The 62,740-nt window shown below is 30.0% G+C and overlaps 3 protein-coding genes and 1 long non-coding RNA gene across 8 annotated transcripts; 3 read left to right on the top strand and 1 right to left on the bottom strand.

Moving 5' to 3' along the window:
• The first annotated feature begins 5,205 nt into the window (after window positions 1–5,205).
• LOC130964566 (probable homogentisate phytyltransferase 1, chloroplastic) lies at window positions 5,206–24,892 on the top strand. Its single transcript, XM_057889890.1, has 10 exons — window positions 5,206–5,286; window positions 11,440–11,514; window positions 12,336–12,419; window positions 21,731–21,820; window positions 22,117–22,218; window positions 22,637–22,738; window positions 22,983–23,054; window positions 23,319–23,414; window positions 24,450–24,554; window positions 24,851–24,892. Exons 1-10 carry the CDS (start codon window positions 5,206–5,208, stop codon window positions 24,890–24,892), a joined length of 849 nt encoding a protein of 282 aa, XP_057745873.1.
• LOC130964582 (uncharacterized) lies at window positions 19,310–21,525 on the bottom strand. Of its 2 annotated transcripts, none has more exons than XR_009080674.1 (4): window positions 21,033–21,525; window positions 20,757–20,826; window positions 20,435–20,510; window positions 19,310–19,872 (listed from the first exon to the last, which is right to left on the bottom strand). It is a non-coding gene; the product is annotated as an uncharacterized LOC130964582 (long non-coding RNA). The 2 variants fall into 2 exon arrangements; XR_009080680.1 differs by having other exon boundaries at window positions 20,757–20,813; window positions 21,033–21,524.
• A 9,322-nt stretch (window positions 24,893–34,214) lies between the features above and the next one.
• Window positions 34,215–43,058, top strand: LOC130964504 (alpha-1,3-mannosyl-glycoprotein 2-beta-N-acetylglucosaminyltransferase). Of its 3 annotated transcripts, none has more exons than XM_057889885.1 (19): window positions 34,215–34,666; window positions 34,863–34,974; window positions 35,055–35,105; window positions 35,211–35,298; window positions 35,880–35,942; window positions 37,838–37,872; window positions 37,952–38,028; window positions 38,124–38,169; window positions 38,297–38,359; window positions 40,107–40,173; window positions 40,282–40,350; window positions 40,450–40,519; window positions 40,626–40,687; window positions 41,259–41,349; window positions 41,603–41,696; window positions 42,086–42,148; window positions 42,247–42,285; window positions 42,366–42,536; window positions 42,618–43,058. In XM_057889885.1, the coding sequence occupies exons 2-19, from the start codon at window positions 34,906–34,908 to the stop codon at window positions 42,738–42,740; spliced, it is 1,341 nt and encodes a 446-aa protein (XP_057745868.1). In that variant the 5' UTR covers window positions 34,215–34,666; window positions 34,863–34,905; the 3' UTR covers window positions 42,741–43,058. The 3 variants fall into 3 exon arrangements, with proteins under 3 accessions (XP_057745868.1, XP_057745867.1, XP_057745869.1); XM_057889884.1 differs by having other exon boundaries at window positions 34,787–34,974; XM_057889886.1 differs by lacking the exons at window positions 34,215–34,666; window positions 34,863–34,974 and adding an exon at window positions 35,628–35,764.
• Window positions 43,059–46,753: 3,695 nt separating this feature from the next.
• LOC130964540 (naringenin 8-dimethylallyltransferase 2, chloroplastic-like) lies at window positions 46,754–62,042 on the top strand. Of its 2 annotated transcripts, none has more exons than XM_057889889.1 (12): window positions 46,754–47,141; window positions 53,573–53,844; window positions 54,730–54,813; window positions 54,936–55,010; window positions 55,531–55,614; window positions 57,142–57,225; window positions 58,520–58,621; window positions 59,170–59,265; window positions 59,374–59,445; window positions 60,303–60,398; window positions 61,040–61,144; window positions 61,418–62,042. In XM_057889889.1, exons 1-12 carry the CDS (start codon window positions 47,066–47,068, stop codon window positions 61,457–61,459), a joined length of 1,188 nt encoding a protein of 395 aa, XP_057745872.1. In that variant the 5' UTR covers window positions 46,754–47,065; the 3' UTR covers window positions 61,460–62,042. The 2 variants fall into 2 exon arrangements, with proteins under 2 accessions (XP_057745872.1, XP_057745871.1); XM_057889888.1 differs by having other exon boundaries at window positions 46,755–47,141; window positions 57,142–57,231; window positions 61,418–62,038.
• Window positions 62,043–62,740: the final 698 nt, after the last annotated feature.

Genomic DNA, 62,740 nt, shown 5'->3' with positions numbered 1-62,740 from the left:
TCTGCCTCGCTTGGAATGGAGTGTCTGATGCGCACAATGATCATTGCATCCATTTCGTGTGTACCTGGGTTGAAATGGAGTGTAATTCTATTTCGTAGATGCTATTCTTAAAATGGCCATACACATTTTATGCAAATTTTTTATCTATGCACATTCTAAAAAATATATATTTTTTTATACATATTTAAATAAAAAGACCATTACGCGTGTGCAAACAATAATAATAATTTCGTTCAAGAAAACTTATTTGGTAGAATCATTATTAATTCGGTTGGTCAAAGTTCAATATATGTGTATGTTCACTAATGTTGTGATGTTTGACAAGAAAATAAATTATTAATTATATAATTTAAGTTTATTTCATGCTTTTCATTAAACAAAAATCTTCTACTTTTGCTCTCAACTATAGACTATTATATTGGATTAGATTGGTCCTTACTGAGATCAATGGATGAGAAAATATATTAGATTATTATCCTTTCCTCTTCTCTCATTTTTTCATGTTCTTCATAGTCATCTTTGCCTCAAATCATAAATGCAATAAAACTATATTCAATACATGGATGTGAATGCATAACTAACTTTGAAATTAACATTCATAAAATTAGGTGTTAAATTTTTTATACAAATAAAAATAAATTATTTTTATATTTATTATTTAAAAATAATATTTTTTATGTATATAAAAATATAATTAGATATTAGTATAAAAAATTATATTAATAATTATAAAATTAATTTAAAATTATTTTTTTAAATAATTAAATCCTAATTTTAACTTTTAATTATAACATTAATATTCTTTCTAAATTATATATAATAAATATTAAAAAAAATAAAAATATCAATTAAAAAGATAAATAGTAAAAATTTAAAACTAAATAAAAAACTAAAAAAATATATATAATAATAATAATATTTTTTATTTGAATTATATTATTTTGTTAATTTTAATTTTTTGTAGAACAAAAAGATAGAAAAAATAGAAAATGAGAGAAAAGATAAAGAAAGATAAAGATGAAGAATGAGAGTGACAGTTTGTTAATTTTGGAAAAAAATTATTTTAATTGTAATAAAAATATCAATTGACATATTTTGATTTGTCAAATTAGAAATATAAAATATAAATTATATATAGAATGAAAATGATAGAGAAAAATAGAAAAAATGGAGAGAGATAGATGAGAGATTTAGAAAGTGAGTTTATTAATTTTGGAAAAAAATATTTTTTTTAATTTTAATAAAAAAGTGTCATATGACACATTCGGTTATTAAATTAGATAGTAATATATAATACATAATACAGGCATATTTCAATTTCAATTTTAATTTTAATATTTTAATTTTAATTTTAATACAATTATATAAAGAATGTCATGTTGCACATTTTAATTGTCAAATTCGTAATTAGTTATTGATAATGATATATAAAAGAGATAAAGTAATTGAAAGAATGAGAAAGATAGAGAAAGGAAGAGAGAGGAAGGGAGAATCTTTTAATTTTGGAGAAAAAGATTTGATTTCAATTATAATGAGAGAATGACATGTGGTATATTTTGGTTGTAAAATTAGTGAGGAGGAGGGGAGAATTCTTTAATTTTAGAGGAAAAGATTTGATTTCAATTACAATCAAAAAGTGATATGTAGCATATTTTAGTTGTAAAATTAGTAATATATAATAAATTATATATTAGATTTTTTTTAGCTTTAATTTCTTACGATATTTCTTAATTTGGCAGACTAAAGATTAATTTTTTGTCAACTAAAATTTAATTTAAAAGTCTATCATTAATTAATAAGTTATTGCATAAAAAAAATTAATATCAATATTTATTTAAATAGACTAATAAACTAATCATTAAATCAACTAAAATTGGTTAGAAACTAATGTTAGATCTGAATTTAGAAAAAAACAACTTTTAAATTCCTATAAATAAAATAGATACCCGAGGCCTATTAAAACAAACATGAAACATTAGAAGAGATGAGAGAAGAGAATATACCTAACAATATATTGATTTGGCCAAAACTTAACAAAAATTGAGATTTTCACTATCACATAAATGATATAAGATAGTAGTATTTATATGGTTTATTTATTTTATGGTTTTTATAGTTTTATTAAATTTTTAATTAAATTTTTATATTTTTTTTTGGATCCGTATACCATATCACATTTTGTAATTAAGTCTCTATCGTGACAAAAATGTTAAAATTAATAAAATATTATATTAAATTAAACAAAATAAATATACCTAACACTTGACTGAATAATATGTATATTTTAACAGAATATTCCGTTAATTATAACATTTTTATTACGGTAAAAATTTAATATTACAAAATCTGATATAATATATAAATCCAACTAAAAAAACATATAAAAATCTAATAAAAAATTTATTAAAACTAAGAACCTATTTATATTAACCTTCTTAGTTATTACAACTAAAATTTAATGATCTAAGATTTTAAAATATTATAAAATTTAGATTAACCATCGACTCATATCACAAAAATCTAAGAATTTTAGATAAAGTAAGTCGTGATCACTATTGAATCGGGTTACAACTTTGAGTACAAAACATTTTTTTATAATATAAACAACAGAATTTATTGTATAAATTTCGAGATATTATCCAATGTGTAATAACTCAGTTTTGTTGTTAATTTAGAGTATAAAACGTAAGTCTTAGATTAGAAACAAATACTTTAAATCTTTTCTAAAGTAAGAAGAGTTTTTTTTGAGTTAGAGAAAGAACATTGTCCCAACTAGCAAAGAGTAGTTTAAATTAAATACTTTCTTTGTCCAAAATTGTGAACTTCTTCATAATTTTGTACTATCTACGTTGCATGTATCTATTTTCTACTTCCTTCTTTTATTTTTCTTGCTGATGTGTCTTTATACCACAAATTTGTCAATTTGCCAAATAGCATCAAAATTAACTTTATAATTTTTCAGAAATACGTGATGATTACTTTTAGTTTAAAATTTTTTTTATGTTTTAAACTTTACAATTTACACTTAAGTAATTAATTATAAGTCATAATAAAATTTTTAAATTAAATAAATCTCATTCACAATTTTGAAAGGCATTTGAATCTAATAATAAATAGACGAAGAAAAAAGTAATAAAGAATACTTTATAATATTGGATGAATATATATTTTTTATATGATAAAAAAACATAAAATTAACTATAGTATAATCTCAAAGCATCATATTCGATTCTTAAAAACATTGATTATTTATAAAAGACAATTCACATTAATGCTAGAAAATCAACATTATAGTATCAGTTAATTTTAACAAATAGTATTTTAGGTTGCTAACAAACTCAGCATGAAATCTATTAAAAAAGAAGTTTTTGTTGATTTTGAATTTTAATTTTTTTTTTAAGTTGAATCGTTAGATATTCATATATTTTGACTCAATATGTTTTAAATTATCTAACGATTTATAATACTATTTTTATATGAAATCATCTTCATGAAATTAAAGTAGCTATTTTTTTAATTAAATTTTAAATATTCTTATTTTTAATACTTTTAAGTTTGTTTTTGCATTAAATATTGGCTACTATAATATTAGTTCTATAATGTGGAGATATATATATATATATAGTTTAATTATTCTGTTAGTCACTATAATTTTATCAAATATACAATTAGATTTTTTATATTTTTTTTATTGAATCTCCACACTACTTTTAATTTTATAACTAAGTCCTTTTTATGTAAAAAAATGTTAAAATTAATGAAATAATATTTCTCTCAAAAATATATAGTCAAAGATTTATTTAAATTCTTAATTATAAATATCTTTAATTTATAAAAAAATATTCTATTAACTCTAAGATTTTTTATGGTATAAAAATTCAAATTAAAGAAAAAAACAGTAGTAATAGAAATCCAAATAAAAAAATATAAAAACTTAATTATAAATCTGGTAAAATTATAGAAACTAATAAAATAATATAGAGAGAGAGAGAGAATTCTGCCGAATCCGGTTATTATTATTTGTAATTGTAACTAAATGGTACTTTAATTTCATTGTTATGCTTTGCACATAATTGAAAAATTATATAAGTAGCTATATATATATATCCCCTTCTTAATAAACAGGACAAGTGAAAATCTTGTCAAGAACACACAGTTTTCATGTCTTAATTGATTGTGATCCAAAATTTGTTGATTCCGAATGGCTTCCACTTCCAAGCTTCTTCTTGGCTCATCATCATTTCCTCATCCTACTCCATCATCTCTTTCCATCACAACTGGTACCACTTTTTCTTCTCTAATCGTTATCAGCTATCAACTTTATATAAAAATAATTGCACTCGAGTTTTACTACATATATAATATAAAATTGGGCTGGTTGTTTAGGTTCAATTGCAACAAGAGGTTTATGGCACAAGAACCGAAAAGTCCAATCCTTGGAGCATAACTGGAACCATTCTTACAAATTCATTCATGGAGGATCCAAGACACCAAATTCTTTTGTAAAAGCAACTTCTGAACCGTCTCATACACAAACCATTTGGAAGTCTACCAAAGATATCATGCACACTCTCCAAAAGTTTAGTGGATCTTATTATTTAATTACTGTGGTTAGTTCACAATCAACCTTATATTAGTGGTTACTAGTTAGGTTGGAATCGTTGAAAAGGTTTTTTTTTAATCAATATATTTATTTAACAAAAATATTATTTTTACACCAAAATTAGTCAGTAAAATCAGTCACCAATGTATTTTTGTATAAATATATGTGTGATTTAATTTATTTTCAACGTGTATTTATATTTTAACATATATTTTATATTGATGACTGATTTTAATGACTAATTTTAGTGTATACATAATATAGTTCACAATTTAATTAGTGGGTTGAATGACTCATACACTCATGAGTCTAATAATCTTTTAAAAACAAACATATATATTTAAGGAAATTTTCTATCAAGTTTCATATAATTAAATAAATTTCATTATCTAATTAGTATGATAAAATAAATTACGGTAATTTTTTTATACATTTAAAAGTTTTCATAAATTGATGAACATATTTATAAATATAAAAAACATTAATAAATATAAATAAATTTTAACAACTTTCAAATAAATCTCTCTGAAAAAAGACAGAAACAAAAAATAATTTGATATCTTGTGGATGAAGCAACTTTAATTTGTTTATGTCGTCAGATAATGAGCATATCTTCGACATCGGTCCTTGCAGTGGAAAATTTATCAGATATATCTCCAAAATTTTTTATTGGCTTATTCAAGGTGAGCTTCATCTTTCTATATTTACAATTCTTTACAAATTAGATTTATATTTAGGATCTTGTGTACAATAGTCAGCAAAATCTCTTATCACTTCACCCTTCCTATAGCATAAATAATGTCATCCTGCATCCAGAAATAATTTATTGGCTTTTTTATTAATTCGCACTCTTTTGCAAACTTATTATCAAATTGTAATTTTTTCAAATTACTTTTTTATATGCCATTGTCGATTTTTTTCTCATATCATGACATTTCTTTTCATTCCCCGCAGGAGGTGCTATAGGAGAAAGTTTAGGGGCCAGTAATTTTTGTATTTTGTGGCTAGCACTTAATCATAAAAAAGAAAGTGAGTGATCTTCCATTTGGATGTAATCTCAAACCATAAAAAATACTATTGATAACCAATTAATGGTTACAAAACACAAAAGTTGCTGGCCCCTAACACTCCTCATAAAATAATAACGTTTTAAAAATCCAACCAATTGTTAAACTAATAGAATTTGAGATAAAAAAATTTAAAAATTCAACCGAAATTCAATTAAGATTGAGTCAGATATAAAAAAATTATATTTATTTATAAAATATATTTTTTAGAAAAAAATATTTTTGTGTTTTATTATTTTAAATCAATTAATTGTTAAAAAATTAGACCAATTTAAATAACAAACCAATTCTATACAAGGATGGCCTTGAACGGGTTGAAGGGAGGATCAGGGACCTGTCAACCTTGGTCACGACAAGATCAGACTTCTCGAGCAGTGAGAGATGGTACCTACAAAGAAATTCTGACGCTCAAATTAAAATGGATCTGAGAGGTATAGATAAGATTTTGGAATGCGTAACATACTTGAGGGAGCCCCTAGCTTACCTTATATAATTCGTCTTGTTATATTATCTTATCTTGTTAGTTAAGATAAGAGAAGTATTTAAATTTGAATAGTAGTTAGAGATATGCGATCTCTTAGCCGGCTTGGGCTGCAATTTAGGGTCTGGACCCAAAGATTCAGGTCGTGGCGAGGCCGTTTGGGGACCCGGAGGTCAGGTCTATAACATTTTCCCCCAAAGTAGAAGAGTATCTTTGCTTAGTCTCGTCATTGGGTGAGCTTATTTCTTCGCGGTATCGGGGGTCCGTGATCCTCATGTTGGCAGATGAGACGTTGATTCTTGTCTTCGTGTGGGGTCAGGGTTTCGTGATGTCTGGCATGCTTGGTCACATCGTCGTCCGTCCATTTCTTTTCTTGGTGATGGGACTTCAACCGTTGTGATTCCCAAGGTGTTATTATGCCGTTTAATGGGAGAGAGAGGTTTGGCGTTTTTCCTTTTTTGCCTTTCACTATTTGAAATGTTTGGGGTTTTGCTTTTCGTTTTTCTTTGTTTTTCCTACTGTAACCGCGCACTTCCCCTTCTCCCTTATTTCCTCTTCTCACACTATTTTCTCTCTCTTTTGTTGTTGTTGCTACCGTTTGGACTGTTTGTTTCTTCCTCGTTTCTTCGCTTCTGTTTTCCAGCACAGGGCAGTGTCTTTCTTCCTTTATGCATTTACTGTATCTTGGTGTCTCCTGTTTCTGTGTTTTTGCATGGTTCTGCATTTAATGGTAGGAAAAATGTTGATGAGGGATATCACGTTTAGTGTAGTTTTAAGTGTTTTAGTTGTGGCTTTGGTATAGGTAGGAATCTTTTGTAAGTTTGAATTTCTAGGTAGTGGACTGACAGTGAAAAATCCTATTTGGATATAGGTATGGTGCGACGGAGGAGTGTAACGACCCGATTTTCGGCAGGTCCGAATCATTGTCAGTAGTCAGGAGTTACTTCCCAGTAGCCCTATAATACTCTAGACTCGATAATACTTACTACATATGAGCCTTTCGTACTAACGAAATTGCGTATGTTAGCTTATTTTTATCATGTCTTTCTTAACAAACCTATTAGCAATTTTCCGAGATATACAATATAAAATAAACACCAAACTAACAGCAAAACTAAATTAGTAATGAGATTACAGAAAACTCTCATGCATGTATACATCTCAGGTTAGTTCATACAAACTTGACATACTTATGTGTGTGTGTGTGTGTGTGTATATATATATATATATAAAACTGACAACTTCCCAGATACCTGGTTCATATAGAAAATCCCTAAGTTGGTACCCGAACTAAAAGAAAAGACAATATCCAGTCCTATCCCTAAAAAATACTACAGAATTGAGGGAAAGCAAAATCTATGGAACAAATACCATCTATCGTACATTCTTTCTACCGTCGAGGCACAAGTCTGTAACCATAAGCTCAGGACTAGTTTCGAGCATCTCCTGTAGGGTCCGACAATACGTGCTCCTCTGGTACCTCTTTAAATATAACTCAAGTGGTGACAATCAAGTCTGGATCTTCCATCTATAGGGGAAAGGGAAAAGAAAGGGGTGAGAACCTATATGGTTCCCAGTAAGGTGACATCGTGAAAGCGCATCTCTCTCGTGAAACCTAGAGTTTTGACTCTATCGTAATAACTCGCTTACTAAATTTGTCAGATACTTCCATATCGTGGGCTCTGACATAATTCTTTCTTGGCATAACTCTTTTTTGCCTGAGCCTTAATTGCGTTTTTGGGCTCAAATTTGATCTCGTCTTGTGACAGCTCGACCGACCAAGCGAGTATTCATCCTGCCAAGTCTGTCTTCTGCAGTACTTGTCAGATAGCCTTGTCTACTCGAACTGCGATAGGGAGGCTCTGGAAGTACTGCCAAAGGCGTCGAGATGCTGTGAGTAACACGTAGGCGAGCTTTTCGAGTTTGGAGTAGCGCTTCTCTTTGTTTTGGAGAACCTTACTTATGAAGTACACTAGACTCTTTGTTTTTTGCTTGTCCTCCCGGATTAGCACCGCTGCTAGTGCTTATTTCGTGATGGATAAGTTGAGGTATAGTGTCTCTTCTGTTTTGGGTTTTGAGAGTATGGGAGTCTCTGCTAGCACTCGAGTTCCCATTTGAAGCTTATATTCTTTTTCATGAGTCTGAAGAAGGGGATAGTCTTTTAGGTCAGGCTCTGAGAAAACGTGAGAGGGCAGCAAGCGTCTAGTTAGCCTTTGGACATCTTTGAGGTTTGTGGGGCTACTCATCTCAAGGATGGTCTTACACTTTTTCGGGTTTGCCTCTACTCCTTGTTGTGTGATCATGAAACCCGAGAACTTCCCGGCCTCCATCCCGAAGGTGCACTTCGTCGAATTAAAGTGTATTCGGTGCTTCCTCAGAGTATCTAGTATGAGTTTTAGGTAATCAATGAGCTCCTCGCCTATTTGAGTCTTGGTTAGCATGTCGTCAATATATATCTCCAATTCGGTCCCTAAGAGGTCTTTGAAGATCTTTGTGATGAGTCTTTGGTAGGTAGCCTCGATATTTTTTAGCCTGAAGGGTATGACTATGTAGCAGTACGTGCCTTTCGGGATTACGAACGCGGTCTTTACCTCATCTGGTCGGTACATGGGTATCTGGTTGTACCCGGAATAGGCATCCGTGAAGTTGAGGTACTAGTGTCCCAAGACAGCGTCTACCAGTTCGTCGATGTTTGGTAAGGAAAAGGCATCCTTTGGACAGACTTTGTTCAAGTCTGTGTAATCCACAAGTTTTCCTTTTACGCTGAAGGGCAGATTTTTGTTGATGAATGTGAATTCATATTTGGTTTTCCTTATATGTAGCTTTTCCATGTCTCCTTATGATTTTGGTCTCAACTGGTCATGGTCGTGCGTCAAGGTCGGCTAAGAAGATTCCCGCCACATCCCATGATCACTTTCGGAGGGCTAGGCTGGTGTTGTCACATTCTACCGTGACTTCTTGGTCACCATGTATTGTTCCTATGATGTTGTTGTCAGCTTGCAAATTCATGATTAGGAACTTGGTGAAGATGACGGTGGATAGGTCGTTAATCTTCTTTTCAAGGATGATGTTTTAGGCCATGGAGTCCTTTAGGACCACGAACTCGAAGAGTACGATCTTCCTCTAGCCTCCGGCTTCAATGGTGACTGGCAGCACTATAGAGCCGTATGGTTTGAGGAAGTTATCTCTGAGTGTGGTTACTCCGTTGTGGTGACTTTGTAGATTCTTGTTTCGGAGTCCTAACTTGTCGAAGGCTCCTCCAAAAAAAATGTTGGAGTTGGCTCCGGTATCTACCAGTATTCATTTTACTAATTCGGTTTCGACCCTTGCCGAGATGACAAAGGGGGCATCTTCCCGCCGAAGTGCCGTTCTGGCAATCGTCGAGGGAGAACGTGATCACTGCCAGGAGGGAAGAAGTTTGTGTTTTGTCTTTCACAGCCAGCACCCGAAAATCTTTTTCAGAGCCGATTTGGATTTTTCTAACGCATATTTCCTTGTGATCACATTCACTATTATGGTGAGGTCGATTCTTGAACTTTCCTAGTGCGCATGTGTCACCATCCTGGGATTATGTCCTTCCCACTCTTGTGATCTTTCTCTTTCAGTTTTCCTGGATTCTCGGATAATTTTGGTGAACTCATGGAGTTTGCCATCTCGGATGGCTTGTTCGAGAGTGTCTTTTAGATCAAAGCAATCTTGAGTCTTGTTTTCGTATCCTCTGTGATAGTTGCAATACAAGTTTTTGTTACTGCCTGTCTGTTCCTTCAATTGTCGCGCCTTTGGGAGAATGCCTCGTTCAGCTATCTGGTGATAGATCTCCGTGATGGGGGCTGGTAGGGGTGTAGTTTGTGAACTTCCCCACTCTGGGTGGCCGGTTGGTAGCGGTGGATTTGTAGTGCTCCTTCGAAGTATCTCTGGACGGTAGGTTACTTTGAGGTGTCGTATTGCCGTGTTGCCGTTTATTGCCTGTCGCGGCTTGGCTGACCTCTTCGTCGTTTATTTATTCCTTAGCAAGGTTTTGGATTTCGTGCATAGTCCATAATGGTTTGGTGGTGAGGTATTTTCGGAAGTCTTTGTTCATGAGGCCATTGGTCAGGCCGAGGCTGGCCACGAAGTCTGTGAGCCCGTCGACTGTCAGGCTCCCGTCGTTGAACTTGTCGAGGTATTTTCTTGTGAGTTCGTCTTGCCTTTGTGTGATTCCAAGCAGACTGATCGGGTGCTTTGCTTTGGTGATTCTGGTAGTGAACTGCGCCATGAATTTTCTGGAGATGTCATCGAAACTGGCTATCGAGCCATTGGGGAGAGCGTTGAACCACTTAAATGCGGGACTAGCTACGGTTACTGGGAAGGTCCTACATTGAACCACATCGGATCTCTTTTTAAGTTCATCCTGGCTTCAAAAGCCATGAGATGTTCCTGTAGGTCCTTCGTCCCATCGTACTTTATGTCGGTTGGCTTGTCAAAGCCTTTCGGTAGCTTGGCCTTTATGATTCTCTCAATGAACGAGATGACTTTCATTATCACGTGCTCACTCCTTGTCCGTTTGGAGTCCCGTTGGTGCCTTCTGTCTTCGTTATCGCGTCGGCACTCCAGTTCCTGGGAAGCGGTACGATTCCGACACTTTTCGTGGCACCGGTCGAGTGATCTTTCGTTCCTGATTTTTTGCCATGATCGACTCTTGGAAATTGCTTGACTTGCGTGTTCCGGCTGGTATTGTTCTTTGGAAGCGACCAAATCCTCCAGGGTTTGCACACTTTGATAGAGATCTTGAATTATTTGGATTGCTTTCTCCCTTAGAACTCTAGAACGAAGAACAACTACTATTTTATCACTTAAAAATAATTCATTAAAATAATTAAAATGTTTCAGACTCAAATGCCAAATGGTGAGAAGGGTATTTTTAAAAAAAAAAATATTTATACTACTTATTGTATATATCTTTTTTGTATTTATTATTTTTATGGTATAAAAGCTTTTTTTTTCATTTCTTAACTATCACTTTTAATATTAAAAACAAACATAAACAAAACAGATATTGTCCTTAGAACTGTGTTCTTCCATTTTTAGTGGTCAAGAGATTACTTATACGATAAAAGTACCTTGATAGGATGATGAAAAAAAGCCCAAAATAATGGTATGTATGTATTACTTTGTAATATTTCCTAACTTTTTTTCTTTCTTTTCGATGATCCTAGAAGATGAAAGGTATGTTTTCTCTTAGAAGATATGATTATTAATTATAACTTTAGAAGTGTTTTATAAACCTTTTTTTTGTTTTGTTTTCTCAGTTTATCATTCCTATCATGTTCATGCATTGGTATACAGTTGGCATAAATCAACTAGTTGATATTGAAATAGACAAGGTATGAACTTCTTGGCATTGTGAAATTTTAGATTTTGTAATTTCACAAAGGTTGTTTTAACCGAAATCTTTTTTGGCAATAAGTTGGTAGATAATATATTGGTACCCTATATTTTTCTTTTATATATATATAATATGGTTAAAATTTTGTTAACTTTTCGAAATTCTATCTTTCTGATTTTTCCAAATTGAAAGATTTTCATTTTATTTTATTTTAATTAACATTTTTTACTTCTAATATATTATATATTGTAATACCATTTTTTGTGTGACTGTATTGTAATACCATTTATGTATTCATAGATAATTCTTTTAGTAAAAGAAAAATTAAAAGTTAATGATTAAATTAATTTATGAAAGATTAATTTCTTAAAAATTATCAATTAATTATATTTGTCTTTAATTTTTATCACTCTATCAACAATTTTCATTAACGATTAATAATTCGAAATGTTAACTAACAGCATACATATCGAAATGTCTAATTGAATACTGACTGAATATGTTTATAAAAATTTCTATCAATTTAGTTCCTTTTTTCGATTACTATATATAATATAATCCCAATATAACATAAAATCTAAATTGATGAATTTTCATAAATATATTTAGTCCGCATCTAATTAAATATATTAAGTGTCATGTTTATTGTAAATTAACATTTCACATTATTAATCATTAGGGAAACTTGTAAACACACATAAGTGAATATATATCTGTCTCACACTAATTTTACATACACATTTTAGTTTATTACTTTGTTTATGGTATATGTCTTACTTTTCTATACTAATGTTATTGTTTTATTATTATTATTTGTAGATTAACAAGCCATATCGTCCTTTGGTATCTGGAAAAATTTCTTACAAAACTGGAGTCATTATCACTATATCATGTTTATTTATGGTACGCTATAATTGATTTATTACTTTTACCCCAGCATATCAATGCCTCTCATGTCTTCTAAGTTAAATTTCAATTTCATTACCATGTGTTAATAACTTAATATAATTTCCGTTCCTTTTTTTAATTCCTTGACAAATTATTTGTTAGTTACAGCTCTATTAAAGTATTATTCACGCTCTTTCAAATTTATTTTATAAAAGCGTTCAACTTTATGTTATTTATTAACTCCTCAATTTTTTATTTTAATTACTAACTTGTACACTTCATAGCTAAATAAATTTAGGGTTTGATTAGGTAAACTTTTACGAAAAAATCTTTTTTTTAATTGATTTTTTAAAGGATTTTTTAGAAAAAAAATATTTGTATATTTAAATATTTTATGTACAAATATATTTTTATCGAATAATTATATTTGAGTACGATAATATAAAAATATTATTTATTTATTTATAATATTTATATTTATTTTTAGTAAAAAAAAGTAAATTGTAACTTTTTAAAAAGATATTTTTATTTATTTAATATTTTTATTTTTACTATTAAAATTATGCTAAACACATTAAAAATAAAAAAATTCTATCAACTTAATAACATTCAAACAAACTTTTAATCGTGTTCAATTCCTTTAAAGTGGGAATAAATGAAAATCAATCATATATCAACCTTTTTTTCAATTTATTACAAATCCTACCTTTTTAAATGATATGGCTTTTAGAAAATTTAAATGAGAAACTTTATTAATATTCATGCATTAAAATAATTTTTTTTAAACTAATTTTTGGAATGAATTAAATTCGTTCTTATGATTTTTCTAGATCTTGAGAAGGGGCCCTTTATGAATTTCAAATTATTATTTTATCTCATACCAAATTATACAAATCAAAGAAGAGAATAAAAATTAACACAGTCATGTATCTAAATTTAATTCTATGTGTAATAAAATTTACATCTAATTTTATCACAACGATAATAGAATTGAATTATAATCATTAACTGATGACAATCTTCAATTCAAAGACAAAACAAAGTTAAAGAAATAAAACTAGCTCTAATACTAAGATTAAACCCTAAACCAGAATTCTTTATGGAAAGACACAAAATACAAATGAAATTTACTTCATAACTTTTTTTCCTAGTCTTTTGCAGAGAGAAAAATTCACCTTTAAAGGCTTCATTTTCTTTCTTGTGTTGATTATATTTAAAAGGAAGCTTGCTAAAATTTTCATTCATCATCAATAATTTCATAGAGTTCATTAATGGTAAGAACAAAATTGTTTACCTCCTCAACAGGTTGTTTGTCATTTGCCATCAGACAAATTTATTTTTCCTCTTCATCTTTTTTAGATTTATTTTCTAAATCTTTTCATGATAGCATTAGTATTTTCTTCTTTTCTCTTGTTTTCTTGTACTTTTTCACAAGTGGATACTTTACTTTAAAGTGTTCTAGTTTTTTTTACAGTAATGACAGATTACTTGGTTCAATTATATTTTATCTTTTCTAAATTAACCAGATTTTTTGTCTTTATTTCATAAATATTCTCAATCTCTTTACAAAGAGTTGAATCTGATCATCTTCGAACATATTGTCTTCTATCTCTTCATCTTTAGTTTCAATTTTGGACTTAAGGTGTAACATTCTTAGTACTAGAATGTCACATTTTTGTCTGCGTCACTCTGATAACGAGGAGATTATGACGACTTCCATATATTTAATAATAAGATAGGAGCTTTAATTCGAAACCGTATCAAATTTTTCCTTAAAATTCAGAAATACTTTTTTATTTATATACACCTACATACAAATCAATCACGATACTTCACATGTACATATACAGATACAAAGATTCTTTATACAAATAGCTTACAAATATTACATACGTACATATCAATACAATCACAACTCCTATTCCTTTTATAAAAATATAAGTAATGACGAGAGAAAACAATAACTAAGATATTATAAATAGATACAGTACAACTAAAAATTCAACAAAATCTTTGTTGGCTTTCTCGTCTATTTCCTGAAAAGATACGTACAGTTGTAGGAGGTGAGAACCTAACTACACGATCTCACTAGAAGAGTTTAAGAATTGTTATAGAAAGATATATGTATATAATCAAAATTCTTTTACGAGCAGTAATCATTGCTAGTCTTATAAATTCTTTCTTTAATTCAATTTATTTAAATTCTTAATTCCATCCAATTTTTTACTCATTCATTCACCAAACCTCAATCTTTATTTTCAAGTCATGTGATTATCCATTCAAAACCAAAAATCATCAAATCACACCACCACAAGTCAAAATACATATCAATTTCACCAAACTTACCGAGATATATAATTTATTTAATCACGACCTTCGACCCCAACATATAATCAAATCATGACTTCCGACCCAATAAATAATCAATTCACTTACAAGCTACCACACTTCATCATAATTCAAACTAACGTCACAAACACAGGCAATCAAACAAACAATTAAACAATCACATATGCATATAGAAAACAGTTATAACAGATAGTACAATTAACAGTTAATAAAATATCAATTAGGTAAATTAAAATAATTATACACACCCAAACAATTATAAATAAATTCAATATGATGTATGTCTATTCTTTTAATGGACAAACTAAAGAAAGGAATAAAAATTTTCACAACCATATATCTTAGTTCAATATCTAAAAGTAATAAAACCTATCTTCAGTTTCCACTACAACAATATTAAAATTTGATTACAATCATTAACTCAAAAGCAAAACAAAAGAATCAAAATTAATTTCAACACCAAAACAAATAATGAAGCTTAAAACCAAGCTTCTAGAATGCCAAATTGACTTAAATCCTGAGTCACAAATGCCAGGGCAAAACTCAAACCTGAATTCTAATGTCAAGAATGAACTCTAAACCAATGCACTTTACATCAAGACACAAACATACAAATAAAATTTATTTTATGACTTTTCTTCTTAATCTCTTACTTTTTTTTTCTTATGACTTTTGTTGATTTCTCCCTTAATACTATGATTTTTTTCTTTATAAAAATAAGAAAAAAGAACACTGAATGATCCTAAGACTAGACACAATGATATTTCCAGAATTTCTAAAACTCTTAGAATGAAAATTTGGTCTGCAATATAAACTTGAATATGAAGAGAAATATTCTCTAGACTGTGTTTGTTTATAAGTATGGAATATTGAAGTAGGAATTAAGATACACAAAATTATATTTGGCAAATGAGACACAGACAAAGACATTATGTCTAGAGATACAAATTAGTGTATTTTGTGTTCTTCCTAATAAAAAGTACATAATGTCACTAACAAAAGACATAACTTATTCTACATTTTTTCTTTCATTGTTGTTATCAATCTTTTACAATTATATTTTTTATCATTATATTTTTCTTTCTAAATTTTTTGTATGAAAAAAATAAAAACAAATTGAACTTTCATAATTTATTCTAGTTTAGCATCAAACAAAATACAAAAACACTAATTTTTATGACTTATCCTTTGTGTTTTATTCCTAATGTCTTATCTTGTTATGTTCTTAGAATCAGACGCAGCCTAACTGATGGGGGTGGCAAAGCGGGTAGCCCGCCGTCTCCTCCCGCCACAAATAATGGGACGGGCTGACCTATCCCACTATATAAAGTGGGTTCAAAATGCTAGTTTACCCCCACTTTATGGCGGGTTGGCAAGTTAACTAGCTTAACTTTTTAAAAAAAAATAATTAATTAAAATTAATAAAAAATAATAATTTAAAAATTAAATATAAATAAAAAAATAGTCAAATTATAATATAAATTTTTTTATTATTTTTTTATTTTTAAATTCAATAGAATTGTTCAAAATAATATTAGTCAATAAAATTATCTTTATTTTAAAAATAAGTCACATAATCTGAGGATGTATATAACGTTCAAAATTCTAACAACCTGACCCTTTTTTGGTGGATTTGATAGATTGACTCGACAAAATCGACCCGTTTTACTATCCTTATTAATAGATGATATAACTTTTCTAGTTGTTTTTCCCTTTTTCTTCTTTATAATTCAAAGTCTTTTATTTTTGTCAGGTGTGCCGCTAGAATTTGCTCAATTTCCTTTCTCATAATTGATACCATGAATTTCTCCAAATCTTTTCTTTCCCTTCAGTCAAAATACAATCCGGATCACTCTAATATCACCTCCATTCATTGTGATCTCTTGGACATTCGCCTTGTGTGTGAGTTTGATACCTATCACTCTTAACATACATATTACTATATTAGACACAGAAAAAATATGTTAACTATATTCAAATAACCCAGTAATAACATAATTAATCTTAACTCAACACATTTAAATTTAAAGGTTTTTAATGACTTAAAAAAAAATTGAATTTAAACTTTTTTTTTTTAATTTTTAAACTTAGACATCAAAATAAATTTAAAAGTAAATTACAGTTAAGTCTGATTTAACAATTATGTAAAAGACAAAATAATATCTCATAACAAATGGAATAAAAAAAGTAGAGAAGAGAAGCTTGCACCACCAAATTTAATTACTTTGTACAATGTGACTTATATTCAATCTCAACCATAATTATAGTTGAATTTTTACTATTTTTTTTAAAGATTACAAACACCAATTTTCTACTATTCTTCCTAATCTTGTTAAGAAATTCACAAACTTCTAACCAGCCTTGTTTTACTTATGCTCTCTAATCTAGGTTCTTAATACTAAGTACTCATCTAATTTAGTAAAAAAAATCTCTCAAGATCATGAACAAAACAGAAAATATATTAAAAGAGATTGAGATATTTAATAGCTTTTCTTCCAAATTCTACTCTCTTTATCTTTTTTCGTATATGGCTTTTTTAAATGTCTCACCTAATCTCTTTTATCATGAGAAATCAAAGAAAGATAACAGATAAAAAAAAATATTTAATATAACATCATAAAGGAGGAGATAGAGATAATTTTAAAGCTATGAAAAATTCGGATTTTAATTCTCACTCATTAGTCTTCAATTTCTGGCGATTACACTCTTTTGTATAAGGATAATGCTTCCAAAAGTTAACAAAATTCTGCACCGTACCACAAGGACAAGTTCCTTCAAAATGAGAACGCAACAGCAGTGGTTTTGCACAAATAGCATCAGAGGCGTTTTGCAAGATGCAGAGATGGTGGATAAGCAAGTATGGCACGGACATAGGTGATAGTGACAGAGGATCATGGTTAGTTGTGCTCTGTGATATAGATGCAGCTAGGGTTCTTTGCCTTGTACTGCTACCATCAGCACCATTGATTCTTTAACTTTAGCTCTCAGATATATCTTTTTTTCTAACAAATTTAGGTTAGTCGAGTGGTCAACTCAGTTGTCTGTTTAAGGGGTTCGAATTGCGCCTTGTATATGTAATAACTCATTAGTCAGCAAACTCGTGGAAAACCAAAAAAATATGGAAAAGTATAGGGAGCCAATGGTTTAAGCGTACAATGAAAGTTTAGGAAGTATTAGAGATATGACCATTAGTGTTACATTGTCTTGTCAGGTTATGCTTTTAGGATGAGTGGGTTCATGATATGGTATTAGAGTTCTAGATTCGAAAGGTCAAGAGTTCGATCATTGGTGAATTCCAAAATTAACTTAAATTTTTAGGATGAGTGATTTTATGACATGAGATGTTTATTATCCCTAGTATTCGGATGGTTATTCTGGATAGTGTGGGTGATGTTCATTTTATTCATAGACCAAAGGTTTAGCCCATTATACACTTATGTCATTGGCTCCCTAGCACTACCCAAAAAATATATATCCTCTTTCCTTCATTTATTTGATGAAGAGAAACACATTTTTCTTCTTTACATTTTTTTCTACCCGAACTGGATTTTACCGCTGAGATTAGCCTTGTTGTGTGTCTTTGTTGGACAAAAACTCAAAAAGGCATCAACTCTCATCTTAATTCTTTGTCCACACAAGACCACCTGAAAATGCTTGGCCCCTTTTTGTCAACATCAGTACTACTATGGGCCTGTACCAATAAAATATTTATCAAACCAACTTTAGACTATTAGTCCAATTAAATATGTATATTTGTCATCACTAAAGATTAAAATTATTATTTACCAAAAAAAAAAGATTAAAATTATTGTTTCCAAACTCAACAAAATCTAATAAAATTTACAACCTTTTATATATTATTTAACTACACTTTTTAGCTTTTTAGTAAAATGCATTGTGTATTTCAGTTGTCAAGCTGCAACGGGTAGCATTCACTACGATAGTGTTGGATCAAAATTTCGTTTGTTTTAGTGATTTGGCAAAAATATTTGCACTCTAATTATAAGACATATAAAGCAACCAATTTGTAAGTGTAAAAAACTAACAATTTTGTTGATGAGAAATATTAGGACCAACTCTTTTAATCAAATTTTAGTTCATATTTTAGATTAATACCTTATTTTTATACTATTAGAATTTAAAATTTAATCTTTAGAGCTTAAAAGTTATGATTTAAAATTCAGTTTTTAATATTTTAAATTAACCAAATATTAATAAAAATAATAAATTTTATTGATGAGATAGCATATTTTTTAGCATGAGCACTACAAGAAACAAGGGGTTTGGCCACAGAAAAAACCGTGGCTAAACTCCAAAATAACTGTAGCAACCATATATTGACCACAAAAAAATATTCGTGGCTAATCAGGGGGTTGCATTGCCACAGTTTTTTGGCTTTTAGCCACAATTTTAAGAACCGTGGAGACCTTAACTTAGCCACAACATAACAAAAATTAGCCATGATTTTAACCGTGGCTAAATCCCAAAATAAAACAAAAAAAAATTATAGACCACAGCAAATTTGCCATGATTTTAATCGTGGCTAACTATGAAGATTCCAAAAAAAATTTATATTCTACATTTTATTGTATTTACATCAAATTTGACGATAAAAAGATATTTTCTTTTACATAATGAAATAAATTCAACATCCATACATATAGAATAAAGCAAAAGAATTCAACAACACAAAATAACAAAATATACAAAAGATAATATAAGTTCAAATACTTAGAATTAACACTTCATTGTGTGCTCGATCAAAGGATTGGCTACGCTGTTAGTAGCTTTCAACTTCCTATGCAACTTCACTAGCTAGAGCTAAACATTGTAAGTGAAGACTTTCAATGTCTCTTGGAAGGCTAGAATCATACACTAATGAATATGAGCTCAATCATTAAAGATCTGTGCACTGCCATGCAAACAAAAAAAAAGTATACAAAGACGGAAAAGAAATATAGTGAAACAAAGCAACAAGAAGAAATAAACTTTGAACTTTATATATGTAAGAAACTTGGAATAATTCAAAACAAAAAGTGAGACCTAACTTCAATGAATCAATAAATGTCATGACCTGTGTTATTTGTGCTTTCCTTTGATCTGCCTCTCCTCTACATATCTTCCATCATAATCCAAAATTCATCAAATATTAATTGTATTCATAATATATTAAGTAATTAAGCACGTGCACCAGCAATCTGCATACCAACTAGTCAAGAATTCTAAGAAATAATAACAGCTAAGACATTAAAGTACCTACTTAACAATTTGGTTTCAGCAGCTTTATAAAGAGAAGAGAATACAAAATATACTTCTTGTTCTAAATGAAAAAATGGTGCCATGTGCACATCTGATTCACTTTAACTAGTATCCTCTTATTTGTGTTGTTTTACTTGTTGCAAGTTCATTCTTTGCTCTGATTGTTTAATTTTTTCACCCTTATGTCTTTACACTATCATACTTCCAAATTGTCATACTAAATGGGTTTAATTAAATAACAAGAAGAAGAAATAAACTTTGAACTTTATATTACATAACAATAAGAAATTAAGAATATTCAAGCAATAAGATGACATTCAGGTATTATACATGAAAGATAGGTAGAATCACATAATACATTAAGTAATTAAGCACGGCAACAAAATCACATACAGGATAGGTGGAAATGTGGAATCATGTACCTATAGCAGAGATTCTTTCACATACAAGCAGCTCCTAAAGTTTTTCATAGCATAATATCACCATCACCATTTTTACCTACAAACAATTGTAGATAAAACAATCAGCTACCTTCTTAATTAAAATATGATAAAAACTTTTCTCCACACTGGATCCAAAATTGCTAAGGTGTATATATATTAGTAGACAAAATAAACTAGGGGCACATAATTGGAAGGGAAAAATTATAAAAGATATAACAGAAAGGCCTACACTAAAATATCTTCAACTTGTAAAAGATAAACTTGCTTCAAGTAACATGTGAGAGATTAAAAATCAACTTACCTTGCCAGTATTAGATAAGAACTCATGAACATCATTCTTTGTTGCCCTTAAAGGCATCTGAAATTATAAGCTGATAATCATCAAGAAAAAAATACTGTGATACATAAGGTCTTATAATGGTCAGATGGACACTTAGAACACTGCAAAGAATATGACATATAACATTGCAAAGTAATGATGCAATCACAATTCAGATTCTCCAATTGATAAAATAATCACAACACAATACATATACAAAAAAAAACTGAAAATAAAAGAGGAAAAGAAATAACTCACCCGAAGCGATTGAACTAGCACCTGGTAGTGGTGACTCAGGCATCGGCAATCCAACCCTACCTGTTGCCGTCATGCTCAAACTGATCTATGAGCGACGACAACAAGAGGAAGAATAGGCAGATCTAGGATGCAGGGGAGCTTTCCTGAATTTGGCGTAGACGAGCTCCAACACAATGATAAACCCCATGATTTCCTATGCAAGGTGAGGATTTGACCTACTAATTCAACAAGAGAGAAGCTCGGAGGAAAGAAAAGGGCTGAGATGATGCAAGGAAGGGAAGATATAACAAGAGGGGCAAATTGGGTGGTTTAAGATAAATTGGGGCAGAGGAGAGGGCAATACCAAGGTGGACAAAAGATTGAGATGGTGAGAAACGGTTTTGTGTGATTATTGAAGGTGAGAAACGGTTTTGTGAAAGACATGGTTAAAAATTACGAAAGTGCTCCGATTTAGGGACCACCAAGAATGTTCGTGGAAAATTACCAAAATTTAGCCACACTGAGAGTTTTCGTGACAAATATGAGATATTCTCATTTATATTTGCTACATATTAGTGTTCGTAACTAAATTTTTGTGGCTAATGCCCGTTTATGTGGTAGTGGAGAAACAAGAGATATTTAAAGATAATTATAGTTAACAAATAGAAAATGTAGCTTATCCTTTATACATGTTTTTCGCCTTTTTTTTTTTTCTACAGAGTTTTGGACTGGGGTGGATAACAAAATCAAAGCCATTGATTTGGTGTCTCGTTATGTATTTTGTGGCAATGACAGGTTATTCAATTAATGTAAGTTCATTATATTGATCGAAATAAAAATTATGTTAGGAGGATTCAAAGGTATCGCCTCACATACACTACTTTTTAATGTTCTCATATATGTAATATTTATTTTACAGTGAAAATTCAGGTGCAATCAACTTCACATGAAGTTGATAGTTAAGAATCGTAAAATAATTTGATTGATTTGACTAAATTTTTATCTAATAGTTCTCAACTATCAACTTTATGTAAAGTTGACTGCACCTGAATTTTCACCTAATTTTATGGTGAATACATTATTATTGATATAACTATGTTTTCAGTTGCCACTTTTAAGATGGAAGAAATTTACAATTCCTACACTATTGTCAACTGTACCACCTATGCTAATAGCAAATAACATTGCACCTTTTCTTCATATGAAGGTATTACTTTACATAATTATGCTCTTTAGAGGCATATAACTAGTGATAAGGGTGTATCCATTAGTTTTTGCATGTGCATTGTAAAAAAAAAATCACATTTTTTCTTTGTGCTAGTCAAATTACTAATAAACTATTTGCAACTAGCATTTTAGAGAGATTTTTAATTAAGCGAACAATCTTGAAAACTTAGGTGCAGTTGACTTCATGTGAAGTTGATAGTTGAGAGTCATTAGATAAAAACTTAGTCAAATTAGTCAAATTATCTAACGACTCTCAGTTATCAACTTCACGTAAAGTCGACTGCATCTGAGTTTCCACTGTGAACAATAGTATAATCAATTTTCAATATAGCAAATTGGAGTTCAAAGAAGTCTAATATTTTTTTTTTTTTTGGTTCAAATGTAATGCTTGATTCTAGACCTATGTTCTCGAGAAGACAACTATGTTTCCAAGACCAAGATCAATAGTCTTTACCATTGTGGTCATGAGCTTTTACTATTTAGTCATCATGTTGTTTAAGGTAAGAAACTTATATATAAACGGAAAAATTTTAAGTGCACTAAACAGCACCGATGTTTCAGTTGTTTTAACCGTTGATTTTAATTAATATATATTATATATATTTTTTATAATTCAGATCAACGGTTAAAATAATTAGAATATTAATATTTTCGATACACTTAAAACTCTTCCTATATAAACATTAATAGGTATTTTGCTTTAATTTCCTGTCCTAATAAATAATAATTTGTGGGATAAAATAGGACATACCTGACATTGAAGGAGACACAGCTGCAGGTTTACAAAATTTGTCCATACGCTTAGGTCCAAAGCGGGTATTTCTAATCTCTTGGAATATCTCATGATTAAGTTATACGAATTTAATTTTAATGTAATCTCAACATAAAAGTAGTTCTATATGTATATTTAGTCACGTAATATGACATCAACAAAATAACTATTTTTTATATTGATCACGTAAATAGTTATCTAATAAACGAATATAATTAAATGATTATAAAATATTTTATATTATTAGAGTATTAAAATTAAACTCTATATCATACTATCATATTTCTAAATTATTAATCTTGTTTTAGGTATTCTGGTTATGTGTTTTACTTCTTGAAGTGGGTTATGGAATTGCCATTATCATGGGAGCAACATCTTCCTTCTTATGGAGTAAAATTTTTACGGTAATGTTTTATTCATCACTTCCTTAACTTATTTCGGGTACTACGTATTACGTAATCAGGTTGCGCATTTTATGCGATTCTATCCTATATATCTGAAATATGACACCGTGTCTATTTTCATAATAACTGCAGCATTTAGAATTATAGATTGAAAGATAGTATCAAAATATTGATTTGAAATAATTTAGACCACCTTATAATTTTTCATCAATTTATTTAAGAGCAATGTTAGAGTCAACAATTTTTGTGATTGTTAGCCATCAATTAGCCATCAATGATGATTTGATAGTGTGAGATTGGTGTGATATTTCATCCAATGACTCACATTTTTCTGCTAGTTACATGCTGGCCAAAATTCAATAAAACTGCTGGTCTCCTAGACTTTTCCTTTATTTAAGGGTTAAGTACGATTTTAGTCTCTAAGTATAGGTCGAAAATTGTTTTCGTTCCCACACTTTTTTTTGTATACAAAATGGTCCCTAAAATTTAACTTGGTTTTAAAATCGTCCTTAAAGTTTAATTTGGATTTAAAATTTTGACAGTAAAAGTGGAGACAGAAATTGATTGTGGATAACTTCTTCTTCTTCTTTCCTTCTCTTTTCTTCTTTTTCCCTTTTCTCTTCGCAGGAGCAAAAACACTCTTCTTCTCTTATTTTCTTCTTTTTTATTTTATTTTATAATTTTTTGTTATGAGTAATTTGGTCCAAAATTTTAAAATTTAAATAAAAAAGACGATTTTAAAACTTAATTTTAAATTTTATAGACAATTTTATATAAAAAAATTAAAAACAAAAAAAAATTTAATCTATATTTTAAAAACTAAAATACTAAAATAGTACTTAACCTCTTATTTAACATGAAATAAGGAGTCTAAGACACTAATTTAGTAACCAGTTTTTTTTTTTTCTCCCATGTAGACGTATGTACTTTTATATGTACCTCCGTATAATCAAGTTTACTAATATGAAGTGAAAGTAGGATTATTTCATTATTATAACAAAGTTTTGATTGTATTGTATCATTCAATTTTGTTAGGTGATAGCACATGGCATCATGGCTTTGATTTTTTGGTACCGTGCTAATTCTGTAGACTTAAAGAGCAAAGATGCTTCCCAATCCTTTTATATGTTTATCTTTAAGGTATGCAATTACTACTTTACACTATAAAGTAATATGAGAAATTAGTTTTCTAGGTGAATCCAAAATATTTCATGATGGAATTTATGATAAGTTCACCCTGTATTTTTAATACATTAATATTTTACAAGATAATAAGATCCTTTTATGTAACTACTCAATCAATATGATGCTATCCAAAAGAGAACTATGATGCCTTTGAAAAGTCAATGTTGACCAAAGTTATGAATGCTTGTGAATATATATAAGTTACGTTATTGCTAATAATTCACATATTTCATTTTATTTTATTTGTTCAGCTTCTATGTGTGGAGAACATCCTTGTACATCTCGTGAGATGAAGATGCAGATGAATTATTCATATAATAAATAGTGCAACCTTTTCTGCTACATATCTTGGTTCAATAAATAATTTTGTAGATATATAGTTATTCAGATTGATTATGTATTTTTTTATATATAAACTTATTAGTAATTATTGTTTTTCGTCCATAACTTTGCTTTAATATCAAATGGAAAATATTTGGATGTATGTCTAACAATTTTGGATAGGAAAACTTCCATCACACATGTGCATAAATGGAAAAACATATAAAGACAAAATTCCACAAATTCATTACATGAAACTAGCTTTTCAATCAAGAACAAGTACATTTATAATGTGAACTTGAAAAATACTATATAATCATACGGAGTCATGAAGTATTAAGAGAGGCACAATTACTAACATATTAAGTAGAAAATAATTGTAAGGACAGAAATCTTTAATATCAATAGAGATACAACGGAAATTAAAAGTTTCATCCAAAAATATTAATTAGGGTTAACTACGATTTTGATTTTTAAGATAGGAACTAAAAAATTTTTTGGTCTCCCACAGTTTTTTGTTTATAGAATTATCCATAATTTTAAAATCGTCTTTCGGACTAAAATATTCTTTCACCTTCTTCCCTAAAATCAAGTAGAAACAGAATCAGAACCAGAAGCAACAACAATAAAACAATATAATAAACATTAAAAAAATAGATAATGAATCAACAAATTTGTATAATGAAACAATAAAATAATAAAACAATGTAATCAAGAAGAAGAAGAAGAAGAAGAAGAAGAAGAAGAACAACAACAACAACTATGAAACAATGTAATAAATCAGAAACAGAAACAACCATAAACAACAATATAAAAGAATCATAATAAAAAATAAAAAATATAATAGAAGTAGAAGAAAATGAAATTAGAATCAACAACATAATAGAAGCAGAAGCGCTTTTCTCTACCCTCTTTACCGCCAACCACCCTCACCCACCGAAGCGTTTTCCCCTGTCCGAACCCTAGTTTCGCCAACCAGTCTCGGTCACCACCTCTGTCCACACCGCCAGCAAGCCACCCGAACCACCCTCCTTTCTCTTTTCTTCTTCCTCTCCTCTTTTCTCTTCTCCTCTGCTCACTGTCTCCTGGCTGATTCGCCATCACAGTGCCGCCACCCTTTTCTTCTTCTATTTTCGCGCTATCTTATCGCCACCGTCACAGCGCGAAGCCCTCTTCTCCTTCCTTGGCTCACCTCCAGTTCACGCCATCTTCTTTAATCTCCACCATCACTGTCGGCCTCTCCTCCACCCACCATCATAAAACCACCGAAGCCTTCTCGTGTTCTTGCCTCGAACCAGAACTCACCGTGATCGAGCACCTCTACTGAGCCCAGAGGAGCAGCGACGAGATCCAACGACCGAACGACGACGAGCAGTGGCGGTGACAAGGAGCAACGGTGATGGATTCCCTTTCCCTTCTCTTTTCCACATTTCCTTTCCCCTCTTCTTTCCTAAAAAGTGAAAACCCCCAACGTGATTTTCTTTCCCTTTTCCCTAGTCCTTTAGCCCCTTTTATATATATATATATATATATATATATATATTTTAATTAGAGATAATTTGGTAATAAAAATTAAAATTTTGGTAAAAAGAATGATTTTAAAACTAAGTTAAACTTTAGGGACGATTTTGTAAGCAAAGAAAGATTGGGGACGAAAAAAATTTTTAACCCCTACCTTAAGGACTGGACCAAAATCGTACTTAACCCTATTAACTATGTACTCAAGTGTGTAGCTCAAATTTTTTTTTTTGTTATGGTGTAATTAGTAAGTTTGTGCACTATCTATTCTTTAAAGAAGAATTTTGTGAATTTGAGCTTTATTTATGGATTTATGCAACATCTGAGTTTTCAATAGGGGTGGCAATGGGTAGGGTAGGGTAGGATTTGGATCCAACCCTAACCCTATCTGCGGGTTGAAATTTTTATATAAACTCAACCCTACTCTATTCGCGGGTTGAAAATATTCCAACCCTAACCATACTCGTTCTTGACCCGCGGATTCCCGATCCAACCCGCGAGTTACAAAAAATATACAACACTATTATATAACTTGATGATAATTTAAAATAGAACTGATTTTTATGTAAAAAAAAAATTAAATTATCAATTAATGATTTTTTTTAAGTGGCTAAGGATCTTTTGCATTTAGTGAGAGGTCTTTGATTCAACATCCACTTAAAACATATCTTTATATAAGTATATAATATAAGCATATATAGAGTGCGAGTTGGTCGGGTAGAGTTAAAGCTCAACTCGCACGCTATCCAACCTGCACGAAAATGCTACCCGCATTTTACCCTATTCGTCGTAAATTGGATTGGCAACTCTATCCAAACGGGTGGAATCGAATTAAGTACCCGCAAATAGAATACATATTACCATCCCTATTTTCAATGGCTTAATTCCTTGATCAATTTATAGCAGTAACGGAAAATACTACATATCAAATTATAAATCTAGACAGAACTAAAATAGTTCAAAAATTTATGAGAGAGAGGGTTAAATCGCGTTTTTGAATATTTTTTTTAAAATAAAAATAAATCTAAAAAAAGTTTATCAAGACGTTGGCTTACGAGCAACAGAAATAATATGTTAGAGTTGAATTTAGAAAAACTTTAAGTTCTTTTGTAGATAAAATAGATATCGGAGGCCTATTAAAATAAATATAAAATTTCGTTCTAAAGTAAATTAAAAGAAAGAGTTAAAAGAAGATACATAATACCGTATATTGGCTTGGTTAAGGTATGCTTACATTCAATTTCTAACAAGTATTTGAGAATTTCATTATATTAATCAAATGATATAATATAGACTTTATATTCTTAGAAGGGAAGCTGAATCCTTTTATAAATGCCTATTTTGCCAGTCGGAGGATATAGACTTAGGTTGTCTTGGAGATGTGTCGCTGCTTTTCCTAAATGATGAAACTTGTTGTAGCCTCACAGCGCCAATTATTCTGGAAGAAGTTAAGTCGGCTGTTTTTAGTATGCATTCTTTTAAGGCGTCGGGTCCTGATGGGTTCCAGGCTTTCTTCTTTAAAGAATACTGGAAGATTGTTGGTTTTGATGTTTGGACTTTGGTTTGTCATGCGTTCTCGGGTTTGGATATGGATCCAAGGATGATGGAAACTCTTGTGGTTCTTATTCCGAAGGTAGAAAACCCAATTTTCACGAAGGATTTTCAACCTATTAGTCTTTGTAATGTGGTTTACAAAGTTATAACGAAGGTCCTGGTTAATAGACTTCGTCCCCATCTCAAAGAGATTGTTGGGCCCCTTCAAGGAGGGTTTATCCCGAGGAGAGGAACTCCAGACAACATCATTGTAGCACAAGAGGTTCTCCATTTCATGAAGAAGACAAAGTCAAAGAAAGACACCCTGGCCTTTAAGATTGATATGGAGAAAGCGTACGATAGAGTGGATTAGAAATTTCTGAAACAAACCCTTGTGAGTTTTGGCTTTTCTCCTCCGACAGTCAATCTAATTATGCGTTGTGTCACTGTTTCCTCCCTGTCTATCCTCTGGAATGGGGATAGATTAAATAGCTTCACTCCGAGCAGGGGTCATAGGAAAGAAGATCCTATATCACCGTATCTGTTTGTGTTGTGTATGGAGAGATTGTATTGTTCTATTAATCAGCAAGTTGATAGTGGCTTGTGGAAGCCAGTTGCAGTTTCTAGAGGGGGTCCAAGAATTTCTCATTTGATGTTTGCCAATGATTTGTTTCTTTTCTGTAAAGCCAAAAAACAGCAAATTCAAACTGTAATGGTAGCTTTGGAAAGTTTCTGCAGAGCCTCTGGAATAAAGGTTAATATGGAGAAATCTAAAGCGCTATGTTCCAGGAATGTTTCAGCGACAAGAAAAGAGATTTTCACCGGAGTACTGTCCTCCATCAGATTTGTCCAGAACTTGGGCAAGTATTTAGAGGTGAACCTTAATCACTCTCGAGTGACACACGTAACTTTCAACGATGTTCTGGACAAGATTCGGGGAAGACTAGCCAGCTAGAAAGGGAGATTACTTAATAAGGCGTGCAGACTCTGTTTGCTCAACTTGGTAGTGACTGTGATTCCTACTTACCGCATGCAGGTATCTCTCTTCTCTAAAGGGGTAACTAATAAGATAGAATCCATGATGCAAAACTTTCTATGGAAGGGTCAAGTTGATGGTAGAGGCCTAAATCTAGTTAACTAGAAAGTGTTAGTCACCCCTAAGAAGTTTGGAGGTCTGAGAATTAGAGATCCTTTTTGTGCTAATATTGCTCTTTTTGAAAAGATAGTTTGGCAACTTTTTCACCATCCTGACAAGCTATGGGTTCAACTGTTGACGGAGAAATACCATTCTTCTAAGGATGATTGTTTCAGTCGGTCTCGAGGAAGCGGATCTTATATTTGGAAGAGTATATATCAAGTTTAGGATATCCTGAAGGAAGGTTTTATTTGGTGCGTTGGGAATTTGGAACAGAACTTTTGGTTTTCTAAATGGAGAAGAGAGGGGCGACTATGTCAGGAAATGGATTATGTTCACATTTCTGATTCGGATCTCAGGATCTTGGATCTTTGGTCATCTGGACAGTGGAACCTTGAGAATATCTACTCTCCTCTGCATCAGTCTCTGTAGAGCAACATTAACTCTTACAACCCGGATGTTCAAGCTGGTTCAGAGATCGGTTGGTGTTGGACTGGTGCGTCTTCAAAGGTTTATGATGCTCGTAGTGGTTATTTATGGATCAGTAAGAAGATGTTTGGTTGAGAGGATAGGGGTAATTGGCTTTGACTTTGGCGTCAACATGTTCTAGAAAAGCACAAATTTTTGGCTTGGCTATGTCTTCGGGAGGCTCTTCCTACTGCTGCATTTCGTTTTAGGAGGGGCATTTCGCACATGGATAGCTGTCCACGATGTTTCTCAAGTCAAGAATCGGTTTTACATTGTATTCGGAATTGTCCAAAAGCCCAACTAATTAGGCAAGCTTTAGGGATCTCCGATCAACCAGTGGATTTGATGAGTTGGTTCTTACATAATAGCAAACAATGTCCCTTTAGATTCTTTTCTGATCTCTGGTGGATTTGGCGTTCGAGGAATAACGAGATCTTTCATCCCCACGAGCATTGGACCACAGACAAGGTGATTGGTATGCCTTTGTCCTTAGAAAAAAGCTCCAAAATATTTTTGAGTTGCAATGACTGTCTATCCTCTCCACATTAGTGGCTCTTGGATTCCTCCCTCAGTGGGTACCTTTAAGATTAATTGTGATGCTAGCTATCCAGGCAATGGTGCTCGAGTTGGTTTTGCTTGTGTTAGCAGAGATTGAAAGGGAAGGTCGCAACGAGACTGTTTGTGAATAATTGAGAGTCGTAGCATTTTGCAAGGAGAGTTGTTTGCTGTTTGGAGAGGCTTTCTTTTAGCATGGGACTCGGAACAAAGAGACATTATATGTGAGACAGACTGTGCGGAGGCTTTTACTATTGTCAATAATTTACAGGATTGCTCTGGGTTTATTGATCCTTTGGTATTCAAAATCTGAGATATCATGTCCTGGAAATGGCGCGCTGATCTCCGATTGATCTTGAGAGATGCAAATGCAGTAGCAGACATCATGACAAAGACTGCAATGAGGATCCTTTTTCCCCAAGTGGAACTTCTGTTGCCTTAAAACAAGTTTGAGAGCAGTATTCACGGGATTGCCTTTCTTAAACAGTTTCTTGTTTATTTTTTCTTTCTTAGTTATTGTTTATTTTCTTTTAAATCACAAAAAAAATAATATAACATAGTATTTATACTAACTTTCTCAAGTTATTACAACTCAAAATCAATAATATGAGACATTTAGATATTATTTTTTAAAATTTTTTCAGATTAACCAATAATACATATCACAAAAATTTAAAAATTTTAGATATTATTTTATCATGTTTTTTCAGATTATGTAGTGATCACGATTAGATTGACTTACAACTTTAAGTATAAAGTTTTTTGTGATAATATCATAGAATTTATTATATAAATCAAGTTACAACATTGAGTACAAAATAAACTTTCTAATACTTTTTTTTTTAGGATTTTTCTGGTAACATTCATCTGATTTGATTTTTTAAGTCAAAATGCATCAACTTCAACCGTCAAGTTTCTTTGGTTCTTATCAACATAAGCAATTCAACGTGAAGATTCTAAATTTATGGAGGTGCTATTAAAGAACTTGTTGAATCAGTTTATGTCATCTTATAATGTGTTACGGATTGCCCTAGGCTCAATCTGCCTACTCGCCGGGTCGGAGCGCTATCTCCGGCCCAGACCTAAACCAATAATAAAGGAATCCTACGGGTCGATCTTCGGGTACCCGACCCGGGCAGCATATGGCCACGCTTTTTGTGCAAACCAAACCACCTAGCTGAAACGGTCGGGTCAGAGTCATTGGGACCGGACCCGAATCCCCGACCCGACGGTTAGGACCGCCAACGCTTCTCCACGTGAGTGGGAGCAGTACAAAGCATCCTGGACAGTGGGCCAGGTCACCTTTAGGCCCACCCAGCATGGTATATAAGGAGAGAGGTCAACACTCCCCCAAGGTATACATCATTTTACCTAATTTGGCTACCAACACGTACAGATACTGACTTGCTCGTCGGAGTGTCCTTGCAGGTGCCCCCCCCGCTCCGCACGCTCCCTCTGACGTCATCGACACCCGAACCGTCGCTCCACGTCACTCCAAGGTCTCACCCGTTCCCCCCGTGTCTAAGCACTCGACCTCTCCAGGAATCGAAGTCCCTAGGTAACGAACATTGGCACTGTCTGTGGGGACCCTGTAGACATGGAGCGACCCCCCACGTCGGAGGAGCTTCGCGAAGGTGGCGGGGCCCGCTTGAGCCGGGCAAGCTCGACGGCCCGCATCGCCGAACGCCCCCGCTCCTCCGTGCAGCGAAGGTGTGGACAGTGAGAGAGTGGTGGTGGTGGGGATTTGACAAGTGAAGAGGAAAAGTGAAACTATTACCATAAAAAAGAAAGATAATAGATAATAAAGAAGGAGAGAATGAGAAGAGGAAGATAAGGTTAAAGAGGAGGGGAGCTGGGGAGGGCCACCGCACCCCGAACTGAGGCGGCGGCAGCAGCCCTCAGGGAGACTTCATGCTTTCCTTCCCAGGAAAGAAAGAGAGTAGGGTTATGCTCCGTTTTTGTTTCATTCATTAAGATTCTGGATGTTCTTTTTATAACACTTTTGGATGTTCATTTTATCATAGTATCGAATGTTCTTTTTATAATAGTTTCGGCTGTTCATTAAGGCCATTTTTAAAATGGACTACGATATACATGTTGTGATGCCACTGACAAAGGAAACACTATGATATCTCCAAAATTTTTTTAAATATTACAGATTTGATGTTTCTTTTCGTCCAAAAAGAATATGAACGAGAAAAAAAAAACTAACCACATTGAGAATAATATGTGTTGCACCTTAAAAAGTATTATATGCAAATAAAAAAATAAAAAAATGAAAGAACCACATGTATATGTGGTACAAAAATAAACTAAGAATTTTTAAAAGAATTGAATAAAAACATGAATCTATCAAGTTGCTGTGATTTGTTTACTCCACAAGTTACACTAGAAGATTGTGTAATCAAAATATTTTGTAGATTATTGTTTTCTTCCATATCAACTGCCTCGTTTAAAAAATAAATTCATGTTATAAAGAATATTAAAAAGAGTATCGAAAAGTATATATACAAAAGAACATCCAAAAATCTAATACTTAAGAAACATCCAAAATATCACGAAAAAAACTTTAATCTAAAGAAATATGCGAAACTTAATAAAAAAAACATCCAAAAACATAAAAAGAGTTCCAAACGTAATAAAAGAACATTCAAAACCTAACTAACAAAAATTATTCAAAATTATTTTAAAAATATCCAAAACCTCGCAAACAGAAACATCCAAAATGATTGAAGAAGGAACATACGAAACATAACAAAAGAAAACATCCAAATCCAAATAAAATAAACATCCAAAATATAAAAAAACCCACTTTAAAATAATTGTAAAATACATCATAAACCTTTTGAGGAGGAAGAAGATTAACAATCTCAAAATTCTCTTCAAGAGAAGGATAATTCACAGACACGAAAATATCTAGAAAAAAAAAATCATAAAAGCACAACCAAAACATTGAAAAAGAAACTTCAAACATGACGTAAAAAAAATATCCAAAATCTAACGATCAATAAACATTCAAATTCATACTAAAACATCTAGTATATACAAAAAGAAACATCCAAAATACTTGCTAAATAAACATAGAAAAACTAAAAAAAATATCTAAGCCAAATCGAAATGTGAACCATTAGATAAGATAAAAAAAATTAAAACATTGAAAAAAACATCCAAAAAAGAATAAAAAAATTTAAAATCAACTAATTAATAAAACATCCAAAATATACTAAAAACAACCACTATATAGCAAAAAAAAAAAAAAATCCAAAATGCCTACTATATAAACATAGGAAACCTCATTAACAAACCATACAAAACCAAATAAATGAGAAAAAAAAATAAAGACAACAATAACCAAAACGTTAAAAAAGAACATCCAAACTTGACCTAAAAAAAATATTCCTAATCTAACAACTAATAAATATCCAAATTTAAAGTAAAAATATACATTATACAATAGAAAGAAACATCTAACATACGTGCAAAATAAACACATAAAATTTAAAAAAAAATCACAACTAAAAAAAAGACACATTCAAAATCTAACAACCAATAACTAATTCAAATTCATATTAAAACATCCAAACTATAAAAAAAATCCAACATACTTGCTGCATAAACATACAAAATCTGAAAAAAAAAAATCCAAACTCAAACAATACAAACATTTAAACCAACACAAAAAAATCATCCAAAATTTTAAATATATGTGCATTTAATTATACAATACTACATAACTAAAATAATTATTTTTTATATTAGTTGTATAAATAATTATTTAAAAAAATAAATATAATTGAATAATTATATAAAATATTTTACACTACATTAAAATTAATGTGTACAAAATTATATTAATTTTTCAATTTTAATAAATACAACCTAAATTTTAAAAAATTTCCTTCTTAAATATTTCAAAACATTTTTAACTTTTAAAAGTTACAAACAGCACATTATCATTTTTATTTCATAAACATAAAACAAAATGATTGTGATTTTTCTTTAAAAATAAAAAAAAATTATTGTAATTTTGAAAAACCCATAAATAACTCTTTGAAAAACTTTGCTAAACCAAAACTTATTACATTTCTGCCAATGTCGCTCTCTCGATCTCTGTCTTCCAAAGATAGGCTGAGTTCCGTCGCCAACAAAAGTCACACTTTCACTCCGATATTCAGCCGCAGTAGCTAATACAAAACGTCTCTCTCTCTCTCTCTCTCTCTCTCACACACACACACACAGAAAGCAAAAAGATCTCTCAGAGGGAGACGGTACCTTACAGCTGCAACAATTGTAGTAGTCACCGTTGCCCTCGCTGGCGGCGTCGCGGAGTTCGTGACGGATCCACGAACGGCAGTGAAGCCGTTAATCGCGACTGCACGGGAACGAAGAAGACGAATCGCGACGGAAAGGAGACGGCTTCACTTGGCTCTGGTAGCTTCAAGATCGTTCGGACGGCGGTTTCTCTCTGCCTTACTCTCTCTTCCTCTCTCCAATTCGCCGGCGTCAATCCCCTTTCGTCGGAACCAAACGGAACAAGGTTTCTCCCTGTATTTTAAAATTTTTGTTTCCTTTAGAAATATTCGTATTATATTAAATAAAAAAAAACTGTTATTTATATTTTCCTGGATGTTGACAATTGAGCTTGAGTTGACTCTAGGATTGACCGTAGTTGATGAGACTGTGTACGAGAAGTTGCCTTTGTGATTAATCTCAGAAGAATGCTTATGCTGTAGCCTCATCTGGTGTGCGATAATTCCAAATTTCGGGTGAAAGCAGATGGCGAAAAATTTCTGCGATTCTCGGATCCTTCTCTTGGTTGCAGCTGGTGTTTTCATCTACATTCAGGTTTTTCCTCTTCCTCTCTAACCCTAACTAAACCTGTGTGTTTCCCATGGCAATGTAACATGTAGTTTCCATTTGTTCAGATGAGGCTTTTTGCAACACAATCAGAATACGCTGATCGCCTTGCCGCCGCTGTAATTGCACTCCGCTACCATATTTCATGTTAACCTATGTTTTGTACAGTATCCTAATTAGTATTTGGTGGATCATTGACATCAGTGTTTGTCCTTGTTGCATAGATTGAAGCTGAAAACACTTGTACGAGTCAAATGCGATCACTGATAGACCAGATTAGCTTGCAACAAGGACGAATTGTGGCCCTAGAAGGTTCCATATACTTTTATACATGTGATAAAGTAGTAATCTTGGAGTATATTTTCTTAAGGTTATCTGCTGTTGCATAAATATGTTAGCCACATTCAGTGTTCACCTCTATTAACGAGGTTAAGTATTTAAAGAGGTGTATTAAAATTTCTCAATCTAACTGAAGAAAATGTTAATAGACACAAGTCACAACCACATGCCTCTAGCCATAGTCAATATCTGAACTTAAATGATTGGGATCTTAAAATTCATATGCAATCAACTTAGAACAACCAGTGTTTCTTGTTCTCTGAATTAGAGAACCAATTGTGATTACATAGTTTCCTTTTCAGTTTTCATCAAAGGAAACGGCCAAATAACTTCCTAATGCAGTTGTCACAAGGGTTTTACAAGATTTGTCAAATATCAATCATACTAATATTGAAATGGAACAAATAGTATCACATTTGAAATATAAAATTATATAGAGGTGAGCTTATGCTCATTAACAGTTGCTTTTATTATTTATTTAGTCATAATGTGCACATAACATATATTTATTTATTTATTGTCATGTTCCGTTTTTTGTTCTTGGGTTTTTCCAGAAGAGAGGAATCGCCGAGATCAAGAATGTGGACAGATGAAGTCTCTTGTTCAAGATCTTGAAAGTATGTTATGATAAATAATAAGTTCCTCCCCTCTCCTCTGGCTTCTTAATTTCATTTTCGGTTCAAAATTTAGTCATTAGCATAGTGCCATTGTTGGTTTAACAAGTATAGAGTATTTTGGTCCCATTTTCTTTGCATATGTTATGAGATGATGGTTATTTACAAGAAGGCAAGTCTTTTCCCCCTTTCTTTCTACTCACATAGAATGTGGCCTTTATAAAGGAACATAAATGTTATTATGGAAGCCAAGTGAATTAAAAATTCTGAAGTAGTACTCACTATTCTCAGTGCTACCCTCTTGTTTTGAAGGCAAAATTTTTCAATGTTTTTTGGTAGATTGGAGAAAAATAAAATTTCAGCAATCAAACTTTCCTGAACATTTGATTTTATTCTCAAATTATGTGTGGGGATGTGGACAGTAGGACCAGTAGTTTTCTTTTTGGGCACATTGGGGAGGAAAAAGGCCCTGAGAATCAGCAACTATTCGGGGAAAAATGTGAGTAGTTAACAAACCAATGACAGGATACTATAGGTAATACCAACTAGCTGGATAAGACTTAATTGTTGATGTTGTACACATTCACCATAGGTTAGATGTCTACACACTAGTTCATTTTGCTTTACTCCTACAATTTAAAGAGTTTGTAACTTGAACCTGAACTTCATGTTTTGTTTCCACCCCACCACACAATTTCTATCTTTTAGTTATTGCCTTGCAAGGAGTTTTTGATCTTTTTCTACAAAAGATGCTTTCCAAACGGTGACAGAGTCTTCTCATTAAATTCTTGGGATGTGTCCCATCTCCCATCTGATGATTATTTCACCACATTATAAAAGACTTATCAGTGAACCAGCTTGCTAGCAAGTGTAATATCAAAACCTGTAAAAGCTTCATCTACTAGTTCAGATTACACACTCCATTGTTCAAGTTTTCTTGCACCCGTCTTGAGTCCTAGTGAAAGTGACAATGATCAAGGATATCAGTTAGGGCTTTCCTTTCCTTGTTTCTCAAAAGAAGATAAATATACTTTGAAATCTCCCATAACATAACAAGCCATGGTTCTTGTGGATGATCAGCTATTGTACATAATTTCTTCCAAAGCTTATCTCTACTTGCCATTTTGGGAATGTGTTGATGAAGTGACAAGAAGAATCATCTCACTCCTAGGACTTTAGCATGGATAAAACAACAATGGATTTTGAGAATATTTTATTTGAAGGGCCTATGTCCCAAAGCACTAAGAAACCGCACTCGCACAACTACCATGAAAACGCCAATTATTTTACAAAAATGCATTATTTTTTGTTTCATTAGGAGCCACAATGCCAAGCCGTTGTTGCTAATCAGGTCACATAACAGGAAAAGGCTAGGTTCTTGCCTTCCTACAATTCAATGAAAAAGAGTTCATAAATTAGGTGCAAGGAGTCAATTACTGCTTATCAGTTGGACTTTAGAACCAAGTCAGCCTCAATAGCAGTTTCACCACAAACCATAGCTACCTGAACATCATTTGCATTTTTTGTGGTATGCTTGCCATCGTGAAGGGACATCAATTAATTATCCCATTGCCCTCCCACTGGAAATTTCCCTCTGTTGCCATTCACCACTCCACCAAAGTTGATAGGTGTCAAGCTCATGTGAACTTACAATTGTGTAATTGATAACATCATGTTGAATTTTTTAATTTAAGCAATATTATGGATAGGGAACATAAAATTCTTTGTTACACAATGTGCATTCCACGTTATTTGTAGGTGAATAAATATAAAGTGTAAATGCAAACATATCCAGCGGTTCCATGTTGAAAGTGTTATGACTTGTGAATATTTCAGTGAAGATTTTTTTGTTCTGTGGCATATCTTGGAATTTAACTTTCTGTAAATATAAATTCCAGGAAAAGATGTGCAGAGGCTGATCAACAAAGTTCAGGTTGAGTGCAAGTGTCTGCTTGAGTTTTCTATCTCATTTTATTGAGTTTATTGTGTGATCTTCTTTCTGATTTGTTTAGGTTCCAGTGGCAGCTGTTGTGATCATGGCATGTAATCGCGCTGATTACCTAGAGAGGACTATCAATTCTGTATTGAAGTGTGCATCATATTTCAACAGATTTACTCATCTTTTATAGTTTATTATACTGGTATTTATTTGACTGGCTGAGTCATAATCTATGTTTTCTACAGATACCAAAAACCCATTTCTTCAAGATATCCTCTATTTGTATCTCAGGTATTGTACACTTCTTGGCTTTCTGCACTTCTCAGGAGTTTTGTTGTAATTAAACTGAAATGGTTAATCATTTCATTATTTTGCAAACAGAACATACTGTTGATCATAGTCCTTTATTTTTGTTCAGGATGGATCAAATGCTGATGTTAGAAGTAAGGCATTGAGCTATGACCAGTTGTCCTATATGCAGGTATATATACATTTACAGAAATCAGCTGCACTACGAGAATCCTCAGTTTGTTTGTATATTCTTAGTTTAAATTGGAAATTACTGGTATTTTGTGTTTATTTAGCTCTTTTTTAGAAATGATAGTCAACTGCATTGTGATGTTTGTGATCTAGTTATTATTGCGGATTATGTTAAAATCCATGATTAACCAAGAAAATAATAGAGTAAACAGTAACTCAGCAGATGAGAGAAAGAATATATTATTCTTATGTGATATATCTTACATGAGAGGAAAACTTATTCTTATGTGATATATCTTACATGAGAGGAAAACTAGCATCTATTTATAATAATAGTAAAACCCTAATACTAATAAGGAGACAATGATAAATATCAATGCACTCCCAAGAGATCATATTTGATACAACATGATTCTATCCCTAACAGATTAGTTCATTACTGAGTGTAATTATAGTATAAATTAAGATATTAGTGTGCAGGCTACGATAAACAATTCTCTGAAATATGGGACTCGCTTCCAATTTGACGTTACATTGCCTAAATATACAAATTTTCAACATATTCCTTACTGAGAACTCAAGGCATCTCCAATTTCTGGCTCTTGCTAAGTGTACTTGCTATGGATACTTTAAATGGAAAGTTTTGGTATAAAATGTAAAGTAAATGCTAAGTTTTTTAAGTTTTCATTGCATTCAATGCATTTGAAAAACCAAATTTTTCTTCTGTTACTCTCTTAGTCAATGTGCTTGTACTCATTTGTTAAATCCTTTTTTTTCCAAACTAAAAATTCCAAAACTACTGTAACAACAAAACAACAACAAAAAAGCCTTAGGAAAAAGTAAGATATAAGCTACTAATTTGTTTTGATTGATTGATTGGAAAATGAAATACTAAAGATTTTGAATTTGGAACTACTCATTTAACCATATTTCGGTGCTGGAGCCCTACCCTTACATAAGGATGATTCCTTTCCAAATTTGGTGGAATAGATGAATGGTGGTGTGCCAGAGATGTAAAACCAATCTCGTTCTTATGAAATTATTTGGGATAAAATCACATTTCCTTTTCTGAAATTGTATCGGAGAGGATGTCAGTTGGTCGTGTGGCACACACTTTCACTATGATCTTTTAGGCACCTACTAGAAATCAAACTAATAATACATCCTTGTTCAGAACAAGGAAGATGTATACAGTTCATTCAAATTCTATGTTTACTATTAAGATAGAATTCAACTTACACACTACAGAGGTCAGACCTGACAATCATTTATATGGTATAATTCTTCTAATAAAAATTTAAATTTCAAAGAAAATTAGGGTGAACCTATCCATAATCCATTGTTCGCATTTCAAGCGCAAAGGGCTGACATATGCAGGGAGTGTTTAATTGAATGCTGTTACCAAATAACTCGATCCCTTTTGGAGAGATTTCCTTTGCATGACGTGATAGCAAAGTATTTCTTTTTCTATGACTGATGGTATTAGGAAAGAATTATGAAAAATTTAGATACTTGATTTAGAATATTAATGGTTTGCTGTGAAGCTTTTGATATCCCTTTAAGGGATATTTTTAGAAACCACTGGAATTATGTTTCTCTAAGGGTTTTTTATTGAGAAAAAGAAAGGTTGCTATAAAAACTTGACAAGGATGAAATTACTTGAATCTATTTTATTTGTGATTACTGAGCTACATAAAGCTTTGATGATAAGGAACCAAGCTTTGGTTACTAACACTAATTTGATTCAGCACTTAGATCTGAAACCAGTTCAAACTGAAAGACCAGGGGAGTTAATTGCTTACTACAAGATTGCACGTAAGAAAAATTTCCGTGCTCTTCATCTCTTCTGTTTTATATTCTCTACTTGCGGAGATTATTCCACAAGAATTCTACATTTCATTTTTTACATTGTGCCTTTATCAGGTCATTACAAGTGGGCTCTAGATCAGCTGTTTTACCATCATAACTTTAGCCGAGTAATCATTCTTGAAGGTGAAAAGGGCTATCTTTATCACAACTTTTTTCTTCTTTCTTTTTTCATAATTGGTAAAAACATATGAAACCTGATTGGGTATATTTGTTTAATATCAGATGACATGGAAATAGCTCCTGATTTCTTTGATTATTTTGAAGCTACAGCAGCTCTCCTTGACAAGGATAAGTATGAATCTAAGAAGAATCAAATGATGAATTTATTTTTTTCTGATTCACTATAAATGTATTTTAAGACGGCAGAAGCTGTTTATAGATAGCATTATGTATTCTAGGTCAATTATGGCTGTTTCTTCGTGGAATGACAATGGACAGAAGCAGTTTGTACATGACCCATGTAAGTTTGTTACATTTTATGGCTCTATACTTCATTTATAATACCCATATGGTCTATGGAAAACAGGATTTCAAAACTTTAGCTTATTGTTTATCATGGTAGGACATACAGATAGCAAAGTAGTAAAGGTATTATTGTAGATTAGCTAGTGCAAGCCCATGTCCATTGATAATGTATGAGTATGACTACTGATCCTCACTAAATGAGGATAAATATAATGAATTAAAGGTAACTGATAAGATTGTTTCCTCAGTCAGATGACTAAATTAATTCACAATATATTATAAAGAGATCCTAAGATTTTATAAATATATTTTTATTCTGTAGATATAATAAGAAATCCTAAAATACTCTTCATGTTTTGGTAATGTCGTATGACTATGGCTGTGTTGTGTTGCGGTTGTCAAAAGGTGATGTACTTAGTTGGCTGATACAGAATGCAATCAATGGTGCCACAACTAGGATGTTGTGCCTGCACTGCATTGGTGATGTTCAATTTAAAACACTGTTTGAGATATTTTAATAATTTCTATTGCTCTTCTGATGAATTCTTGCTTGATCTAATCTTCAGATGAACTTTATCGGTCAGACTTCTTTCCTGGGCTAGGATGGATGCTTGCTAGATCTACATGGGATGAACTGTCACCAAAATGGCCAAAGGCATATCCTTAATATTTGAGTGTTTATTACTGTTTGTGCCATATTAATGTTTTATTTGGATTTGGAGCATTACAGAGAAGGAAATCTTAGTCAATAGCCATTCTTATTTCTTGAGATATATTTGTATAATGTATATCCAGAATCTAGATCATGTATAATCTTTTTTTTCAGGAAACTGCTTGTCACTGGTCCTTTAGTTACAGTAATATCATATTATCATCTATGTATTTGGAATTTTCTTTGACAAAATTTTACTTACTGGGATGACTGGTTGAGGCTAAAAGAGAATCACAAAGGACGACAGTTTATCCGACCGGAAGTATGCAGAACATATAACTTTGGTGAGCTTGTAAGTTTTCTAATTTTACTTTGAGGATACCTTTTCTATTAAGTGGTCTTAGGCTGAAGCTTGTAAAAAGTTCGGACTTCTATGCTATGAATTCAGGATTTTCAGGATATTCATGTTGACATGTATGTTATAAAAACAATCCTAGGGCCCATCTTAGTAAATAGCTTATTTAAGCCCTTAGCTAAAAGAAACTTTTTAGAAGTAATTATGAATAACTTATTGACAAAAGAAAACTAAGAATATCTTCTCTTTAGTTTTCGTTAACATTTTTCTGTTGGTATTTTTCCATGTTACTACTACCCTTGTATTAGTGTGAAGGCAGTGCAAAACGTCTCATATACTTGCACCTTATGTGTTGACACACTTTCTAACTCCTGTAATTTTCATAGGGTTCTAGTTTGGGACAATTTTTTAGGCAATATCTTGAGCCAATCAAGCTGAATGACGTCCAGGTATTCATATGTTTTTATAGAAAATGGTCCTAAGAACACGTTTCCCAGAGTATGATGTTACATTTATTACCTTTTTTCTACCTTTGTATTGTTGGTAGGTTGATTGGAAGTCAAAGGACTTGAGCTATTTGCAGGAGGTGAGATACTGCTCTTTGTTCATGAACGCGTATTTAGAAGGAATATCGTGTTGCTTTATGAATTTGTTCTCTCTTTACAGGATAAATATGCCCAACACTTTGCTAACATTGTTGCCAAAGCCAAACCTGTCTCTGGAGTTAACGTGCTTCAAGAGACGAATAATATAGATGGCGATGTACGTATCAAGTATAGAGATCAATCAGACTTCGAATACATCGCTGGTCAATTTGGTATATTTCAAGAGTGGAAGGTAATTCAACTGATTTTTTCCCCCTTGACTGGGAAACGGAAAGCATTGTGAATTTGACACAAGTTTTACTCTTACTTCCAGGATGGTGTGCCCAGGACAGCCTACAAAGGAGTAGTCGTTTTCAGATATCCGTCCACAAGCGGTAGGCGAGTATTCCTTGTTGGTCCTGAATCTTTGAAGCTACTCCGGATTAAAGATTCATAGACCAGAGAGGATTTAATCTTCCTTGCGAGAGACTTGTCATTTTTTTTTTTTCGGATATCAACAATGGTTTTGGAAAGCAATTGATACCGAGCTTTAAAATGACGCGCTGTATAAATACTCATCAATGTCAAAATCCACTGCTCTGAAACTGCATACGTTGAGTGTGCCGCGCTGCAAATTATGACCACAGTCCCATGTATCTTGTAAGATGTTTTATTGAAACTATTGTGGCTAGCACTGATACACTGGGTGGCCATTTTTGGTTTTATCTTAACTTATCAAACATTATTGGCCTTGATAATCTTTAGATTTATATCCCTCGTTGCTTGTGAAAAGCGTGGTATTGTACTGGTTATGATTGTTAGTATTATACAACCGATATAAACTTGTTACATGAGCAGGGAAATCTTCATTGAAAAGCTAAAAAAATTTCTGCTTCTTTATACCAAACAGTTGCCTCCAGTAAATTGCTGCTTATGTTTTCTACCTCTGGTAATTGCCCTCGATGTAATGGAAATGATGAGAATGCCCTTCATGTTTTCCGTGATTGTTACTTTTGCTAACTAGATTTGTTTACACTTCTTCCCCTAGCAAGTGTTGGTAACCCTCTTTTGCTTAAATTTTCTCTAGCTCATCACAACTTTGCATAACCATGTTGTGATAAGACTATGAAACCATCTGAGGCTGATCTCCCAAGATCTGTCTCTCTCCCTCCAATATTTTTGTTTAAAAAATACTATATGTATATAAAAAATTAATTATTAAATTAGATATTATGTATTTATATATAAATATATATTATATTTAACTTATTTTTAATACTTATATTATATTTTAATATATATTTTATACAAATAATTGATTTAGCGATTGTTTTTTATCAATTTGATAATGTCTTTTATTTGATATTTAATTTTTGTCCAATTTAATTTTTTAATAATTTTTAAATATTTTAAAAAATTTTAACTTTTATATTTTTAATTTAAAATTAATAATTTAATTCTTTTAATAATTAGCTAATAACCGTAACAAACGCTTTAGCTTTTAGTATATACGTATTATCACTGTCACCACACCACCTCTGTATATGTTCCACCTTCATGCCTTATCATTTGCGTATGTTTCTGTGTTATTGAAACCATGCAATATTACACGGACAAACAAAGCACACGGCTATGACCCAATGTATTTTGAACAAAATGGGAAAAGTCAAATCTTTCTAAATCTTTGTTATTTCTTGGAAACTGCTTAAAGAATGAAAATCGCATCATATTATAAGTTAATACTCAATTAGGATCGGATTTAATTTGACTTAAAATTTCAATAAATTTAAATTCGATTTCAAAATTTATAATAGTAATTTATAATAATTCTTAAGCTAATTTTCATTAATGACGTGTTGATTTGGTACATTAATTTGTTGTGATTTGGATCTTTCATTCAGATTTTATGTGATTAAAATTCATTAGAACTCTAAAACCTTAATTATTGCTCCAAGAGCCGCAAAATTTTCAAATTAAATTTTGTTATTATCGTCTTCACGAGGATATTAGGAAGCCAATCAAGCTTTTAGGAAGTCTAGTAAATCTTAAATTACATAGAATTTAGACAAAGAATTAGAATCTCAGCAAATTAACGTACAAAATCAACGCACTATTAAATGATTACAGTATTAGAGTAGCACAAAGTCATATTATTTTGAAGCAATAAATTCTTTCATTGTCTCTGACCGAAAAAATTAAATAAAACATTACACACCCACACACTTTCTTGGTCGCTTCCATGGTTGTTGAAAAAAATTTAGTGTAACACTGAACAACCTAGACCCTTGAAAACTTATAAATCATTCAAAACGACCTTTGCCCTGAAATTTGATATTTGAATAAGTCCAATCGTAAATCATACCCTCAACAACCACAGAGACCCGGTTCACAATACTGTCACTTGGAAAAAAAAATATTTTTTTTACGTTATTTTTCAATAGGTTAATGACTAATTTATGGTAGATCCAAGTTCTATTATGGCTTTATTGGTAGTTAATAGGATGTTGTATGTATAAAACGGAATTCAAACTTTGGATACTTACTTAAGTGGATAAATAAACTAACTACTCAAACAACCAAAGTTGTTTAGGAAAAAAAATTAATTTATCACTTTAATATATATTTTATTCCTATTAATGTTTTTGGATATTTTGAATATTTTGAATATATATTATGTTGCACTGTAAATCAATTACTAAATAAGAAAATTTAAATAAATAGATTTGAAATCTTTTTTGAATTTTTTTTAATTAACTTGTGCAAATGACTAATCAAATAAAGTGAGTAACTAACTTGAACCGTATATACACCGGACCCGGAGTAATATTTTTTTGTGCCGTCTTCTCTGACTTAGCTTGTATATACAAAATAACAAATGGCTTAATTATCAAAAATAAAATAAAATAAAAAATTGTACCATACATCCTTCACCATATTTGAATTCTTAAAACAAATTAAAATTTTTTAATTAAGCCACTAAAGTGGAATAAGAGGTTTTTCTTAATATGTAAGAAATTCTAAGTCTAAATTATATTGTGGTTAATGTACCAAATATTTATTTTATATATATATAAACTTTTTAAAAGTAACAGGGTTTCTGAACATTCTTTTTTCATTTTTATTTTAAGAAATAAATGATTAAATTGATATATTTTTTTTGGTGACAAATGATTAAATTGATATGATGTTTGAAATAATTACAATATTAAATTAACTTAATTTAAAATTTAAAATAAATTAAGTTTACAAATTTTATCTCTACATGTTCACATTTATTAAGTTTGTCTGTATACATATTTTCCACCTTTTATTTAATTAAACGCATTATTAAGACTTTTACGTTTTGCAAAACAATACATAATTAGACTTCTAAGTTCTAAGTAACTTTTCTGATGAATTTAATTTTAATACATTTTCCATATAAAATATAAAATTACATTAACAAAAATAAATATTTTTTATATTTATTGTGTAAATAATTATTTAAAAAATATATATAATTAACTAAAATATTTTATATTTTTAGTACATCAAAAATTTTTTTTTAATTATATCTCTATCTCGAATTTTCTTACATACACGTTATCAAAAACCTTCTTGTATCAAAACGTGTATACGAAAGACTAGTTCTTAAATCTTAATGTTGTAGTACATTAATTTTCAGTTAGTTTGATTTTTCAAGCGACGACTTTTCTACTCATTTGTTTACTCAATAAATACTTAATTCGGTTTCGAATATTTGGATGACAACTTGGTTTTAACTAAAATAAAATGAAGTCTAACTTGGGTCCCATTCTATTATATCATATTTAGATACTAAACTATAATTAATTTTGTTTAAGAACCAAGTCGTCACCAAAAAATAAAAATATGTTAAAACAATTGAATTTAAGTCTTTATGAATAAGAGTTTTATAGACGGCAAAACAAACGGCTATTATTACAAGTTTAATTTCACATCTATCAGGTCTTCGATCAGATAGTTTATAAATTTAAGAGAGATTAAAAATATGTTTAGGAATATGGATAATCTAATTAAATGACCAAAATCGATTTGACCCAGTTATATTAGTTCTATATCCGATGAATAATCGAGTGCAATCAGATTGGACTCTATTAAACTCATCTTAATTGATTTTGTAGTTAATTAGTAGTAAAATCCGAATCAATTCGATTATCTAATTATAATATATTAAATTAAAAAAATAAAATAAAAAATGATAATATATAATTTTATACTCTTCTAACGCAAATTATGATATTTATTTAAATATAATTTTAATGTTGTATTATTTTTTATTTTATTTTTTTAATTTTATTTTTAATCGAGTATCTAATTATTCGAGTCGAATTGTTTTAGATCCACTCCTACAAAAAATTTTAAATTCAAACTAACTCGAACCAATTAAAATTTAATCAGTTTGATTTTTTTTTTCAAACATAAACCACCCGTGAACACTCCTATTTGAAACATTCCTCAGTCCAAAAGCCAAATTTTAAGTTGAAATAGATAGATCTATTCAATTTCAAATTCTTTTTTCTTTTGGTGAAGTGAAGGAAGTGAAGGAAGGATGTTGAAATTATTGACTACATAAGAGTAACTTAAAAAAAGTGCTAGTCAGGATGACACGCAATTGATTTGAGAAATAGTTGTCAATATTGATGGTTACTGGATGGATGAAAGGAATCTACTTCTTAAATACCATCACCATGGCCTCTTGTCTTCGATATTCAGAGAACTTTTAATTTTGTGTGTCTTACCAACTAACCAATCTTTAATAGAATGGCTTCCACTTCCAGGCTGCTGCTTCATGGTTCATTGCCTCCTCCCACTACATCCATTTCCAAAACCATTACTGGTACGTATTTATTGTGTTTAATTATTCTGTTGATCCATATAGTTTTATCAGAAACTGACCATTAAGAATTTTCTTTCTTCTTTCTTCTTTCTTCGTGCTTTGTCTCTGGGGTCCTCGCTAGACATCCCTACTTCCTTCTTTTTTTTTTTTTTCTTCCTCCCACTTCCTTTTCTCTTCTTATCTATGTGCAGTTTTTTTTTTCCTTTTTTTCATCCTTTCTTTCTTTTTATTCTGCATGATTTTCTGTTATTTTTTTATTGTTTGTACTAGTTTATTATTGTACAATCTCTTCTGTTATTCTTTAAATGATTCTATGTTATTTTAAAGAAATTTGTGTGCTCATTTTCTCAATTTTTGTAAAAAAAAAAGGTAATTTTTTGGAATTTTTTTAAAAATTTAGTTATGAACAACACTTTTTTTTAGTATTTTTTTTATATGAATTATATTAGATAATTAATGACTTTTTTGAATAATATGAATAAGAAATTCTAAAATTTGTTCAAATTACTCACCTAAATTTTTATATTAGAATAACCATTCATATTTTTGCACACTTAGTGAATTGAATATCTAATTTATCTATTATTTATATTGTTTAATATTTTTATTGATCAAATGTGTGTCACGACTTGGATGGCTACACTAAAGGTGGTTATTAGTGGCCAAGCTTTCACCAACAAAGCTAATAGCGACACCTATCACAATTCAAAGTATGATTAGTGATCAACCGAAACATTAAACTCTCAATAGTGACAAACTTTATCTCTCTCAGATGCCTTAGTTTAACCTTCTTCTGTTTCGAGAAACTCAAACTCGACTGTGTCATCCTTTTCATTTCCTTAATTAGTGCTCTACCCATCAGTTCATTGCCTTGAATAGGGATAGATCTTTTCAAATTTTTTCATAATAAAATTTTTTTATTTTTATATTAAAGTAATTATTTTTAATATCAATATTTAACTAATTAATTTATATTCATTATATTATTATATATTATATGTATTTATTAAAAATTAATATTAAAAATATTATATAATCATAAAAAAATAATTATATTATAACTAAAAAAATATTTGATATTTTTTAATTAAATATAAGTGAGTATAAAATTAAAATAATGTCTAACAAAATTATTGTACATTTTTATTATATAATTAATAATTAGCATATATAATAAGAAATAGGGTTAAGTACGATTTTGGTCCCTAATGTAGAGATCGAAAATTTATTTCATTCCCGATCTTTTTTTCGCTACAAAATGGTCTCAAATATTTCAGTTTGTTTTAAAATCGTCATTTTTATCAAATTTTTTATTTTTATTACCAAATTACCCCTAACTAAAAAAATTATAAAATAAAAAAAAAGAAAAAAAGAAAGGAATGAGGGGGAGAAAGAGAATGGGGGTGGGGTGCTATTTCCAGGGAAGAGGGAGAAGGGGGAAAAGGGGAAAAGGGAAAGGTCGCCCCACGCCGCCGCCGCTGCTCCTTTCTTCCTCAGCACATACACTAACTGCAAGAGAGAAGAGAGCAGAGGGAGAGAGAAACAGAAGAGAGGAACGAAGTCCTCCACAACGCCGCCGACCACCACAACGCCCTCCTCGTGGCGATTTATAGCCCGCCAACACCACATCGTCGTTCACTGCCGCAGCCCCTCCTCTCCCACCACTGTCGCAACCCTTCCCCTCTGTTTCAATTTTTTATTCTCTTTTTCTTTAATTTTTCATATTTAAAGGATTCCATTGTTATTGTTGTTGTTGATGTGCTTCTGTTTATTCCTTTTATTCAATTGTTGTTGTTGATGTTTTGGTTGCTTCTGCTTCTGTTTGCTTCTGTTTTTGCTTCTGTTTTTGGTTCTATTTTTGTTGTTAAAGGATTCCATTGTAATTGTTGTTGTTCTTGTTCTTGTTCTGCTGATTGTTGTTGTTTGATTGTTGTTATTTTGCTTTTGGTTTCTGCTTGTGCCTGCTTCTACTTCGGATTAATGTTGAGGAAGTAGAGGGAAGAGAGGGTTATTTTCGTCCGAAGGACGATTTTAAAACTAAGTTAAACCTTTGAGACCATTTTGTGGCGAAAAAAAGGCCAGGGACGAAATAAATTTTTGACCTCTACGTTAGGGACCAAAATCGTATTTAACCCTAAAAAATAATATAGTTTAGTAGAGGAAAAAGAACATGTAATAACAAGAAAGATTTGGGTTTGAACCACATCTTCATAAACTTTAAAATTTTCACCCGAATAGTTCGGTTAGACCAATTTTTGCCAAGTTTGACCAATTCTTGCCAATTCTCAAAGTGAATCGGTCCTGAAATTGGATAGGACCGAATGAAAATCTAATTCACTGATTTTTTTAGTCGAATTGACTGGTCTGATCCGATTTTGATTACTATGCTTTCACTCTATTATCATTTATCAATCATCTACTATTCTTCTCTATTATATTATAATGTATATCAATTATCATTAATTGTCAATTATATATTACTCATTTGACAATCAAAATATGGTACATAATTTTTAGTTACAATTGACATGATTTTTCTACTAAAAATTAAGGATATCTCACTACAAGAAAAAATATTGAGTACCGGCAGATTTACCAGAAAAAACTGCTGGTAATATGTTTACCGTCGTAATAAATCTGACAGTATAACCTTCGCTGATTATTGTTTACCGGCAGATTTTTTGTCCACCGCTAATTACTGTTGGAATATTTTCGCTGGTAATTTTTACTATCGGATTTTTTTTCCGGTAAATTCGACGATAATATATTATTAATTAATAATTAAATAACTAAAGGAGGATTTAAACGACGGTAAACTTAAATTTTAATTTCTTTAAAAAATTGTTTAAAAATTGATATATAATTTTATAAATTTAAATTCAATCATTTCTAAACTAATAAATCAGAAAATATAATACTAATTAACTCGGAATAATAATAAACTTAGAAAATTGACAACAACAACAACAAATAATAAGTTAATAAAATGTTTAATGGTCTCAGTAATAAATCAAATAATTAACAACAATCAACTAATTAACTCATAAAAATCTAGAGGGTATATTAACATTTAACCATCAAGTGATAAGAATAATACAACTACTAAGCCTTGTTCCACTAAGAGAGATCAGCTATATAGATCAAATGCCATTATAATATCCTATTATAAACTATGTCTAAAGTTAAAATACTAAAATCTCAAGTTACAAAGACAATACTAATAACTAAGTTCAATATTTTAAGAAATAAACAAGGACTACAAATTTAATGGGTAAGTTGAAAGTTGTTACTAGTTCGATCACCAATGTTATATTGATTGTGCTCGTCGTGTGCCATAAATTTTGAAGTTCGTTTGATGTACCAGTTGTACACTTTGTGGTGGAATAGCCTATCCACTACTACCACCATTGACTTCTGCATCTTATTAGAAACCACCATTCCTAAGACTTGCTTTATCGTTCTAAGCCAAGCTACACAATTTCTAAGCCAAATTTTGATGTACAACAACTACAACATAATAAAAAACAAAAAATATAAATAATGAAGGCCAAAATTATATTTCGGGAACAATAACCAAGGACATAAATTCTGGTGGATCAGGGCATATTTTCATCACAATCACCACTCCCAATTTCTATAGCATAGTAGTTTCATTTATACCTAAAGTTCAAAATTATTGAATTTATTCAATTCAGATAACATAGTTTCATGTTAATTTCAAATAACATAGGAATTCCAGCACATACACATACTCCATAGCAAATAAGTAAAAAGCATATTAATAACATGATAGCAAACGGGCCTTGATTGGACATAACAACCTAACAAAGAAGAAGATGAAGAAAGCATTATAAGTTTCTAAGTACTCAACTCAATTGACACATTTTAACAAACAGGTAAAGGGTGAGACTATGACTAGAACAATCTCACTTGTTTTGTTTTGTGATTCTTGCAAGTCTCATGCTAAGTACGTTTCAGAATTACATAAAACTGACTTGTATTTTTCAAACATTTAATACATTACCAACGTTTTTAATGCAAACTCAAGTAATAAACCCTTAACAATACAGAAACAATTACTTTTATTCTTCATGACAGAACAATAAATAGAAATCATAATAATAAACACAAAATCATCAAAGCAAAATTCAAAATCAGAATTATAAACAAAATTTTATACACAGGATCATCAAAACAGAATCAAAAAATTTCTAAATCAAAACAAAATTAAAAATTTTCTAAATCAAAACTAAACTAATACATGAACTAAATCTAAAAAAAAATAATAGGAAGAAGGAGGAGGACAACATACTTGAAAGGAGGAAGGAGGCAACTCTGCCAAAGTGGTGGTAGCATAGACAGCAAAGTGGTGGCGGCGGTGACCAACCGGCAGGGTTGCATTATTAGGATTTTTTTAAAATAAATTAAAAAAATAATAGGAAGAAGGAGGAAGACAACATACCTGGAGGGAGGTAGGAGGCAGCTCCGGCGACACAGAGAGCAGCTGCGACAGCGGTGCAGCAGTGGTAGTGGCAATAGTGGCGAGAGTCCATGCAGTCTTTAAACGTTGTTAATGGTAGTCGACGTTGGTGGAGGAGCTGCTGGAGGTGGTTTGTAGGGGGGAGAGAGAGGCGAAGGTTAGAGAGAGTAGTTCGAAAATGAGGGTGGAGAGGGTTCGCAGTTTGAATTTAGGGCAAGATTACCATCTGATTTACCGACAGATAAATTCGACGGTAATGCTTTGCGAATGACCAAAATACAGCATTTCACTAATTTGGATTATCCGCCAGTAATGTTTGTGCCATTTTTTCTTTTTTTTCCTCCAATTATTGCTGGCGAATTTATCGTCAAAAAACTGAATCCGACGGTACTCAACGTTTTCTTGTAGTGTCTCTCTTTGTTATATCATCACCAAATGAAAAAGATCAATTCCAAAAGAAGAATTTTTTATAACACATCAATAATGTTTGTTGACCTCCCTTTGATGGATTGACTACCAAACCATTCAAAGAATGTTGTTCGACACCCGACCGATCAAGCAACAGACCATCACCAGCCGAAGGGAGGAGTTGCCTAATAGCAACATAATGTTGATTGGCCACTGCCAAACTACCACACAACTTCCCAAGGTTGATGCTTATCAACTAGCCGATAAATTATTAAGAGCTCGCTAGCTAATTATTGATCGATGCCTGGTTGTCCAGACAACGGATCAACATCGACCGCAAGCGGGCTCCGATTGATCACAATTGACTGATACAAACTTGCCAACAAACCTCCCTATGATTGACGTTGCCCAACCAATGACATGCTAACAACCTGTTGTGGTATTAGCTAACAGCCAACTGACAATCCCTGACCAATCAACTGACCTTGTCCAATTGACCATCTCCAACCGACCATCCAACAACCTACTCCCAATCGTAGAATGACCTAGGCTGCCTTCCTATTGACTTACCCCTACTAGCCTACCAACTGTTGACATAACCCAACCCATCAACAAACCACCCTCATGATTAACATCAATTAACCCACCAATAGACAGACTGCTCACAAATTGATTACGACTAATAGATCCAATTGACCTACCACCAACTACCTCGTGGCAGAATGCCAGCTAACAAACTGATCTCGTGCAGATAGACTTACTACGCCGACCACTGGCTTACCCGGATCAACAAATGGTCTATGATGGACGTCGGTTATCTAATTGATAAGCCCACCTCCCACGACTGAGCCAACTGACCAACCTACCGTAGCCACCAACTACCCGCCAGTCTATAGTGATCGACTTGCGATTGATTTCCCACCGAACAGACCTAGTTGATTGACTTTGGCTGCCTTCTAATTAGCACCACCAACTAACCAACGGAGGGCCGACCCCCTGCTGACATCAGTTGATTGTCGTTAGTCAAACGAACAATAACTCTGTTCGACCATTTACGGTATATTTAATTTGCATTTTCATTATTAATATTTTTTATTTAAAAAAAAGAAAAAAGGTAAAAACAATAAAAACAAAACATAATTTTGTTATTTTCATATTATCTATTTTTTTTCATATAATTTTAAAATAAAAAATACTAAAAATAAAAACACAATTCAGAACAGAGAGATAACTTTTGGACATCGATTGTTTTGACTTCTTTTGGTTAAGCAAAGTTTCTTGAGGAACATATTTAATTTCTTGTTATTAATCGTCTGCCACTTTCTATTCATTAACTAAATATTAACCACCTCAGCTATGTTATTGTGATCATAATGTTACAGGAATACTAAAATTAATCACTAGTATAAAATATATATTGGAATAGAAATACATATTAAAAATAAATTAAATTACACATGTATTATATACAAATACACTAATAATTAATTTTGGTATAAAAATAATATTTTTGTATTGTGATATATAAAATTTGGTTTTGCAGGTTCACATGCAGTGAGAGCTTTATGGCATAATAATGGGAAATATCCAAAAGAGAAAACTTGCATTGAGACACCATTATTATTGCAGCATAATCAGAAGAATCATTATACATGTGATCAAATTAAGAGAAAACACTTTGTGAATGCAACTCATGCACAATCGAAGAATGAACCTGAATCACAACCTGATTCTGCAAAACCCATTTGGAATTCTATCAAAGATGTTACGCATACTATCCAAAAGTTTAGCGTATTCTATGCGTTAATTGGCCTGGTTAGTTCAATTTTTTTTTTTAAACAATCATTAAAATCCTTCTCCATCTTGTGTTAATGCTAGATGTTTGATAATTATAATATTGCAAACATTATTATTATGAGTATCGTATTTTTCAAAAATAATATTTCTAAAAAAATTTATAAAGCTCTCAAAAATATATATTTGTGGAATGAATTAGATTCATTCAATTTTAATATTATAATACTAAAATTATCTATCCGATCTAATTTAATTTGCCACTCTACTCTCAAGAATAGGGATGTACATTAAAAAAAATTAAAATATAGTTAATCGGTTAAAAAATTATAATTACATTTTGGTTAATTAATTTAATAAAATAATTTTAAAATTATATTTATATTTTTTAAAATTAGTTAACCAAAACTAAATTAAAAAAAATGATTTTTAATCGGTTAACCAAAATCAAAACTAAAATTTAAAAAGTTTTAATTTTAATTTTTTAGATTAAAAATTCAATTTTTTTTTTAAAAAGTAGTTTTTTCTTTTTTAAAAACCGGTTTTTGTTCCATTCCAAAAATCAATTTTTTTTATTGAAACATTGATTATTTTTTCAAACTGGTTTTTATTTTTATAACCGATTAAAAAAACTAATTTCTAAATTTTATAATCGATTAATAACCAATTTTATTATATAAAACAAATTTAATTAATTAATTAAAATTAAAATTTTAGTTAATAAAAAAACAGGTTTAATTTTTAAATTAATCAAAACATCTACAGCTCTATTCAAAAATATGTTTTTGAACTAAGTTTTTAGTATGAATTAAACTCATTAATACTAATTATTATGATATTAAGATTTATTTGATCCAACTAATTTTAAGTCTTTTTCATAAACTAACTTTATTTATGTATTGACAGTTATCGGGCATACTTTCTTCATCACTCCTTGCAGTAGAAAAATTATCAGATTTATCTCCAACATTTTTTATTTCCATGTTACAGGTGAGGGGCTTTGACTTACTAATTTATTTTACATTATATATTTATTTCTCTCTCAATCTCTAAGAATTTCTTATATATATATATAATGTAGAGGATTTAATTTTCTCGCTTTTTTCTTTCAGTTTATGGCAGCTTATAGCTCTATGCAATTGTATACTACTGGCGTGAATCAGTTAGCCGATATTGAAATAGACAAGGTATGAACTTATTAAATAAAAATAAACAATTTGGGTGAAAAAATAAATTGTTTTCTTTTGCATGTTTGGAATAATGTTGGATTTTGTGTAAATACATAAATATGATTACAAAAAAAAATGTTTTGTTCAGCTGTGAGTTCACAAAAGTAGCTAGGATATTTAATGTCTATTTTAATCGAAATTTAACTGTATATAATAAAATAATATATATTTATGTATAAAATTATAATTTTTTAAAAGAATAATTTTTTGTAATTTATTATTGTAAAAAAGTTAACAACTAAAACTCATTGCCTCGATTGGTTAATTATTTTTTACCATTTTTTTCAAATTTTAACTTATTCACTATACGATTTTTATATTGAACCGAATAAATTTGATAATCGATTTTTAATTAACTAAATTAAACCGACCAATTCAATTCGATTCTAAGAATCATGCTTTCAGATTACTAGTTACTTTGGTTATGGTTGGTCCTTTTTTCTTATGTATCCAAAATGTTTTATTTTATTTGTTGTAGATTAATAAGCCATACCGTCCATTGGCATCATCGAAAATTTCTTTTGGAGGTGGACTCGCTATTGTTGCAGCATCTTTATTTATGGTACGATGATAAAATTGTGAAAGAATAGAAAAATAAAAGATAAAATTTTTTTATTAATTGTTGATTTGATTGAATTGAATTAAATATTAAATTATAAAAATAAAATTAAATATATATAGTGCATTGTTTACGAAAGATAAAAATAAAGATAAGATAAAATAAAAAAAGAAGATAACTAAAAATAAGATAAGATAATAAAGACTAAAATTATAATTGAATTTATGTATTCTGTTGAACTGAATTTGTGTGCCACACAAAACTTCTTTATTGTTATCATGAACTAAAGTAGAAGAGTAGTTTTAATAATTTATATATGAACTTATTGTTTTTGGCACCATATATTATCTCCTAAATTGGATTTCAATTTGTATCTCCTAAATAAATTTTAATTTGGATTTCAATTTTAAGTTTTTAGTTATTCAATTTGAATATCCAGGTTTCAACGTCTCACTTTCTAATCAATAATAATTGTATAAAAATAAATTAAATATTAAGTATAAATTAAAAGAAATTTGGCATGCCAAATGCTATCATATAATAAAGATATAGGCGCAGCTTTAATTATTTCATTCTTGTTAAAAAAAAATTTTAAGTATTTTTTCTATGAAAAATATTAGAAAGCTAATATTTTTTATTAATATTTACTAACACTTTAGACTAATACTTTATTTTTATGAATATACATCTAAATAGGTTCTTAAAAAATTTTATATTAGACAATTTCATCTCTTAACAAAATTTATTACATTGAAATCCTAAAATTTTATAAAAATAAGACTCTATTTTTATACTGATAGTATTTAAAATTTAAAATTTAATTTTTTATTAGTCAAATACATTTTATTGATTATATAATATTACTCTTCAATTATTTAATTGTTTCAAGAGACGTTAATAAGGATCTTCTAATGGGTTAGTATCCAACAAATTCAAAACAAAATCCAAGAGATTGAAATTTTAAAATAATTATTATAATTTTTTCGTGAGATACAAAAAAATTAAAATTTTTCAGTATATAATTACCAATAATCATTAATAAATTCATTTAATTAAAAAAATTACTACAAAAAAGTTAAAATTTGAAAATGTAAAATTTAAGAATATAAATGAGAAAATGACTTTGAATGAAGAAATATTAAAAATTTAAGATTATGAAAAAAAATACAAAAGACTAATTTGATCCATTTTTAAAATTTTAGAAATAAGATGACCTACATACACATATATATAAAAATTAATTTAATTCTAAATAAATTTATGACATATTAAATAATGATATGATATATCAACTAATTATTTTTATAATATGTAACATTATCTTATCACATCATTATAGCACATGCATATAATATAGCACATCATAATCTAACTTATAAAATGAATAATTTAATTTATGATTATATTTTTTAAAAATTAATATAGTTAATTTAATTTTTAAAAAATTAATTTAAAAAATAAATAATTTTACTTAGATGAATTTAAGTATTAACTCATTTTTAATCCTTTATCTCTTTCATCTCTTTGCAGAGCTTTGGACTTGCGCTGATGATAGGATCAAAGCCTTTGCTTTGGGGTCTCATATTAATTTTTATATTGATGACTGCTTATTCAGTTAACGTAACTTTTGATTCTAAATCATTTTAAATTATGTTAAATAAATTTTTTTATTATAAACTTACATCTTTTTAACTTCATTTTAAAAGACTTATTATTCATTATGAATAAGTTAAATCTTAAAGTAGTCTATAAATTTGTGATCAAACTTTGAATTTATCTCTAAATTTAAAATTACTCCAAATTCAAGGACTACTTTAAAATTTAATTTCAACATAAATATAACTAAAAGATTATTTATACAATACATTCGCTTGCAAATAAATTTGTTTAATTAATATTAATGGCAAATTATTTCTTGCCCTTAATTAATTGATGGCTGTCAAAAGTTTTTTTTTTTTTTGGTGACTTGTCAAAAGTTTAAAATTACTCTACTTAACATTTAATTTATATTAATTTTTTACCAAAAATTTAGAACCTAATTAGTTTTATATCCTTTTATTCAAATTGATTATATTTTTTTCTTGTTATATCCTTATATATATATATATATATATATATATATATATATATATATATATATATATATATATATATCATATTCCGCAACCTTCACTCTCAGATCTTTAAATAGCTTTAAGATGTTCAAGGTTTTGATTGTTTTGTACTTTTATTTATATAACTTTCAAGTTATCAATGATATTTATTCCCTTTTCTAAAAGAATAAATGAGTTTATTAATATATACATCTGTCTTCAGCATATATACATTTTAAAAATACTATAAAAGTATTACATTTTAAAACTATTATAAAAGTATTTTACCAAAGATATAATATTTTCAAAAAATAATATTTTTACATTTTCATCAATGTATTAAAAATATAAAAAAATTTAAAAAATTTATATTATTATATTTTTAATATATATTTTTAGAACATATTTTAACTAAATTCAATTATGAAATTAAAGCATAACTTTTGTCCTTAATTTTGTATTGATTTAATTTTGTCTTCAACTCTTTTTTTTTTTTTGTTTCTTTATCCCTAATATTTTAAAAATTGTTTTATTTTTGTCATTTGTGACACAAACAAAAAAAACCTATTATGAATGGTTAAATTAAAATCTAGATAGCGATTTGAAAACGGGTATGATGTCATGCAAAATTTTAAGTAAAGAATTTCTTAATAAATTATTACGTATGATGTAGAGACTAGTACACCTTTGTTATTTATTTATCAATGTTTTCGTATTATCGTATATGTTATATATTCATTTGATGTTAATTAATTAGTAGTTAATTTATTTATTTATTCTTTTTATAATTATGTATTATTTTTAAATACTTTCAGTTACCCTTTTTAAGATGGAAGAAATCTACAATTCTTACATTACTGTCTGGCGTACCAACTATTCTGACTGCATATAATTTGGCACCATATCTTCACATGAAGGTACTCATTGCCCTACAAAACTATATTCTTTAATTAGACACATTGTTTTGTCATTTAATTTGGATTAGTCGAGTGGTCATGAACTCACTCGTTAGCAGATCTATGACAAATTAGTCTTTGACTTGTTGGATCAAGAGATATTATGATGAACAGTCAAAAAAATAAAAAAATAGACCGAATCAATTTTTAATTAATCAATATTAGTTATTTTTTATTTTAAACATTAAAAATTCTGAAAGATCTAAGATTTAGGATTTATATTTAAATTTTAAAATAAATAAATTAAATTTTAAAAAGATTAACCGATATTAGTTAAAAAAAATTAATTCTCACATTACTCTATGAGTAATCATTTTTTTTTACCCACAATAATTTTTGGGTTGTGTTAATCAAAATCAGGTATCTAAAACTAGCATTTTCAGGAAAATCAAAAGGAAAGAAAAAAAATAAACATTTTCATGCAAAAAATAGTAGTGATGATAATAGTGTTGATGAATAATTTAATTTTCAAGGAAAGTCTAATATATATTTGGGTTCACGATTTATAGACCTTTGTGCTGAAGAAGCCATTTATATTTACAAGATCACTAGCATTTACCACTGTGGTCATGACCTTCTTCTATGTAGTTATATCATTGTTCAAGGTAACAATAACTTTTATACTTTTTTACAATGAATCTTTTTCATCACCAATCATTTTTGTTCAATGTGTTTAACTAATGTAATACTATATTGGCTGGAATTGAATGTAGGACATACCCGACATTGAAGGAGACAAAAAAGAAGGTCTTCAAACTTTGTCTATACGCTTGGGTCCTAAACGAGTAATTTCTTCTCTCTAAAATGAATATATTTTATGATTAGGTTTATAAAAAAAAAAAGGTTTGATTATTGTTGGAATTATCATCGAAATGTCTATAAAAATTTGACCATAACCGTTAGGTCATACCAAACATGACGATTTGATAAATAAAATTAGGTGAAAATTTATGTGCAGTTGATAACTGAGAGTTGCTAAATAATTTGATTAATTTAACTAAATTTTCATCTAACGACTCTTAACTATCAACTTCACGTAAAGTCGACTGCATCTAAATTTTCACCATAAAATTATTGTCAGATTTTCTGACGATAATTATTCCGTCATTTTTAATTATTTATGTACAAAAAATTTACCTCATCTTTATCATTGAATTTTTATCCGAAGGTAATGTTTTTAAAATTTTGAATTTCAGTCATTATCATCAAAATTTTTCATGCTAAATTCGACGGTATCTAATTTTAAATTAGTTTAATTACTCTGTTAGTCTCTATAGTTTTACGAAATTTTTAGTTAAGTTTTTGTACTTTTTTTCCTTTTAATTGAGTCTTTGCACCAATTTTTTTCTTAATTGGATCCCTACACTTTTTTTCCTTTTATTTGAGTCCCTATATTAATTTTTTTTAGTTAAGTCCCTATAAAATTAAGCCAATTACTGTTAAGAGAAACTTAATTAAAAAAAATTAGTACAAAAATCAAATTAAAAAATATAAAAATCTAATTAAAAATTTCACAAAACTGGACCAACGAAGTAATTACACCTTCTACATTCGACTAAAATTTCAATAATAATAAACATATTTTTTTATAGTAGTTATTCTGGTATCATGTACCCACATTTTTGTATTAATCCTTTGTCAGGTATTTTGGTTGTGTATTTCACTTCTTGAGATGACTTATGGAATTGCCATTATAATGGGATTAACATCTCCATTCCTATGGAGCAAAATCTTCACGGTAATGAATATTACTTTAGATATTACAATTCTATAGTATATATATAATATAATATTATGACTATTATTGTCTAAATTTAATTTTCCTTTGCGTGACATATAATTGTAAAGGTTTTGTACCACTTACCAATTTAAACACTTTACAACTTCAAATCCCTCTTGACATTTTCTTATACTTAATATATGAAAAATGCTAAAAAATTAATATTTTTTATTAGTATTAATCAATATTTTAAATTAATATCTTATTTTTATATTATTAATAAAATTTAAAATTTAGAATTTAATATTTAGAATTTAACTAAAATTAAAGATTTAGCCAATATTATTCTTTAGATATTACATATAAAAATATTTTTGTTATTAGTAAAATATTAATAAAAAATAATAAATTTTATTAATTATATAATACAGTAATAAATAAGGATAATGCTAAAAAACAAAAAATAATCAATCCAAATTTATTTTATTTAGTATTTATTTATTATAAAATATATTAAATAAACTAAAAATAATAAATTTTGATCGTTTTATATTAAATATTTTCGATAAAATAATTTTATGTACAGGTCTACTTATATTAAGGATGTGCATCTCCCTTCCATGATAATATTGCTTGATTATTATTTTTCAATTTGTTAGGTTATGGCACATGCCATCAACGCTTGGATTTTGTGGTTTCGTGCTAATTCTGTAGATTTAAAGAGCAAAGAAGATTTCCAATCCTTTTATATGTTTATCTTTAAGGTAAATGATAATTTTATACAATAAAATAATATGAGAAAGTTTTAGTCTTAATTATTATATGTTTATACAATAAAATTTAAAAGATTTAAAGTCTAATATTTAAGATATCATTTTAATTAAAAAATCGAATAGGGAGCGATGGTTAATTGCTTTCTAGTGCTACTTAGTAAAACTAACTTATTTCATAATTAAGAGGTACTATTATGAAATAAAATTATTATTGCTAATTTATCCTATTTATTACTAATTCTTTTTTTTTATTATTATGTGCAGCTCCTTTACTTGGAGAATGTCCTTGTGCTTTTTGTGAGATAAAGAAGCAATAAATTATTGATTTAACAAAGAGTGCAACCTTTGCCATATCTCATTGTTTTTGTTTTGGTCTACCAATAAAATAGGATTAAGTGAATAAAATGAATATAAATGACGGAAATGTTTAGTAACAATGCAAAAAAATATTAGTAAAAAATAATTAAAATATATTTTATTTAATATCTATTAATTATTATAATAATTAATAAATATTAAATAAGATAAATTTTTTTTTTCTCTAGCATTACCGTATAAATGGAGAGTTGTATATGATAGTAGAGCGAAAATCTTATTGACAAATAATTATAAAAGTGAAATAAATGTAAGTATGTAATCTGTTGAAAAAGTCTGTTAGCTATGAAAAGAGTTAGCTCAGTTTCAGTTAAGTTAAAATTTCTAAAACTATCCACCAAATGTATTTAAGTAAGATTTTTTTCTTTTTATATAACTAACTTTCAAATAATTTTATCAATAATAAAATTCTCTCTCCCCTTCATTTTTTCCTGATTTTCACTTAAGGACTAATACCTTTATGGTATCAGATTCTCTAGGTTCCATAGCTTCGGCTATCAAATTATTTAAACAAATTACTACTATCAAATTCTAAATTTTTATAATGTATATTAGAAATGATAAACAGAGAACATATCCTTTTATAATGTTTATTTAAATAAATTACTACTATCAAATTCTAAAATTTTAAAATTCAAAAATAGATAACAAAAAATAGTCAATGTCAATTTCAATTTTTTTAAATTTGCAAAATTTTAATTTATGTAATCATTACCAACGATTACTGTTTTCTTAATTTACTAAATTTTAGTATATGTAATCATGCACTAATACGATTTGCTTATAAAAAAAGTTTAGAACATTTAGTTAAATGAAATTGTCACTTACAATTTTTTTTTTTGAAATTGCAAAATGTATGTCTCTCATGATCTTTTTATAACAACTTCCATATTTATAAAATTTAACCAAAAAATTAAATCTATCTAATTCTTATTCATTAAAAGAGGGTTTCAATAGTAGAATTCCTATGTGTCTTTAACCCTAGTATGATTTATGCTTCTATCTATTATTTTTCAGATTTCTTTGTTTTCCAATCATATTTTATATTGTACTAAAATTTTCAATGTATATTTTGATTAACTCCATTTTGTTTCAAAACATAGTTGAGATACTTGCACTGTTCTTTTAGAAACGTAAAGGATGAGTTATCGAACACTATATCAATCATTGATTCAAATAAAAATTCTTTTAAAACTCATATTGAGAAGGATT

This window comes from Arachis stenosperma, chromosome 1 (genome assembly GCF_014773155.1).
Source record: "Arachis stenosperma cultivar V10309 chromosome 1, arast.V10309.gnm1.PFL2, whole genome shotgun sequence".
Taxonomy (NCBI): Eukaryota; Viridiplantae; Streptophyta; class Magnoliopsida; order Fabales; family Fabaceae; genus Arachis; species Arachis stenosperma.
This window is presented reverse-complemented; position numbering and strand designations above follow the sequence as displayed.

Excerpts from the sequence above, each read along its gene's own strand:
- LOC130964566 (XM_057889890.1), top strand. The coding sequence starts at position 5,206 with ATGAGCATATCTTCGACATCGGTCCTTGCAGTGGAAAATTTATCAGAT. Across the intron at positions 12,420-21,730 it reads CTATATCATGTTTATTTATG|AGTTTTGGACTGGGGTGGAT; the intron begins GTACGCTATAAT and ends TTTTTTCTACAG. Across the intron at positions 24,555-24,850 it reads TTTATATGTTTATCTTTAAG|CTTCTATGTGTGGAGAACAT; the intron begins GTATGCAATTAC and ends TTATTTGTTCAG.
- LOC130964504 (XM_057889885.1), top strand. The coding sequence starts at position 34,906 with ATGGCGAAAAATTTCTGCGATTCTCGGATCCTTCTCTTGGTTGCAGCT. Across the intron at positions 38,170-38,296 it reads ATCCTCTATTTGTATCTCAG|GATGGATCAAATGCTGATGT; the intron begins GTATTGTACACT and ends ATTTTTGTTCAG. Across the intron at positions 40,351-40,449 it reads CCGAGTAATCATTCTTGAAG|ATGACATGGAAATAGCTCCT; the intron begins GTGAAAAGGGCT and ends GTTTAATATCAG.
- LOC130964540 (XM_057889888.1), top strand. The coding sequence starts at position 47,066 with ATGGCTTCCACTTCCAGGCTGCTGCTTCATGGTTCATTGCCTCCTCCC. Across the intron at positions 47,142-53,572 it reads CATTTCCAAAACCATTACTG|GTTCACATGCAGTGAGAGCT; the intron begins GTACGTATTTAT and ends TTGGTTTTGCAG. Across the intron at positions 61,145-61,417 it reads TTTATATGTTTATCTTTAAG|CTCCTTTACTTGGAGAATGT; the intron begins GTAAATGATAAT and ends TATTATGTGCAG.